The sequence below is a fragment of the Heterodontus francisci genome, unplaced genomic scaffold (assembly GCF_036365525.1).
Source record: "Heterodontus francisci isolate sHetFra1 unplaced genomic scaffold, sHetFra1.hap1 HAP1_SCAFFOLD_43, whole genome shotgun sequence".
Taxonomy (NCBI): domain Eukaryota; kingdom Metazoa; phylum Chordata; class Chondrichthyes; order Heterodontiformes; family Heterodontidae; genus Heterodontus; species Heterodontus francisci.
In genome coordinates this window covers 8,498,410-8,570,498 of record NW_027141852.1, presented here as the reverse complement: position 1 = coordinate 8,570,498, position 72,089 = coordinate 8,498,410, and the positions used below count along the sequence as shown (strand labels likewise).

The 72,089-nt window shown below is 45.7% G+C and overlaps 3 protein-coding genes and 1 pseudogene across 3 annotated transcripts; 2 read left to right on the top strand and 2 right to left on the bottom strand.

Moving 5' to 3' along the window:
• The first annotated feature begins 11,065 nt into the window (after nt 1-11,065).
• LOC137365038 (U4 spliceosomal RNA) lies at nt 11,066-11,122 on the top strand (annotated as a pseudogene).
• Nucleotides 11,123-38,937: 27,815 nt separating this feature from the next.
• On the top strand, nt 38,938-39,312 carry LOC137364958 (histone H2B 1/2-like). The gene has a single exon (XM_068027828.1). It carries the CDS (start codon nt 38,938-38,940, stop codon nt 39,310-39,312), a length of 375 nt encoding a protein of 124 aa, XP_067883929.1.
• Nucleotides 39,313-39,826: 514 nt separating this feature from the next.
• LOC137364968 (histone H3-like) lies at nt 39,827-43,736 on the bottom strand. The gene is made up of 2 exons (XM_068027839.1): nt 43,305-43,736; nt 39,827-40,042 (listed from the first exon to the last, which is right to left on the bottom strand). Exons 1-2 carry the CDS (start codon nt 43,734-43,736, stop codon nt 39,827-39,829), a joined length of 648 nt encoding a protein of 215 aa, XP_067883940.1.
• A 1,037-nt stretch (nt 43,737-44,773) lies between these two features.
• LOC137364992 (histone H2B 1/2-like) lies at nt 44,774-48,744 on the bottom strand. The gene is made up of 2 exons (XM_068027865.1): nt 48,737-48,744; nt 44,774-45,140 (listed from the first exon to the last, which is right to left on the bottom strand). The coding sequence occupies exons 1-2, from the start codon at nt 48,742-48,744 to the stop codon at nt 44,774-44,776; spliced, it is 375 nt and encodes a 124-aa protein (XP_067883966.1).
• Between the last annotated feature and the right edge of the window lie 23,345 nt (nt 48,745-72,089).

Below are 72,089 nucleotides of genomic sequence, written 5' to 3'. Positions count from 1 at the left end.
GATCTAGACCTAGGTGTACAGAGCAGAATTTCAAAGTTTATGGATGATATGAAACTTGGAAGCATTGTGAACTGTGTAGAACTTCAAAAGGGCAGACAGGTGACAGATGAGGTTCAATGTGGAGAAATGTGAGGTGATTTATTTTGGTAAGAAGAGCATGGAGAAACAATACAAAATAAAGGGCACAATTCTAAAGGAGTTTAGGAGCAGAGGAACCTATGTTTATATGGGCATAGGTCATTGAAGGTGGCAGGACAGGTTGAGAGAGTGGTTAATCAAGCATACAGTATCCTGGGCTTTATTAAGAGGGGCATAGAGTACAAGAGCAAGGAAGTTATGTTGAACTTGTATGAGACACCAGTTCGGCCTCAGCTGGAGTATTGCATCCATTTCTGGGTGCTGCACTTTAGGAAGGATGAGAAGACATTGGAGAGAGTACAGAAAAGATTCACGAGAATGGTTCCAGGAATGAGGAACTTCAGTTATGAAGATAGATTGGAGAAGTTGGGATGGTTTCCCTTGGAGGAGAGAAGGCTGAGAGGAGATTTGATAGAGGTATTCAAAATCATGAGGGGTCTGGACAGAGTAGATAGAGAGCAACTGTTCCCACTCATGAAAGGATCGAGAAGGAGAGGGCACAGATTTAATGTATTTGGTAAGAGAAGCAAAAGTGACATGAGGAAAAACTTTTCACACAGCGAGTGGTTAAGGTCTGGAATGCGCTGCCTCAGAAAGTGGTGGAGGCAGGTTCAATTGAAGCATTCAAAAGGGAATTAGACAGTTAAGTGAAAAGGAAGAATGTGCAGGGTTATGGGGAGAAAGCAGGAGAATGGGACTGAGGGAATTGCTCTTTCAGAGAGCCGGGGCAGACATGATGGGCCGAATGGCCTCCTCTGCACTGTAACAATTCTGTGATTCTGCGGTGAGCAGAGCAGACACACAAGCTCAATGACAGGACAGCTCGGCTGTCCCTGAGTTTCAGCTCCCGGCTCTTACATTTCCTCATCCACACTGTCTTTACTGTGGATGTTCAGGGGTTCCTTGTCGGATCTGAGGACTGTATCCATTAAACATTCTGAGCCAGGAGATCCACACACTCTCTGTTACCAAGATTTATGGGTTATTTATACCCCCAGCTCCCTCTGCTCCTGCACCTTCTTAGAATTGTTCCCTTTATTCTATATTGTCTCTCCATGTTCTTATTACCAAATGAATCACCTAATTTCTCTGCATTGAACTTCATCTGCCATCAGTCCACCAACTTGTCTATGTCCTTTTGAAGTTCTACACTATCCTCCTCACAGTTCACAATGCTTCCAAGTTTCGTATTATCCACAAACTTTGAAATTCTGCCCTGTACACCAAGGTCTCGGTCATTAATATATATCAGGAAAGGCAAGGGTCCCAACACTGATCCCTGGGGAATTCCACTACAAACCTTCCTCCAGCCCAAATAAACATCCATTGATCACTACTCTTTGTTTCCTGTCACTCAGCCAATTCCGTATCCATGTTGCTACTGTCCCTTTTATTCCATGAGTATCTAATGCTTTTTGAAAGTTCATGTACACATCAACAGCATTGTCCTCAATAACCCTCTCTGTTACCTCCTCAAAAAACTCCAGAAAGTTAGTTAAACATAATTTTCCCTGAAGACATACGGTGCAACGTTGGCAATTCTCCAGTCCTCTGGCTCCACTCGCGAGTCTAAGACACTTCCGGGTCTCTTTAATTTCGAAGGAAAAGTTGAAAAGGGCTGTTCGGTTTTCCTCTGACAGAGAGCGTGTTTCACTCGGGTTAATATAACCCGGGACTTTTGCTGCTGAAATGAATTCTGCAAGGTCCCAGCAAACACACCGGCTCCCTCCTTTCTCCCCTCTTTCTATCGGATTGTTTTACCAGGAGGGGCTCAATAATAACAAACCCCCTGCAAGGAATGACCGCAAATTGAGCATCTAAATGGGGCAAGTGGGCAGCGTTCTAGGTTCTAGGTTCCCCCTACCCCGCCCCTCCCTCCCTCCAGTCCAAGCCCCTCTTCACTTTCTTTGGGACTTTGATGAGGGTGAAATGGGGAAAGTTCCCATTGATGTTTGAATGCTGAATTGCTGCAGATCTCTGCGCACGCGCGATGTAGCCCCGCCCCCAGTCGGACGTCACAATGAGGAGTGGAGCGCATGCGCATCCTTTCCCCAACCCAGTCTGTGAGGCCATTCACTCAATCAGGGGAAGATGCTTCAAATCAGCTGCTAATGGAGACTTCCCGGGCCCGGGGGAAGGGAACAAACAGCATCTACTTCCAGCAGCCACTGCTTTGGGAGCGTGTCCGCAGATGTGCTCAGAGATTAGCATTGAGTGGTGGGAAGTTGAGGGGGAGTCGGGGAGTGTTTGTAACAGACACTGTGGAGCAGGAGCTGCTCCCGGAACATGGAGTGAGCCGGGGACATGGGGAAGGGAGAGTTCATTCTCGGACAGTGTCTGTCCAGGCTCAGGGAGACACAATGGGAAGAAATCACTATTGAAAATCACTGACAATTTCACCACCTAAAGGAGAGGGAATTTTCCTGCTTTAGTTCCAGTCTCTCACTGTTTGTTGGATTGTGAACAGTGGGGGGAAAATAGCCGCAAAATAACGATGTGGACAGTTAGACAAAGAACATTTATTGCAGACACCAGGTGAGAAGTGTGAAAGGCACATTTTAAATAGTGGCTGCTTGTTTTCTGTTGAAATAGAAATGTGACTGTGTAAAGGTCACTGCTCTATCGGACAGTCCCAGTCATTGAGCAGTGCAGGGCTTGTGTTGTTTCTGAATGTCACAAACTTGTTGTAAAACCACTGCAAACACCTGGTAAACAGAAGCTGAATACTGCAGTACTGCAGTGGAGTCAGACACTGACACTGTTTGTGTTCCTGGTTTTCATTTTGTGATTGTTCATAATGATTATTATTGGGACGATTACATTGATCGCTTTTGTATCTTCTACCTCACCAATTCTTCAGGTATAAGAACAAGAAGTGCTGGAAATACTCAGCAGGTCTGGTAGCATCTGTGGAGAGAGAAGCAGAGTTAACGTTTCAGGTCAGTGACCCTTTTTCAGAACTGGCAAATATTAGAAATGTAAAAGGTTATAAGCAAGTAAAGCAGGGGTGGGGCAAGAGATAACAAAAGACAAGGTGCAGATAGGAGAAGGTCACAGAATAGTTGACCAGAAAGTCGTGGAGCAAAGGCAAACAATATGTTAATGGTGTGTTGAAAGACAAAGCATTAGTACAGCGTGATGCCACTACCAAACGCATCTTCCCCTCCCTTCCCCTGTCAGCATTCTGAAGGGATCGCTCCCTCCGTGACACCCTGGTCCGCTCCTCCATTACCCCCACCACCTCATCCCCTTCCCAAGGCACCTTCCCCTGCAATCGCAGGAGGTGTAATACCTGCCCATTTACCTCCTCTCTCCTCACTATCCCAGGCCCCAAACACTCCTTTCAGATTAAGCAGCGATTTACTTGTACTTCTTTCAATGTAGTATACGGTATTCACTGCTCACAATATGCTCTCCTGTCCATTTAGGAGACCAAACGGAGACTGGGTGACCACTTTGCGGAACACCTGTGCTCAGTCCGCATGCAGGACCCTGAGCTTCCGGTTGTTTGCCATTTCAACACTCCCCCCCTGCTCTCATGCTCACATCTCTGTCCTGGGCTTGCTGCAGTGTTCCAGTGAACATCAACGCAAGCTCGAGGAACAGCATATCATTTACCAATTAGGCACACTACAGCCTGCCGGACTGAACATTGAGTTTAATCATTTCAGAGCATGACGGGCCCCCCATTTTACTTTTATTTTTAGTTTTTTTTTTCCTTTTTTAATATATGTTTTGTTTTTATTTTATTTCATAGTTTGTTCAGTTTGCTTACCCACTGTTTTTTTTTTCATGTTGGTACTTGTGGCTGTTCAATTTTCAGTCCGTTAACACCCTATCTGTACTAATGCTTTGTCTTTCCGCACACATTAACATATCATTTGCCTTTGCTCCATGACCTTCTGGTCAACTATTCTGTGACCTTCTCCTATCTGCACCTTGTCTTTTGTTATCTCTTGCCCCACCCCTGCTTTACTTGCTTGTAACCTTTTACATTTCTAATATTTGCTAGTTCTGAAGAAGGGTCACTGTCCTGAAATGTTAACTCTGCTTCTCTCTCCACAGATGCAGCCAGACCTGCTGAGTATTTCCAGCATTTCTTGTTTTTATTTCAGATTTCCAGCATCCGCAGTATTTTGCTTTTATGTTAAGGTTTAAGAGTTACTTTTCATTCCTGCAGGCAAATACATGAAGGAACCTGAATGGATGTGGTGATTCCTGGACACAAGGAAAAGTGCAGCGAGCTCGTTCCAACACACAGTAGGTACAGGATCACTCACAAAGCACAGAGATACTGCCAGCTCATCAGTTCCACTGGAACAAACAAAAGAAGTAGTCAGACATACACTGATGCCAAAGTCGAGAGACACATTTTCAATCCAACAGTCAAACAACGGCAGGAGAGACAGAAGTTGTTTCCATTTCACTCCAATTCAGTACAGCTGACAGGTTGATACATCAATCACAGTCCAAAAACAAACCCACTATCAGATCTCAATAAACTCTGTCACCATGGCCACATTTTAAATATAAAATCTGAAATAGAACAGACAAAATTTCAAAGCAAAATACTGCAAATTTGAAATAAAAGCAAGAAATGGTGGAAATACTCAGCAGGTCTGGCAGCAGCTGTGGAGAGAGAAGCAGAGTTAACGTTTCAGGTCAGTGACCTTTCAGATGCTGCCAGACCTACTAAGTATTTCCAGCATTTCTTGTTTTTATTACAGACAAAATTTACCTGATTGAAAGGTACAGAATGAATGCACGGAGGCTTCAAGGGGATTCGGACAGGCTAAGTGAATGGGCAAGAACATAGCAGATGGAATATAATGTGAATAAGTTTGAAGTGATCCACTTTGGTAGAAAAAACAGAAGGGCAGAGTATTTCTTAAATGGTGAGAGGTTGGGAAGTGTCGATGTCCAAAGGGACCTGGGTGTCCTTGTTCATGAGTCACTAAAAGCTAGTGTGCAGGTGCAGCAAGCAATTAAGAGGCAAATGGTATGTTGGCCTTCATTGAAAGGGGATTTGAGTGCATGAGTAAAGATGTATTGCTTCAATTGTATGAAGCCTTGGTGAGACCGCACCTGCAGTATTCTGTACAATTTTGGTTTCTTTATCTAAAGAAGGATATACTTGTCATAGAGGGAGTGCAACGGAGGTTCACCAGACTCATGCCCTGGGATGGCGGGATTGTCTTATGATGAGAGACTGCAGAAACTGGGCCTGTGTTCTCTCGAGTTTCCAAGAATGAGAGGTGATCTCATTGAAACTTACAACATTCTCACAGGGCGTGACGGGGTAGATATAGTTAGGATGTTTCCTCTGGCTAGTGAGGCTGGAACAAAGGGACACAGTCTCAGAATAAGGGCAGGCCATTTGAGACTGAGATGAGCAGGAATTTCTTTGCTCAGAGAGTGGGAAATCTGTGGAATTCTCTATCCCAGAGGGCTGTGGAGGCTCAATCATTGAATATACTCAAGACAGAAATCGATAGATTTCTGAATACTAATGTTATCATACGTACGGACATCCGAATTAGGAGCAGGAGTGGGCCACTCGGTCCTTCGAGCCTGCTCCGCCATTCAATAAGTTCATGGCTGAACTGATTACTCCACATTTCCACCTACCCCCGATAACCTTTCATCCCCTCGCTTATCAAGAATCGATCTACCTCTGCCTTAAAAAATATGCAAAGACTCTGCTTTCACCACTTTTTGAGCAAGAGAATTCCAAAGACTCACGACCCTCAGGGAAAAAATTTCTCCTTATCTCTGTCTTAAATGGACGACCCCTTAATTATAAACTGTGACCCCTGGTTCTAGATTCACAAGGGGAAACATCCTTTCCACATCCACCCTGTCAAGACCCCTCAGGATCTGATATGTTTCAATCAAGTCGTTTCTTACTCTTCTAAATTCCAGCTGATACAAGCCTAGCCTGTCCAGTCTTTCTTCATAAACCACCCCCCCCACGCCCCCCATTCCAGGTATTAGTCTAGTAAACCTTCTCTGTACTGCCTCCAACTCATTTACATTCTTCCTTAAATAAGTAGACCAGTACTGTACTCAGTACTCCAGACATGGTCTCACCAATGCCCTGTATAGCTGCAGCATAACCTCCCTACTTCTGTTTTCAATTCCCCTTGCGTTAAACTATAGCATTCTATTAGCTTTCCTAATGACGTGCTGTACCTGCATATTAACCTTTTGTGATTCATGCAGTAGGACACCCAGTTCCCTCGGCATCTCAGAGCTCTGCAATCTCTCACCATTTAGATAATCTGTTTCTTTTTTATTCTTCCAAAGTGGACAATTTCACACTTTCTCACATTATACTCCATTTGCCAGGTCTTTGCCCACTCACTTAACTTATCTATACCCCTTTGTATCCTCCTTATGTCCTCCTCACGAATTACTTTCCGACCTATCTTTGTCTTCAGCAAATTTAGCAACCATTCCTTCAGTCCCTTCATCAAAGTCATTTCTATTAATTGTAAAATGTTGAGGCCCCATCACAGATCCCTGTGGCACACCACTCGTTACACCTTGCCAACCAGAAAATGACCCATTTTTATGCCTACTCTGTTTCCTGTTAGCTAGCCAATCTTCTGTCCATGCCAATATGTTACCCCCTGCACCATGAGCTTTTATTTTCTGTAATAACCTTTGATGTGGCACCTTATCAAATGCCTTCTGGAATCTAAGTGCAATACATCCATTGCTTCCCCTTTATCCACGGCACACGTAACTCCCACAAAGAACTCCAATAAATTGGTAAACATGATTTCCCTTTCACAAAACCATATTGACTCTGCCTGATTAACCTTCAATTTTTCTAAATGCCCTTTAAATGTCTTTAATAGCTTCTAACATTTTCCCTAAGAGAGATGTTGAGCTAACTGGCCTGCAGTTTCCTGCTTTCTGTCTCCTTCCCTTTTTGAATAAGGGAGTTATATTCACTATTTTCCAATCTAACAGAACTTTCCCCGAATCTAGGGTATTTTGGAAAATTAAAACTAACGCATCAACTATCTCAGTAGCCATTTCTTTTAAGACCCTTGGATGAAGTCCATCAGGACCCGGGGACTTGTCAGCCCACAGCTCCTACAATTTGTTCAATATCACTTGCCTGGTGATTGTAATTTTCTTGATTTCCTCTCTCCCTTCCATTTCTGACTTACGGCTAATACTGGGATGTTATTTGTATCTTCAATAGTGAAGATCGATGCAAAATATCTGTTCAGTTTATCTGCCATCTCCTTATCCATGATTAATTCCCCAGACTCACTTTTTATAGGACCAACATTCACTTTATTCACTCTTATTAAAATATCTATAGAAACTCTTACTATCTGTCTTTATATTTCGAGCTAGCTTTCTCTTGTCCTCTAATTTAACCTTCCTTATCAACCTTTTAGTCATTCTTTGAACAGTATATAAAAAACGGCAATCTTCTGACCTGTCTCCCATCTTTGTGTAATTGTAAGCTTTTTCTTTAAGTTTGATACTATATTTAACTGTTTTAGTTAAATATGGTTGGTGGGTCCCACCTTCAGAATTTTTCTTTCTCGTTGAAATGTATCTTTTCTGTGCATTCTGAAATATCCCCTTTAACGTCTGTCACTGCATCTCAATTGACTTATCCCTTAACCTGATATGCCAGTTCACTTTAGCTAGCTCTGCTTTCATGCTCTCATAATTGCCCTATTTAAGTTTAAAATACTGGTCTTGGACCCACTCTTCCCTCCCTCAAACTGAATGTAAAATTCATTCATATTATGATCGCTGCTACCTGGGGGTGCCTTAACTATGAGGTCATTAATTAATCCTATCACATTGCACAATGCCAGGTCTAGAATAGCCTGCTCTCTGGTTGGCTCCAGAATGTATTGTTCCAAGAAATTATCCCAAAAACATTCTGTGTACTCCTCATCGAAGCTACCTCTGCCCATCCGATTTTTCCAGTCTGTCTGTAGGTTAAAATCCCCCATAATTATTACTGTACCTTTCTGACAAGCTGCCATTATTTTTTTCCTTTATACCCTGTCCTACAGTGTGGTTAATGTTAGGTGGCCTGTACCCCACTTCCAAAAGTGATTTCTTGCCTTTTATGATTTCTCATTTCTACCCAAACTGCGTTACTTCTACATCCTGGTATCCTCAACTTAGGTCATCCCTCTCTATTGCGCTAATAGCATCATTAATTAACAGAGCTACCCCTCCATCTTTTCCTAGCTTCCTATCCTTCCTAAATGCCATGTACCCTTCAATATTCAGGTCCTAATCTATGTTGTCCTGCTGCCATGTCTCTGTAATGGCTAACAGATCATACTGATTTATTTCTATTTGCGCTCTCAGTTCATCTGTTTTGTTTTGTTTCGAATGGTACATGCATTCGGATGCGGAGCCTTTAGTTGTGTCCTTTTATTGTTTTTGTGACCTGTAGCCTTATCTGTTGATTTACTCTTAGATTTGTATGCTCTGTCCTTCCTGTCACAGTCTGTTTATCATTTCCAATATTCATACCATTCTCTCTTGCCTTGTCTCTACTCTTTGATTTACCATTGTCTTCCCAAAGTTGATCCCTTGCCCCTACTATTCCGTTTAACGCCCTCTCTACCTCTCTAGTTATGTGGCTAGTTATGTCAAGGGATACGGAGATAGTGGGGAAAAATAGTGTAGAGGTAGTTGATCAGCCACGATCTGTTTGAATGGTGGAGCAGGTGCGATGGGCCGATTGGCCTCCTGCCCCTATTTCCTATGATCCTACGAATCTCAATAATGTACGTCAGATGTTAGACCGAGCTACACATTACATAGCAGTCAAAAAGTCCCACAAAGATTAAGACTGAAAGATAAAGTATCAATTCCATTACTACAAAGTGAAGGACTTGGAGCTTGCATAGCAGCCCATGCATAAGATTGAAAGTTAACTTTTCATTCACAATCGTTTTCACAGAGCTAAATATTGAATACCAATCCACAACTCACAATGTACAGCTATAAAATAGGGAGAGAGAGACAGAGAGATCACTCAGACAGCAGGAAGCAGCGTGAGTGGAGCAGACAGGAGCCCAGGCCACCGGAGTTTGAAAACAAAGTGAACTGTGACATAACAGGAAAGCTGCAAGGTGATTGGTTGTGAGTAACTGCTGTTAGGGATTATCAATAAATAGTTAATACACCACCGTTCGGGTGGGTGCATAAATAGTTGGGTTATAGCGTCTCAACTCTGGCAGACTAAAAAAAAAACAGTATAAATTCAATATTCATAATAATGAACAAGTGAGTAGCTGAGTATTATTTTTTGAGTAAGGTTTATTTTAACTGGTGAACTGTATTGATTTTTAGCAGGATTTATCAGTACTGGTAAGGTTTTATTAATAATTCTAAGGTGTTGTAGTATTGGTAAGGTTTTTTTAAGCAGTAGCAAAGGGTCAACTAATAAATAAATGAATGGTAGGGGTGCTTCAGCTTCGAGAGTGCACCTCCTGTGCTATGTGGGAGCTCCAGGATCCTTCCCGTATCCTGGAGAACCATTTGTGCAGGAAGTGTGGTCAATTGCGGCAGCTTGAGCTCTGGGTTTTGGAACTTATGCAGCAGCTGGCGACACTGCGGTTCACTTGAAAGGATGAGAGCTGCATGGATAGCATGTTCATAGATGTAGTCACCCCACAGCTTAACAGTAAGCAGGGAGAGAGGGAATGGGTGACCACCAAGCAGTCAAAAAGAATCAGGCAGGTACTGCAGGACACTGAGTGCATCTCACTCTCCAACTGGTATTCAGTTCTGAATATGGAGGACAATGATGCTTCCCTGGGGAGAGCAGTCAGAACCAAGTCCATGGCACCATGGGTGTCTCAGCTGTAAAGGGGAGTACAGGGAAGACTGGAAAAGCCATAGTGATAGGCGACTCAATAGTCAAGGAAAAATGAGGCATTCCTGTGGCCGCAGATGTGAATCCAGGAATGGAGTGTTGCCTTCCTGGTGCCAGGGTCAAGGATGTCATTGAGCATCTACAGAGCATCCTGAAGGGGGAGGATGAACAGCCAGCAGTTGTGGTCCACATTGGACCCACCGACATAGTTAGAAAGAAGGATGTTGTCCTGCAGTCAGAACTTAGGCAGCTCGGTAAGAAATCAGCAAACTTGCCATCAAAAGTAGTAATCTCCAGATTATTCCCAGTGCCACGTGCAAATGAGTACAGGAATAGAAGGGTAACACAGATGAATGTGTGGCTGGAAAGATGGTGCAGGAGGGAGGGCTTCAGATTCTTGGGACAGATCGGATGGGTTGCACCTGAACAGAGCTGGGACTGAGTTCCTTGCGGGACATTTTGTCAGTGCTGTTGGAGAGGGTTTAAACTAGTTTGGCAGGGGGATGGGGACCTGAGGGTAGACTCAGATGGGACAAAAGCTGAAATGAAAATGGAAGGCAGAAAATTAATGTCTGGAAGACAGAGGAAACAAAGGTTAGAAAATTAAAAAAAAAAGTTTGGCAGTGCTCAAGGGTATCTATTTTAATGCAAGGAGTAGAGCAAATAAAGCAGATGAGCTGAAGGCACGGAGAGACACATGGCAGTATGATATCATAGCTATTACAGAAACATGGCTGAAGGAGGGACAGGAATAGCAGCTCAATGTTCCTGTTTACAGGGTTTTCAGACGCGATAGGGAGGGGGATAAGAAAGGAGGGGGAGTGGCAATTTTGGCCAAAGAAACTATTACAGCTGTGAGGAGGGATGATATGTTGTAAGGTTTATCAGATGAGACTATATGGATCGAGCTAAGGAACAAAAAAAGTGGCAATCATAGTACACTGAGTGTACTATGGACCCCCAAACAGTCAGTGGGAGATAGAACAGCAGATATGTAGGCAAATCTCTGAGAAGTGCAAGAACAATAGAGCAGTAATAGTAGGGGATTTGAGTTTTGCGCAGTGGCAATATCGTAGCTAATGAGGTTTAACCGAAGCGTGATTATGGGGAAGCTTTGAGTAAAATGGCTATAACCAATTTTCGAGCTTCGGGCCAGGGAGTGCGCAACACAGTTCGGGTGTTCGTGACGGACAAGGAAGGAGATGCACCGGTCGATCGCACCTTCTTCATCAAGAAAATTCTCTTCGATTGCTGCGGATTTCAAGCGACGGACGTCTTCTGCCTGCAGGATTTCCCCAGCAGTGGATACTTCGAAGTGACGTTCCGGAACGTGGCGGGATGCATCAAGTTCCTGAAGGCGTTCAAGGAGAAAGGGGACCGGGCTCCACTGTCGATCCTCACAGCGGAGCCGCTCTTCACGCTTCCGTCACAACGGGACCGGGTGGTGACGATTCACCTCTACAACCCCCATGTTCCGGTGGTGGATGTACTCACCATTCTCGCCAGGTACGTCGAGGTGGCCGGCAGCAGCACTGATGTCAAGGACCCCTTTGGGATCTGGACCAGCAAGCGGCAGGTCAAGGTGACCTTGAAGGTAGATCCCAGTGGAGCCATCATCCACCCTCCCTCCAGCTTTGCTATCGGGGGAAGTCGAGGCTTCTTGGTCTACGCTGGGCAGCCCAGAGTTTGCCGCACCTGTGGCAAATCTGGTCACATGGCAGCCAACTGCAGCACGGTTGTTTGCAAGAACTGCAAGGAGGAAGGCCATCAGACCAAGGACTGTAAGCAGACGAAGTGTTGCAACTTGTGCGGTGCGGCAGGCCATCTCTACAAGACCTGCCCCAAACGTTGTCTCAGCTATGCTCAGGCGGCAAGGTCCAAGGAATGGCCGGGCGAAGGTTCGACGAAGGCGTCCGCTGTCCGAAAGGAGACCAGCAACCTTCTCCGCAGTGAGGAACTTCAGCCTGAGAAGGAAGGGGAGGCAGCTGAAACCAACGACCCAGCACCGATCCAGCGCCCGGAAACCCCTCCTCCACAGACAGAATCAATGGAGGAGGAGGCAGCAGATGGACAAACAGGTCAGTGGCAAGTGGTCCAGAGGAAAACCACAAAGAAAAAACATCCCAAAGCCACCACCCAAACCAGTGGCAAGAGGAGGCTCTCTTCTGAATCAGACTGCAACAACTCCTCTTCACTGGACGGGGAAATGCTGGAACGACAGCCCCTTCAAAAGAGGCGGCAGAACTCCGAGATGGATGATAAAGCATCCCAGCCCCCGGGCACTGGAAGCTGTGATGGGCCCAGCGTGCCCCAACCCCAATGCCCGACACGTAACGAAGAGGCCAACGCATCTCAGCTCTGCGACACCGGGAGCAAAGACACGTCTGGCGCACCTGAGCTCCGGGAGACCGGGAGCTGTGATGTTTTCGAGGAGGAACAGATGGAAGCAGCTGAGGACAACCCAATCCTCTCTGCCTACAAGACCCCCCCGATGTCACCCGAGCGGCACAAACCCTGCATGAAAAATCAGGAGGGGTTTCTGAGCCCAACCAACGTGAAACTGCTTGCGCATACGATGGGTATGCAGGAACATCCCGAAGGGGAAGGACTGGGACTAGCGAGGCCAAATGGTATGGGAAGCAACAACTAATTTTTAGTAAAAAATGGGTGTAAGAATTGCTTCCATTAATGTGCGTCACATTAAATCTACTACGCGATGTGTTTCAACCTTGGATTACCTTGCCAAGGTCAAAGCTGACCTACTGTTTCTGCAGGAGTGTGGAATACCACACCTCATCACCTACAGGCAGTGGTCGCGATGGTGGTCCCACGGGCCATCGATCTGGTCGGGGGGTAATGACTGCCGTTCCTCCGGCTTGGGTATTCTGCTGCGGGGAGGTAACTTCACCATCTCCGAAGTTAAGGAGGTGGTGGGCGGCCGCCTCCTCGTAGCAGACGTGATGTACAACAACGCTCCGCTCCGGTTGATCAACGTGTACGCCCCGGTACAACGCAGCGAGCGGCTGACCGTCTTCCAGCAGCTCCCACTGCTGCTGGCGACGTCCAGGCCGGTCATCCTAGGCGGTGACTTCAACTGCATCATCGATGCGGCTGGACGATCCGGCAGTGACGACAGCAAACTGGACGCTACGTCCAGATTCCTAGTAGAAACAATTAAGGATGCCAAACTGCACAACGTCTTCAGCAAACCTGCAGACGGAGCGCAGCGCAGATACACATGGTCAAGATCGGACGGGTCTGCCCGTTCCAGGATTGACTTCCTGTTTGTGTCCCGTGCTGTCACGGTCGGATCCACCGACGTCAAGCCGGTGTTCTTCTCCGACCACTGCCTCTTACTGGCCGACTGTCACTTACAGGACGACCAGCGGGTTGGCAGAGGGACGTGGAAGCTCAATGCGACACTGCTGACCCCAGAGAACGTTGAGGAACTCAAAAGGGATTACAAAGGTTGGAGGACGGTGAAACCCCTCTTTGAGTCTCCAGTTCACTGGTGGGAAGCGATAAAGGAGAACATCAAGAGGTTCTTCATCCACAAAGGTGTTCAGAAGGCGAGAGAGAGACAGAGGGAACTGTCCCGACTCCAGAAAATTATGCAAAATCTACTCCGGTTGCAGTCAATGGGGGTCGAGTTCAAGGAGGACCTCCAAGAGGTGAAGAGCCAGCAGGCCTCGATCTTTGCCAAGGAGGCCTCCAAGATCATCTTCCGGTCCAGAGTCCGCTCCATCGAGCAGGATGAGACGTGCTCGCGTTACTTCTTCCAAAAGGTACACAGAGAGAGCTCTGTTATCAGCAGCCTGAAGGAAGAAGATGGCTCGGTAACGTCTTCGCAGTCCGACATACTAAGGATCAGCAAATCCTTTTATGCTGGGCTGTATGACGCGAAGCCCACAGACAGCAGAGCCTCCCAGTCCTTCCTGTCATCTATCACAGACGTCCTAGATGACAGCAGGAGGGAGAGACTGGACAAGCCGCTAATTCTGGACGAGCTGACAAAGGCCGTCGAGTCTTTCGAGACGAGTAAAACCCCCGGGAGCGACGGCTTACCGGTCGAGTTGTACTCGGCCCTGTGGGACTGGGTCGGCCCGGACCTGCTGGAAGTATACGAGAGTATGCTCCTGGCCGGCAGCATGTCAGAGACCATGAGAAAAGGCATCATCACCCTCATTTACAAGCAGAAGGGGGAGATGGCAGAAATCAGAAATTGGCGGCCCATCTCACTGCTTAATGTTGATTACAAGATTCTGTCCAAAGTCATAGCCAGTCGAGTCAAGTCTGCTCTGGAGTTGGTGATTCACCCCGATCAGACCTGTACTGTACCCGGCAGGAAGATCTCTGATAGTCTCGCGCTACTCAGGGATACCATCGCCTACGTACGGGACAGGAGGGTGGACACCTGCCTCATCAGCCTGGACCAGGAGAAGGCTTTTGACAGGATATCGCACACCTACATGATGGACGTGCTTTCCAAAATGGGGTTTGGGGAGGGAATCTGCAATCGGATCCAACTGCTCTACACAAACATCAGTAGCGCAGTGTCAATCAACGGGTGGGAATTGGAAAGTTTCCCGATCAAATCTGGAGTCAGACAGGGCTGCCCTCTGTCCCCGGTCTTGTTTGTTTGCTGTATTGAACCCTTTGCTGAGTCTATTAGGAAGGATGCGAGCATAAGAGGGGTGACAATCCCAGGCAGCGGAGGCATTCAGGTCAAAACCTCCCTGTACATGGATGACGTCGCCGTCTTCTGCTCGGATCCGCTGTCCGTGCGCAGACTGATGAGCATCTGCGACCAGTTCGAACTGGCCTCGGGAGCGAAAGTTAACCACTGCAAGAGCGAGGCCATGTTCTTTGGGAACTGGGCTGACCGATCCTTTGTCCCTTTCACCGTCAGGTCAGATTACCTGAAGGTGCTGGGGAAATGGCTCGGAAGTGCCGGGGCGTGCACCAAAACATGGGAGGAGCGAGTAGCCAAGGTACGACAAAAGTTGGGCATGTGGGGGCAGCTATCTCTCTCCATTGTGGGTAAGAACCTGGTCATCAGGTGCGAGGCGCTCACGTTGTTGCTCTACGTGGCGCAGGTCTGGCCCATACCTCACTCCTGCGCCGTGGCAGTCACCCGAGCCATTTTCTGCTTCGTCTGGGGATCTAAAATGGACCGGGTCCGGAGGGACACGATGTTCAAATCTCTGGACATGGGCGGGAAAAATGTACCCAACGTGGCCCTCATCCTGATGACCACCTTCGTGTGCGGCTGCATCAAGCTATGTGTAGATCCCCAGTACGCAAACTCCAAGTGTCACTACGTGCTGAGGTTCTATCTGTCCCCGGTGTTGCGAAGGATGGGCCTGGTCACATTGCCGCGGAACGCACCATGCAGTTGGGCGGCGCTGTACCACCTATCCTTCGTGGAGCAGTTTCTGCGGAAAAACACCTTTGACCACCGGTCCATCAGGCAGTGGTCTGCACGGAATGCCCTCAAGGCCCTACGGGAAAAGGAAACGGTGGATCCTGTCGGATGGTTCCCCGAGCAGACCGTCAAAGTCATTTGGCGGAATGCCTCATCACCAGAACTTTCAAACAAGCACCAAGACGTAGCTTGGCTGGTGGTGAGAAGGGCCCTCCCCGTCAGATCCTTCATGCACACCCGAAGTCTCGCCCCCTCCGCACAGTGCCCCCACGTTGGCTGTGGTGGGGAAGAGACGGTCGCCCACCTCCTCCTGGAATGTGCCTTTGCAAAGCAGGTGTGGAAAGAGATGCAGTGGTTTTTGTCAAGGTTCATCCCAAGCAGCTCTGTAACACAGGAGTCTGTGCTCTACGGGCTGTTCCCAGGGACGCACACCGAGACAAACATCAACTGCTGCTGGAGGACTGTCAATTCGGTGAAAGACGCCCTTTGGTCTGCCCGAAACTTGCTGGTCTTCCAGCGCAAAGAGTTGTCCACCACCGAATGTTGCAGACTGGCACATTCCAAGGTCCAGGACTACGTGCTGAGGGACGCACTGAAGCTTGGGGCAGCAGCAGCAAAGGCTCAATGGGGAAAGACCACAGTGTAAGGTTCCCCCACCAAGCTGGACTGAGGGGCTGGAACCATGGGAGGCCCCTCGAACTGTATCGTTAATATTCTCAATTGCTGTAAATGTAAAACTGCAATTGACATGACAATTGTGAAACGGAAGGGTTGGGAAGAAACTCATGACATTATTGAAAGAAACCGATCTCTTTTGCAATGTTTGTATTTTTTCGTGCTGTTTGGAAACTGATTGGCAATGTAATTTTTACAGATTTTTATGAATAAAGTATATTTTGGAAATAAAAAAAAAATAGTAGGGGATTTTAACCAACATGAACTGGGATAGTTTTAATATGAAAAGAATTGAGGGAGCAGAATTCTTGAGCTGCATTCGGGAGAACATTTTTAGCCAATATGTAGCAAGTTCAACAAGAGAGGGTGCAGTTTTAGACTTAGTTTTGGGAAATGAAGATGGGCAGGTGGAAGGAGTGGCAGTGGGAGAGCATTTTGGTGGGAGTGATCATAATTCAGTCAGTTTTAACATAACTATGGAAAGGACAAGGATACAACAGGAGTTAGAGTTCTCAATTGGGGCAAGGACAACTTTACGAAGCTGAGGAGTGATTCAGCGAAAGTGGATTGGAAACAGCTACTTGAAGGTAAATCCGTGTCAGAGCAGTGGGAAGAATTCAAACGGGAGATTCAAGGGGTTCAGAGTAAACATGTTCCCACAAAGAAAAAAGGTGGGACGGCCAAATCGAGACCCCCATGGATGTCAAGGAGCTTATGGGTATAATAAGGCAGTAAAGGAAAGCTTATGCCCGACACAGAGAACTCAATACTGCAGAAAGCCAAGAGGAGTATAGAATGTGGAGGGGGGAAATCAAAAATGAAATTAGGAAACTGAAGAGAAAGCATGAAAGAATATTGGCAATCAAAATCAAGGTGAACCCAGAGATGTTTGATCAATACATTAAGAGTAAAAGGATAACTAAGGAAATTGTATGGCCCATAAAAGACCAGAAAGGTAACTTGTGTGTAGGGGCAGAAGATGTTGGTAATGTTCTTAATGAATACTTTGCATCTGTCTTCACAAAAGAGAGGGGACGATGCAGGTGTTGTAGTTAAGGAAGAGCGGTGTGAAGTATTGGATGTGATCAACAGAGGGAGAGAGGACATATTAATAGGATAAGTGTATTTGAAAGTTGATAAATCACCAGGGCAGGATGAAAAGTACCATAGGCTGTTAAAAGAAGAAAGAGAGGAAACAGCAGAAGGTCTGACCATCATTTTCCAGTCCTCACTGGATACAGGTGTGGTTTTGGAGAACTGCTAACGTTGTACATCTGTTTAAAAAGGGAGTGAGGGATAGACCGAATAATTACAGGCCAGCCAGACTAACCTCAGTAGTGGGCAAATTATTGGAAACCATTCAGAGCGACAGGATAAACTGTCACTTAGAAAGGCACAGATAAATCAAGCATAGTCAGCATGGATTTGTTATGGGAAGATCCTGTCTGACCAACTTGATTGAATTTTTTGAAGAAGTAACAAGGAAGATAGACGAGGGTCGTGCAGTTGATGTAGTCTACATGGACGTAAACGTGCGGGTCACGATCCAAGAAATTTGCAGATGACACAAAGATTGGTCATCTGGTAAATAGCATGGAGGATAGCTGTAGGCTGCAGAAAGATATTGATGGTCTGGTCAGGTGGGCAGAAAAATGGCAAATGGAATTCAACCTGGAGAAGTGTGTGGTGAAGCATTTGGGGAGGTCAAACAAGGCAAAGGAAGACACGATTAATAAGAAAATGCTGATAGGTGTAGAGAAAGTGAGGGACCTTGGAGTAAATGTCCACAGATCCCTGAAGGTAGCAGGACAGGTCGATAATGTGGTCAGAAGGTATGTGGAATCCTTTTCTTTATGAGCCGAGGTATAGAATATAAGAGCAGGGAGGTTGTGCTGTAACTGTATAAATCATTAGTCAGGCCACAACATGAGTACTGTGTGCAGTTGTGATCATCTCATTGCAGAAAGGATGTAATTGCACTAGAGAGGGTACAGAGGAGATTTACGAGGATGTTGCCGGGACTGGAAAAATGCAGCTATGAGGAAAGATTGGATAGGCTGGGGCTGTTCTCCTTGGTGCAGAGAAGACTGAAATGCACAAAATTTTGAGGGGTCTGGATAGAGTTGAGGTGAAGGGTCTATTCACCTTAGCAGAGAGATCAGTGACTAGGGGCATAGATTTAAAGTGATTGGTAGAAAGGTTACAGGAGAGAAGAGGAAATGTTTTTTCAACCAGAGGGTGGTGAGGGTCTGGAACTCACTGCCTGAAAGGGGAGTTGAGACAGAAACCTTCAACTCATTCAAAAGGAGTCTGGATATGCACCTCAAATGCCATAATCTGCAGGGCTGCGGACCAAATGTTGGAAGGTGGGATTCGAATGGGTAGAATGTTTTTCATCTGGCACAGACACAATGGGCCAAGTGGCCTCTTTCTGTGCCTTCAACTTTCTATGATTCTACAAATTACCCAGCTGCTTTAGTGGAATTTGAACTCATGTCTTTGGACCATTCGTGGAGACTTCTGGATTACTCGTCCTGTAAAGTAACCACAAAATCACCATACCTCTGAGATTTTTTACTGGTTTGTAATGTGGATTTCAGTATACACAAATGGAATTGATAATCTGTTTCACTCTGATAATGTATGAATTTTTTGACTGGTAAATTGTGTGTATCTCTGTCTTTGTATTTTTCAATTCCGCAGTCTGGATGAGTTCTGTACAGGCATCTAATTTATATCACAGTTTACACTTCATATCAGTTTTGCTCAATCTAATACTGTATGTAATTTTTGGATTGGCAATGTTTAGATCAATCTGCACTATTGGAATTTATACTGCATCTTTCAATTTCACGGTGTGGGTGAGTTCTGAACTGGTATCTAATTTGTGTCTCAGGTTACAGTATCTTTCAGCACCTTTGAAGCTTTCACTGTAAAAAATGTTGGACTTGTATGTCACTCAAGGTACACTATGGGGATATTTAAACATCCTTTATCATGGGTGTGAGCTTTGGGTATGGTATTTAATTTAAATATCAGGCTATATCATTCGGTCAGATTCTGTGCCATTCAATCAGTACCGTGGGCCAATTCTATCTGATATTTAATTGCTAGCTAAGTCTGCATTATATTTAGACTGACACATTGCATTTCAATCTGCTAGTGGGTGTGATTTTGACCTGGGATTGAGGTATCTGACTGTCAATGGGACTGAATTGGGGTGAAATGGAAACAACCTCTTTCTCTCCTGCTTTGTTTGATTGTTGGATTGAAAATGTGCCTCTGGAACTTGGGATCAATGTGAGCCTGACTACTTCTGCAGTCTGAGACTAGGGACCTGATGAACTGTCTGTGCCTCTGTACTCTGAGTGATAATGTACCTACTGTGTGAGAGAGGAGCTGGCTGCACAGTTCCTTGTGCCTCAAGTGCAGGAACCATCACAATTCCTTCAAGTATCTGCCTGCATGAAGAAAAAGTATATCTTATAACTCAAGAACAGATGCGGTGCAAAATATCAGATGAATTAAATTTCTCAATGAATAATCATTAATAACAGCCACAAATGTAGACCAGTGTCAGTATCTGCCTCCACCGAAGTACTGAAGCTCCCAGCTCCTGCATCACAAGTGTTCTGGGCAGATCCATAGAGTCATAGAGTCATACGGCATAGAAACAGGCCCTTCAGCCCACCGCGTCCATGCCGACCATAATGCCCATCCATACTAATCACACCTGCCTGCATTAATTCCATATCCCTCTATGCCTTGCTCATTCAAGTACCTGTCCGGATGCCTCTTAAATGTTGCTACTGTTCCTGCCTCCACCACCACCTCAGGCAGCTCATTCCAGATACCCACTACTCTTTGTGTGAAAAATTTACCCCTTTGATCCTCTTTAAACCTCCTCCCTCTCACGTTAAATCTATGCCGTCTAGTTTTAGTCACCCCTACCATGGGAAACAGACTCTGGCTGTCCACCCACCTATGCCTCATAATTTTATATACCTCTATCATGTCTCCTCTCAGCCTCCTTTGCTCCAGGGAAAACAGACCCAGCCTATCCAATCTCTCTTTATAACTCAAGCCCTCCAAACCAGGCAACATCCTTGTGAATCTTTTCTGCACCCTCTCTAGCTTAATCACATCTTTCCTGTCGTGTGGCGACCAGAACTGCACACCGTACTCCAAATGCAGCCTAACCAACGTTTTGTACAACTGTAACATGTTGTCCCAACTCTTGTACTCAATGCCTCAGCCGATGAAGTCAAGCATGCCATATGCCTTCTTCACCATCCTGTCTACCTGTGTTGCTACTTTCAGGGAACTATGTACTTGCACCCCAAGGTCTCTCTGCTCAACAACACTCCCCAAGGCCCTGCCATTCACTATATATGTCCTGCCCTGGTTTAACTTCCCAAAATGCATCACTTCACACTTGTCTGCGTTAAATTCCATTTGCCAATCCCTTGCCCACTTTCCCAGTTTATCTATATCCTGTTGTAACATTAGACAACCTTCTTCACTGTCCACTATACCACCAATTTTGGTGTCATCTGCAAACTTACTAATCATGCCCCCAACATTCACATCTAAGTCATTAATATATATGACAAACAGAGGGCAAAGCACCGACCCCTGCGGCACACCACTGGTCACCGGCCTCCGATCGGAAAAACAACCCTCCACTACCACCTTCTGCCTCCAATCACCAAGCCAATTTTGTATCCAATTTGCTAGCTTACCCTGGATCCCATGTGTTCGAACCTTCCGGACCAGCCTATCTTGCGGGGCCTTGCTAAAGGCCTTGCTAAAGTCCATGTAGAAAACGTCCATCGCTCTGCCCTCATCAATCCTCTTGGTCACCTCCTCGAGAAACTGAATCAAATTCATTAGACATGATTTCCCACGCACAAAGCCATTTTGACTATCCGTAATCAGACCATGCCTTTCCAAATGCATATAAATCCTGTCTCTCAGAATCCCTTTCAATAACTTTCCCTCCACTGATGTAAGGCTCACCGGCCTGCAGTTCCCTGGCTTATCCCTGCAGCCCTTCTTAAATAAAGGCACAACATCAGCTATCCTCCAGTCTTCCGGTACCTCAGCCGTGGCTAACGATGATACAAAAATCTCTGCCAGGGCCCCAGCAATCTCCTCCCTTGCTTCCCATAGCATCCTAGGATACACCTGGTCAGACCCTGAGGATTTATCCACCTTAATGCACTTCAAAACCTCCAACACCACCTCCTTTGTAATGTTGATATGCTCCAGGATATTGCTGTTCCCTCCCTTGAACTCACTAGATTCCATGACCTTCTCCACGGTAAATACGGACGAAAAATATTCATTTAAGACCTCGCCCATTTCCTGTGGCTCCACACATAGATTGCCACACTGATCCTTAAGGGGACCTACTGTCCCCCTAGCTACCCTCTTACTCTTAATATACTTATAGAATCTTTTAGGATTCTCCTTTATATTATCTGCCAGGGAAATCTCATGGCCCCTTTTCAAAGAACAAAGAACAGTACAGCACAGTAACAGGCCATTCGGCCCTCCAAGCCTGCGCCGATCTTGATGCCTGCCTAAACTAAAACCTTCTGCACTTCCGGGGACCGTATCCCTCTATTCCCTTCCTATTCATGTATTTGTCAAGATGCCTCTTAAACGTCGCTATCGTACCTGCTTCCACCACTTCCCCCGGCAGCAAGTTCCAGGCACTCACCAACCTCTGTGTAAAGAACTTGCCTCGCACATCCCCTCTAAACTTTGCTCCTCTCACCTTAAACCTATGTCCCCTAGTAACTGACTCTTCCACCCTGGGAAAGAGCTTCTGACTATCCACTCTGTCCATGCCGCTTATAACTTTGAAAACCTCTATCATGTCGCCCCTCCACCTCCGTCGTTCCAGTGAAAACAATGAGTTTATCCAACCTCTCCTCATAGCTGATGCCCTCCAGACCAGGCAACATCCTGGTAAACCTCTTCTATACCCTCTCCAAAGCCTCCACGTCCTTCTGGTCATGTGGCAACCCTCCTAATTTCCTATTTCCTTCTTACGTGTCGTCCTAAATCCCCTATACTCCTCCAGGGACTCACTCGATCCCAGCTGCCTATACCTGACATGTGCCTCCTTCTTTGTCCTGACCAGACCCTCAATATCCCTCGTCAACCAAGGTTCCCTAAACTTGCCAGCCTTGCCCTTCCATCTAACAGGAACATGCTGGCCCTGAACTCTTCCTATCTCACTTTTAAAAGCCTCCCACTTGCCAGACGTCCCTTTACCTGTAAACAACCTCTCCCATTCAACTTTTGAGAATTCCTGTCTGATGCCATCAAAATTAGCCTTCCCCCAATTTATGACTTCAACCTGAGGACCAGTCCTATCCTTTTCCATAACTATCTTGAAGCTAATAGAATTATGTTCACTGGTCCCAAAGTGCTCCCCCACTGACACATCAACCACCTGCCCATCCTCATTTCCTAAGAGGAGGTCGAGTGTAGCCCCTTCTCTAGTCGGGCCATCCACATACTGCTTCAGAAAACTATCCTGGACACATTTAAAAAATTCTTCCCATCTGATCCCTTAGCACGAAGGCAGTCCCAGTCAATATGAGGGAAGTTAAAATCACCTATTATTACAACCCTATAAGTCCTACACCTATCTGTGATTTCCCTACCTATATGTTCCTCCACTTCCCTCTGACTATTGGGGGGTCTATAGTATAATCCCATCAAAGGGATCACCCATTTCTTATTTCTAAGTTCTACCCATTTGGCCTCACTGGACATTCACCCCGGGATATCCTCTCTAAGTACTGCCGTGATGACTTCCCTAATCAATATTGCAACTCCCCCTCCTCTCTTACCTCCACCTCTGTCACACCGGAAGGATCGGTACCCCGGAACATTGAGCTGCCAGTCCTGCCCATCCCTCAACTACAATTCCGTAATAGCTATAATATCACAATCCCATGTACCGATCCATGCTCTGAGTTCATCTGCCTTACCTGTAAGGCTTCTTGCATTAAAATAAATGCAGTTTATCCATCCAGACAAAACACTGCACTGGGATTGTTCCAACTGCTCTATGCTCTACATATATTTCCAACCATCTTGCTTCATATGAATGAAAGATAAATAAAGTCCGATATGTATATCTCTCAATTCCTTTCTCCCCATACACTTGTTCCACCTTCCCTGCATCGATACTATTTGCCTCAACCTCTCCCTGTGATAGCAAATCCCAGCTTCTAACCATTCACTACATAAATACATATTTCATGAATTCCTCATTGGTTTTATGAATGGCGATTTTATATTTTTGGCTCTTGTTTCACCACAAAAGTAAACATGCCTCCTTGTACTTTATAAAAGCCGTTCATTATTTCCTCACTTTTTTCATTTGTTCATGGGATGTAGGCATCACTGGCTATGCCAGCATTCATTGCCCATTCCAAATTGCCTTAAACAAAGTGGTAGTGAGCTGCCTTCTTGAGCCGCTGCAGTCCTTGAGATGTCGGAACACCAACAGTGCTGTTTGGAAGGGAGTTCCAGGATTTTTACCCAGCGACAATGAAGGAATGGCGATATAGTTCCAAGTCAGGATGGTTTGTGGCTTGCAGGGGAACTTGGTGTTCCCATGCATCTGCTACCCTTGTCCTTTTAGGTAGTAGAGGTTGCGGGTTTGGAAGGTGCTGTCGAAGGAGCGTTGGTGAGTTGCTGCAGTGCATCTTGTAGATGGTACACACTGCTGCCACTGTGCATCGGTGATGAATGTTGAAGGTGGCGGATGGGGGCAATCAAACAGGCTACTTGAGTGTTGTTGGAGCTGCACTTATCCAGACAAGTGGAGAGTATTGCATCACACTCCTGACTTGTGCCTTGTAAATGGTGGACATGTGTGGGGAGACAGGAGGTGAGTTATTCGCCACAGAGTTCCTAGCTGTTGTTCCTAGCAGACCTGCTGTTGTAGCCACAGCATTTATGTGGCTGGTCCAGTTCAGTTTCTGGTCAATGGTAACCTCCAGGATGTTGATGGTGGTGGATTCAGTGATGGTAATGCCATTGATCATCAAGGAGAGATGATTAGATTCTCTCTTGTTTGAGATGGTCATTGCCTGGCACTTATGTGGCATGAATGTTACTGCCACTCATCAGCCCAAGCCTGGATGTTGACCAGGTCTTGCTGCATCTGATCATGGGCTATCTGAGGAGTCACGAATGGTGCTGAACATTGTGAATATCGCCACTTCTGGCCTTGTGATGGAGGGAAGGTCATTGATGAAGCAGCTGAAGATGGTTGGGCCTAGAACACTAGCCTGAGGAACTCCAGCAGTAATGTCCTGTGACTGAGATGATTGACCTGAACAACCATAGCCATATTCCTTTGTGTTAGGTCTGACTCCAACCAGCGGAGAGTTTTACTCCTGATTCCCATTTACTCTAGTTTTGCTTGGGCTCCATGGTACCATACACGGACAAAGGCGGCCTTGATGTCAAAGGCAGTCACTATCACCTCACAATGCAGTGTTGCTTTAACCCGAAAACAAAAGCAAAATTCTGCAGCTGCTGGAAATTTGAAAAAAAAACAAAAGTGCTGCAAATACTCAGGCCTTCAGGCAGCAAATGTGGAGAGTGAAACACAATTAAGGTTTCAGGTCTGTGTCCTTTCATCTTACGATATGTTTTATGTCCCGGTATGTAAGGTCAGGTGATAGGCGGGGTATAAAGAGCAGTGAGCCGAGGCCCGAGACCAGAAGCAGTGACAGTGTCGGTGGCGAGAGGAGCTGGGGTACAAAGAGCAGTGAGCCGAGGCCCGAGACCAGAAGCAGTGACAGTGTCGGTGGCGAGAGGAGCCGGGGTATAAAGAGCGGTGAGCCGAGGCCCGAGACCAGAAGCAGTGACAGTGTCGATGGCGAGAGGAGCTGGGGTATAAAGAGCAGTGAGCCGAGGCCCGAGACCAGAAGCAGTGACAGTGTCGGTGGCGAGAGGAGCCTGGGTATAAAGAGCGGTGAGCTGAGGCCCGAGACCAGAAGCAGTGACAGTGTCGGTGGCGAGAGGAGCTGGGGTATAAAGAGCAGTGAGCCGAGGCCCGAGACCAGAAGCAGTGACAGTGTCGGTGGCGAGAGGAGCCGGGGTATAAAGAGCAGTGAGCCGAGGCCTGAGACCAGAAGCAGTGACAGTGTCGGTGGCGAGAGGAGCTGGGGTATAAAGAGCAGTGAGCCGAGGCCCGAGACCAGAAGCAGTGACAGTGTCGGTGGCGAGAGGAGCCGGGGTATAAAGAGCGGTGAGCCGAGGACCGAGACCAGAAGCAGTGACAGTGTCGGTGGCGAGAGGAGCTGGGGTATAAAGAGCGGTGAGCCGAGGCCCGAGACCAGAAGCAGTGACAGTGTCGGTGGCGAGAGGAGCCTGGGTATAAAGAGCGGTGAGCTGAGGCCCGAGACCAGAAGCAGTGACAGTGTCGGTGGCGAGAGGAGCTGGGATATAAAGAGCAGTGAGCCGAGGCCCGAGACCAGAAGCAGTGACAGTGTCGGTGGCGAGATGAGCCGGGGTATAAAGAGCAGTGAGCCGAGGCCCGAGACCAGAAGCAGTGACAGTGTCGGTGGCGAGAGGAGCTGGGGTATAAAGAGCAGTGAGCCGAGGCCCGAGACCAGAAGCAGTGACAGTGTCGGTGGCGAGAGGAGCTGGGGTATAAAGAGCAGTGAGCCGAGGCCCGAGACCAGAAGCAGTGACAGTGTCGGTGGCGAGAGGAGCTGGGGTATAAAGAGCAGTGAGCCGAGGCCCGAGACCAGAAGCAGTGACAGTGTCGGTGCCGAGAGGAGCTGGGGTATAAAGAGCAGTGAGCCGAGGCCCGAGACCAGAAGCAGTGACAGTGTCGGTGGCGAGAGGAGCTGGGGTATAAAGATCAGTGAGCCGAGGCCCGAGACCAGAAGCAGTGACAGTGTCGGTGGCGAGAGGAGCTGGGGTATAAAGAGCAGTGAGCCGAGGCCCGAGACCAGAAGCAGTGACAGTGTCGGTGGCGAGAGGAGCTGGGGTATAAAGAGCAGTGAGCCGAGGCCCGAGACCAGAAGCAGTGACAGTGTCGGTGGCGAGAGGAGCCTGGGTATAAAGAGCAGTGAGCCGAGGCCCGAGACCAGAAGCAGTGACAGTGTCGGTGGCAAGAGCTCTGTTCAGTTCTGTGGACCTGCTTGACCAGCAATAATCGAAGTGTGACATCACAGGAGAGCCGGTAAGTGATTGGTGGGTATTTCTTCCATGTCTGTTTTGTTTTGGCCAAGTGATTTAAATCAGGAGATGTCATTACAGGTTAAGATTACAATTAAATGTTTTTTTTTAAATACTGCAATCCAAATTAATTAATTAAATAGAATAGAGATGGCTGGGCAGGCGATGTGTTACAGCTGTAGTATGTGGGAGCTGGTGGACGCCGATGCAATCCACGGTGACCACATCTTCAGCAAGTGTTAGCTGATTGAGGAACTTTGGCTCAGAGTTGATGAGCTGGAGTCCGAGCTGTGGACACTGCGACGCATCAGGGAGGGCGAAAGTTACCTGGACACTGTTTCAGGAGACAGTCACACCCCTTAGATTAATTACATACAATTTGGACCATGGTCAGGGACAGGAGGGTGTGACTGCGAGTGAGGCAGGTATGGGGATCCAGAATTTAGCTTTGGAGGAGCCTCAGCCAGTGCCCTTATCCAATAGGTACGAGATTTTTGCTTCCAATGTGGATAAGGGCACAGGCTGCAGGGAGGATGAGTGAACTGACCACCCTGGTTCAGAGCGCCATTCAAGTGGGGGGAGAAAAGAGAAATATTGTAGTCATAGGGGATAGCATAGTTAGGGGAATAGATACTGTTATCCACAGCAAAGATATAGAGAGTCCCGAAGATTGTGTTGCCTACCTGGTGCCAAGGTTAAGGACATCTTTTCCGGGCGAGAGAGGAATTTGGAGTGGGAAGGAAAGGATCCAGTTGTTGTGATCCACATAGATACCAACAACATAGGTCGGACTGGGAAAGAGGTTCTGCTGAGGGACTATGAGCAGCTTGAGGCTAAATTAAAAAGCAGAACCACAAAGGTAATAATCTCCGGATTACTATCTGAGCCACGTGCAAATTGGCACAGGGTAAATAAGATTAGAGAGGTAAATGCGTGGCTCAAAGATTTTTGTGGGAGAAATGAGTTCCAATTCATGGGACACTGGCACCAGTACTGGAGAAAGAGAGAGCTGTTCCATTGGGATGGGCTGCACCTGAACCATGCTGGGACCAGTGTCCTGGCGAATCGTACAACTAGGCTTGTAGATAAGGCTTTAAACTAAATAGTGGGGTGGAGGGTTCTATTGAAGGGAAGTTTATAAAGTTGAAAAGTAACGAGAGAACAGAGGTGCAGGGTAGTGAAGGGGCATACATTAATCAGAGTGTGACCGGTAGGAACAGAGAATACAAGCATAAGAGTACAGTAGAAATTAGAACTAGAATAGGTAAAAATGGGAATAAGTCAAAGCTTCAGGCTCTTTATCTGAATGCACATCGCATTTGTAACAAGATAGATGAGCTGACGGCACACAGAGAAATAAATGAATATGATTTGATAGCTATCACTGAGACGTGGTTGCAGGATGACCAGGACTGGAATCTCAATGTTCAAGGATATTCGACGTTCCGGAAGAATAGGCAGAAAGGAAAAGGAGGTGGGGTAGCTTTGTTAAAGGAAGGGATCAGTGCAGTTGTGAGGAATGATATAGGTGTAATAGATGGTAATGTAGAATCAGTTTGGTTAGAAATAAGGAATAGCAAGGGGAAGAAATCACGGATGGGAATGGTCTATAGGCCCCTGAGGAGTTGTGCCTCTGTAGGACAAAATATTAATCAGGAAATAATGGAGGCGTGTAAGAAGAACACTGCAATTATCGTGGGTGATTTTAATCTTCATATAGACTGGACAAATCAAATTGGCAAGGGTAGCATGGAAGACGAATTTGTAGAGTGCATCAGGGATTGTTTCTTCGAACATTGCAGAACCTAGCCGGGAACAGGCTATTTTAGACTTGGTAATGTGTAATGAGGTAGGATTAATAAGATATCTCGTAGTTAAGGATCCTCTAGGGGGAAGTGATCATAACATGGTAGAATTTCAAATTCAGTTTGAGGGTGAGCAACTGGGGTCTCAAACCAGTGTCTTCAACTTGAACAAGGGCAATTACAGTGGTAGGAAGAATGAGTTGTCTAAAGCAGGCTGGGAAAATAGACTACGGGGGAAGTCAGTCGATGAGCAGTGGCAGACTTTTAAGCAGATATTTCATAACACTCAGCAAACATTTATTCCGGTCAGAAGGAAGGACTCGAGGAGAACGATGAACCACCCGAGGATAACAAAGTAAGTTAAGGAGAGTATAAAATCAAAAGCAAAGGCAGACAAAGCAGCAAAAGCTAGTGCTAGGCCAGAGGAATGGGAATTTTTTAGAAACCAGCAGTGCATGACTTAAAAAATGAATAAAGAGAGAAAATTGATTGAGAGTAAATTGGCAAGAAATATAAAAACAAACAGCAAGAGCTCGGGGGCCTATAGACCACTCCAATGCGTGATTTCTTTCCCTTGCTATTCCTTATTTTCACCCAAACTGATTCTACATCACCATCTATTACACCGATATCATTCCTCACAACTGCACTGATCCCTTCCTTTAATAATAAAGCTACCCCACCTCCTTTTCCTTTCTCCCTATTCTTCCGGAATATCGAATATCCTTGAACATAAAAAGGAAGAGAGTAGCTAAAGTACATGTGGGACCCTTAGAGGATGAGACTGGGGAATAAATAACATGGAACAGGGGAATGGCAGATAATTTAAGCCAATATTTTGCATCGGTCTTCACGGTGGAAGACACTATAAACATCCCAACAATAATAGATGAGCAAGGTGTAAATGGGAGGGAGGAACTTGTAACAATCTCTATCACGAGGGAAAAGGTGCTGGACAAACTGATGGGACTAAAGACAGACAAGTCGCCAAGAACTGATGGCCTCCATCCAAGGGTTTTAAAAGAAGTGGCTGCAGAGATAGTAGGGGCATTGGTCATAATATACCAAAATTCACTGGATTCCGTAGGGTGCCAGCGGATTGGAAAACCGCTAATGCGACGCCCTTATTCAAGAAAGGAGGGAGACAGAAGGCAGGAAACTATAGACCAGTTAGCTTAACATCTGTCATTGGGAAAATGCTAGAGTCCATTATTGAGGAAGAAATAGCAGGACATTTAGAAAAACATAATGCAATCAAACAGAGTCAACATGGTTTTATGAAAGGGAAATCATGTTTGACAAACTTGTTAGAGCTCTTTGAGGATATAACAAGCAGAGTGGATAAAGGGGAACCAGTAGATGTAGTGTATTTGGATTTTCAGAAGGCGCCACATAAAAGGTTATTGCACAAAATAGGAGCTCAGGGTATTGGGGGTAATGTGTTAGCATGGATTGAGGATTGGCTAACACACAGAAGGCAAAGTGTCGGGATTAATTGGTCTTTTTCAGGTTGGAAAGCCGTATTTAGTGGGGTGCCACAAGGATCAGTCCTAGGGCCTCAACTATTTACTATCTATATTAATGACCTGGAGGAAGGGACAGATTGTAGAGTATCCAAATTTGCTGACGATACAAAAATAGGTGGAAAGGCATGTTGTGATGAGGACACAAAGAAACTGTAAAGGGATATGTTAAGTGAGTGGGCAAAAACTTGGCAGATGGAGTTCAATGTGGGAAAGTGTGAGGTAATCCACTTTGGCAGGAAGAATAAAAAGGCAGATTATTATTTAGATGGAGAAAAACTACAAAATTCAAAATGCAGTTCAGAGGGATCTGGGTGTTCTTGTGCAGGAAACACAAAAAGTTAGCATGCAGGTGCAGCAAATAATTAGGAAGGCAAATGGAATTTTGGCCTTTATTGCTCAGGGGTGAGAGTTTAAAAATAGGAAAGTCTTATTACAACTGTACAGGGTGTTGGTGAGGCCACACGTGGAGTACTGCGTACAGTTTTGGTCACTGTATTTAAGGAAGGATATCCTAGCATTGGAGGCAGTTCAGAAAAGGTTCACTAGGCTGATTCCTGGAATGCAGGGGTTGTCTTATCAAGAACAGAATGAGAGGTGATCTTATTGAAACAAATAAGATTCTAAGGGGGCTTGACAGGGTAGATGTTGAGAATATATTTCCACTGGTGGGGGAATCTCGAACTAGGGGACATTGTTACAGAATAAGGGGGCACACATTTAAAACTGAGATGTGTATGAATTTTTTTCTCTGAGGGTGGTGAATCTCTGGAATTCTCTACCTCAGAGAGTTGTGGAGGCTAGGTCACGAAATGTATTTAAGGAGGTGGTAGATAGATTTTTGAAATCTCAGGGAGTGGAGGGTTAAGCGGAGCAGGCTCAAAAGAGGAGTTGAGGCATGGGAGAGATCAGCCATGATCTTATTGAATGGCGGGCCAGGCTTGAGGGGCTGAATGGCCTGCTCCTCTTCCTACTTGTGCTCAGTTTGCAGTAATGGAAGACTATGTCTTCCATTTTTACCATTTATGGGTTTTGTGGAGTAGTGTGTAACATGTAGCTCAGTCTGCAATCTAACATTATTGAGATTAATTCTGTACTTTACTATCAGGTCCTGTTTGTCTTTCCCATCTGACATAGAATTTGTAGTTCAGGCTGCACTCTTGTGAGAATGACACAGTGCCTTGCAATCTGATAGTGGGTGTGATTTTGTGCGGAGATTGATGTATCTACCTGGGACAGAGTTGGGGTGAAATGGAACCAACCTCAGTCTGTCCTGCGCTGTGTGACTGTTGGATTGAATAAATGTGTCTGGAACTTGGGATCAGTGCCGGTCTGACTACGTTTGCTGTCGGTGATTGTGGAACTGATGTCTCTGCTCTCTGTGAGTGATACTGTACTTACTGTGTGTGAGGAGCTGGCTGCACTTCCTCTTGTGTCGAGGAATCACGACATTTATTCTGCTTCCATCAAGTATTTGCCTGTAGAAAGGAAATGTATTTATTATAATTCAGGAAGAGATGTGGTAGAAGATACAAAAGTGACCAAAACAATTTTTCAATTAATAATCATTATGAACAATCACAAAGGAAACCCAGCAACACAAACAGAGTCAGTGTCTGATTCCACTGCAGTCCTGCAGCCCCCAGCTACTGCATACCAGGGGCTTTGGCCATTTTACAACAATTAAATGACATCCAGAAACAATCCACTGGGCCATGAATAGGACTGACCGACGGAGCAGGGACTTTTACACAGGTCAGATTTCCAGTTCCCGCTCCCATGGTCTAACTGTTCAAGCGAAACCAAACAGCCGCTGTTTAAAATGTGTCCTTCACACTTCTCACCTGGTGCCTATAATAGATTCTCTTTGTGGAACTCCCCACATCCCACTGTCCAATAACAAACTATGGGATTAGACTGGATTGCTGCCTTTGCATTGGTGTGGATACGATGGGCCAAATGGCCTAATTCTGTGCTGGAACTTTTTGATGTTTCTGTTTGGTGAATTCTTTCAGAAATCTGCACCTGCGCTCCCCTCCCCCATCTACCTGTCATGGGGCAGTGCAATGGTTAAAGAATGGAGGGTTTCATCAACTGGATGGTGACGTATATTTAATATAACAGTGACGTGCTGTCTACTACACCACAGAGCCATTCACAGACAAAGCCCAACCACCAGCTCCTTCTCACACACAGTCCGTACATTATCACACACACAGCGCAGAGACACAGACAGGTCATCAGTTCCACAGTCTCAGACAGCAGAAATCGTTCCAGAGACACATTTTCAATCCATCAATCAAACAGAGCAGGAGAGACAGACGTTGTTTCCATGTCACCCCAACTCAGTACCACTGACAGGGAGATACATAAATCCCAGTCCAAATTCTCTCTCACTATCAAATTATCACTGTGTCAATCCCACAATATTGCAAGCGAATAATGCAAGGCTGGATTTCATCTATTTTAACGCAAGGCGTCTTACAAGTAAGGCAGATGAATTGAGGGCTAAAAACAAGAAATGCTCAAAATACTCAGCAGGTCTGGCAGCATCTGTGGAGAGAGAAGCAGAGTTACCATTTCAGGGCATTTGGGGCAGCACAGTGGTTAGCACCGCAGCCTCACAGCTCCAGCGACCCGGGTTCAATTCTGGGTGCTGCCTGTGTGGAGTTTGCAAGTTCTCCCTGTGTCTGCGTGGGTTTTCTCCGGGTGCTCCAGTTTCCTCCCACATGCCAAAGACTTGCAGGTTGATAGGTAAAATTGGCCATTAAAAATTACCCCTAGTATAGGTATGTGGTAGGGAAATATAGGGACAGGTGGGGATGTGGTAGGAATATGGAATTAGTGTAGGATTAGTATGGATGGGTGGTTGATGGTCGGCACAGACTCGGTGGGCCAAAGGGCCTGTTTCAGTGCTGTATCTCTAAATAAAAAAATAAAAGGTCAGTGACCCTTCTTCAGAACTCCGAAGATGAATTGAGGGCGTTGATTAACACATGGCAATATGATATTGCTATCACGGAAACATGGTTGAGGGAAGGGCAGGACTGACAGCTCAATATTCCAGGGTATAGAATCTTCAGGTGTGACAAGGACTGGAATGGGGGCAAGGGGGAGGGGGAGGGGTGGGGTGAATGTCAAAGAGGAGGTGGCATTGCACTATTGACCAAGGAATCATTTACTACAGTAAGGAAGGATGATATATTAAAAGGTTCTTTAAATGAGGCCATATGGTTAGAACTTAAAAACAAAAATGGGGCAAGCACTTGTCTGGGAGTGTACTACAGGCCTCCAAACAGTCAGGGAGAGATAGAGGAGCAGATATGTAGGTAAATCTAAAAGGGGTGTAAAAATAATAGGGTAATAAGAGGGAATTTCAACTTCCCCAATATTAACTGGGATAGTCGTAGTGCAAAAGGTTAAAGGGGGTGGAATTCTGAAAGTGCATTCGGGAGAGCTTTTAGAGCAAGCACGTAGAGAGTCCTGCAAGAGAAAGTGGTACTGGACCTAATCTCGGGGAATGAAGCCGCACAAGTGGTAGAAGTGTCAGTGGGGGAGCATTTCATGGATAGTGACCATAACTCTAAGATTTAAGGCAGTTATGGAAAAGGACAAAAATGAACTGGAAATAAAGGTACTGTTTTGGGGGAAGGTCAATTTCAATATGATAAAACAGGATCTGGCCAAAGTGGACTGGGAGCAGCTACTTCTAGGAAAGTCTACATCAGACCAGCGGGAGTCATTTATAAAGGAAATAGTGAGAGTTCAGGGCCCACATGTTCCCGTAAAGATGAAGGGGAGGACCAACAAGTTTAGGGAACCCTGAATGTCAAGGGATATCAAGGATTGAATAAGGAAAAAAAAAGGCTTATGGCAGATTCAGAGGGCTGAAAACAGCAAAGGCCCTCGAGGAGTATAGAAAGTGCAGGTGGGGGTGAGTACATTAAAAAAAAAAAGTAATTAAGAGAGCGAAGAGGGGGCATGAAAAAACACTGGTGGGCAAGATAAAGGAAAATCCCAAGGCATTTTATAAGTATATTAAGGGCAAGAGGATAACCAGGGAAAGAGTAGGGCCCATTAGGGACCAACGTGGCAATCTGTATGTGGAGCCGGAGGATGTAAGCGAGGTTTTGGTTGGTTACTTTTCTTCTGTGTTCACTATGGAGAAGGACGATGTTGGTGTAGAGATCAGGGAGGGGGATTGTGATATACGTGAACAAATTAGCATTGAACGGGAGGAGGTGTTAGCGGTTTTAGCGGGCTCAAAAGTGGATAAATCATCAGGCCCAAATGAGATGTATTCCAGGCTGCTATGTGTGGCAAGGGAGGAGATTGCAGGGTCTCTGACACAAATTTTCAAATCCTCTCTGGCCACAGGAGAGGTGCCAGAGGACTGGAGGACGGTGAATGTGGTACCATTATTCAAGAAGGGGAGCAGGGATAAACCAGGTAATTACAGGCCAGTGAGTCTAACATCAGTGGTAAGAAAACTATTGGGAAAAAATTCTGAGGGACAGGATTAATCTCCACTTGGAGAGGCAGGGATCAATCAGGGATAGTCAGTATGGCTTTGTCAGGGGGAGATCGTGTCTAACAAATTTGATTGAATTTTGTGAGGTGGTGATTAGGCATGTAGATGAGGTTAAAGCAGTTGATGTAGTCTACATGGACTTCAGTAAGGCTTTTGATAAGGTCCCACATGGGAGATTGGTCAAGAAGGTAAGAGTCCATGGGATCCAGAGCAATTTGGCAAATTGGATCCAAAATTGGCTTATTGGCAGGAGGCAGAGGGTGATGGTCGAGGGTTGTTTTTGCGATTGAAAGCCTGTGACCAGTGGTGTACGCAGGGATTGGTGCAGGGACCCTTGCTGTTTGCAGTGTACATTAATGATTTAGATGTGAATATAGGTGATATGATTAGTAAGTTCGCAGATGACATGAAAATTGGTGGGTGTCGTAAATAGTGAGGAGGAAAGCCTTGGATTATGGACGATATAGATGGGTTGGTAAGGTGGGCAGAGCAGTGGCAGATAAAATTTAATTCTGAGAAGTGTGAGGTGATGCATTTTGGGAGGACTAACAAGGCAAGAGAATATACAATAGATGAAAGGACCACAGGAAGTACAGAGGGACATTGGTATACTTGTCCATTGAACACCGAAGGCAGCAGCACAGGTGGAAAAGGTGGTTAGGAAGACATATGGGATAGTTGCCTTTATTAGCCGAGGCATAGAATATAAGAGCAGGGAGGTTATGATGGAGTTGTATAAAATGCTCGTTCGGCCACAGCTGGAGTACTGTGTACAGTTCTGGTCGCCACACTATGGGAAGGATGTGATTGCACTGGAGAGGTTGCAGAGGAGATTCACCAGGATGTTGCCTGAGCTGGAACATTTCAGCTGTGAAGAGAGACTGGATAGGCCATGGTTGTTTTCCTTAGAACAGAGAAGGCCGAGGGGGGACCTGATTGAGGTATAAAACATTATGAGTGGCATGGATACGGTAGATAGGAAGAAACTTTTTTTCCCTTAGCAGAGGTGTCAATAACCAGGGGGCATGGATTTAAGGTAAGGGGCAAGAGGTTGAGCGGGGAATTGAGGAAAAACCTTTTCTCCCAGAGAGGGGTTGGAATCTGGAACACACTGCTTGAAGGGGCGGTAGAGGCAGGAACCCTCACAACATTTAAGAATAATTTAGATAAGCACTTGAAATGCCATAGCATACAAGTCTACAGGCCAAGTGCTAGAAAATAGGATTAGAAAAGATAGGTGCTTGATGGCTGACATGGACACGATGGGCTGAAGGGCCTGTTTCTATGCTGTATAACTCTGACTCTATGACTAACCTCAGCTACAATTTAAATACATATAGAACTGGCACGTGGTTCCAGTTTCAAAGTTACAGAATTAACCTCAATAATGTACTCTGAGATTCAGGTTAAATACCAGCTAAATATTTACACGTTATGAGTTTAGAAGTTGCAGTATTAATTCCCATAATGTATTTATTTTTATTTAGAGATTCAGCATTGAAACAGGCCTATCGGCCCACCGGGTCTGTGCCGACCAACAACCACCCATTTATATTAATCCTACATTAATCCCATACTCCCTACCACATCCCCACCATTCTCCAACCACCGACCTACACTTAGGGAAATTTACAATGGCCAATTTACTGATCAACCTGCAAGTCTTTGGCTGTGGGAGGAAACCGGAGCACGCGGCGGAAACCCACGCGGTCACAGGGTGGACTTGCAAACTCCACACAGGCAGTACCCAGAACTGAACCCGGGTCACTGGAGCTGTGAGGCTGCGGTGCTAACCACTGCATCACCCACATTTGGACACTAGTCCATATCTCAACTGCATAATCAGATTGAGAGATTATGAAAAACAGTATAACCTAAGATACAAACTCAGATTCCAGTTTAAAACTTATCTGGATTGTGGAACTAAAAGATACAATATAAATTTGATTTGTCTAGTGAGCTATAAGTTTTCTACCAGTCCAAAAACCACATATAGTGTCAGATGGAAGATACTGTACAGTTCCAGATGTATAGGGTCATTTTACATGCAAGTCCAAAATTCTCACTGTCCAACTGAATGACACTGATCAAATTGCTTCGTACAGTCTGAGTTACACTTGCACACCAATCCGGTATTAGATTGTAGGATACATTATCTTTCACTATTGTGTTCACAGTGACAGATATTTAATAACAAGCAAAACCTCAAACGTATTGTCTGCTTAAAACCGACCACATCAGTGGCCTGTTGCTGTGCTGACATTTTATGTGGAATGAATCCAGACTTGCAAACAGTCCCAGGGACAGAAGATTATATAATGAATCCCATACTCATACAGAGTACCAGACACTGCCAGATAGAGAGTGATGCTGAAACACATGCTCAGTGCCAGGTGCTGAAAGGCATCGGTTGATGACTGCACTCACTCACAATTCCTCAGCCTGAGTCATCTAAAGCAATCTAACACACAAATAGTAGCACTGAGAGATTGAGAAAGAGTCCAAAACTCACATGGAGCACTTGATGCTGACAGATACAAACTGAAGACTATACACACATGGATCTAGGATGAGCTAACTCACAGGAAACAGAGAGTGGGGATAAATTGGGCATTTTCATTTTCGCAATCTAACTAATGGAGTGCCACAGTGATCAGTGCTGGTGCCTCAACTATGTATGGTCTATATTAATAACTTACATGAAGCGATCAAGTGTATTGTTGCCAAATTTATGGATGTGACAAAGATCGATAGGAAAGAAAGTTATGAAGAGGATAAAGTGTCTGCAAAGAGATATAGATAGGTTAAGTCAATGGGCAAAAGTTTGGCAGCTGGAGTATAATGTGGGAAAATGTGAGGTTGTCTAATTTGGCAGGAAGAATAGAAAAAAAGAATATTACTTACATAGAGAGAGACTGCAGAATGCTGCTGTACCAAGGGATCTGGGTGCCAGGTACATGAATTACAAAAAGTTAGCATGAAGGTATAGCAAGTAATTAGGAAGGAAAATGGAATGTTGGCATTTTTAGCAAGGGGAATGGAGTATAAAAGTAGGGAAGTTTTACTATAACTGTCTAGGGCATTAGTGACAACCCAACTAAAGGACTCCATACAGTTTTGGTCTCCTTACTTAAGGAGGGATATACTTGCATTGGAATCAACTCAAATAAGGTTCACTAGGCTGATTTCTGTGATGAAGGATTGCCCTATGAGACAATGTTGAGCAGGTTGGGCCTATACCCACTGTAGTTAGAAGATTGAGAGGTGATCTTATTGAAACCTATAAGATTCTCAGTGGGCTGGACAGGTAGATGCTGAGAGGATGTTTCTCCTTGTGGGGGAATGTAGGGGCGAGAGTTTCAAGCTAAGTGGTCTTCCATTCAAGAAGGAGATGAAGAGGAATTTCTTCTCTCAGAGGGTTGTTCATCTTTGGAATTCTGTTCCCCAGAGGACTGTGGAGGCTGAGTCATTGAATCAAGGCTCTGTTCGACAAATTTTTGATCTACATGGTTGGGAATCAATGGTTATGGGCGCAGGCAGGAAGGTGAAATTAAGGTCACAATCAGAAGAGCCATGATCTTATCGAATGGCAGAGCAGGCTTGATGGGTCAAATGGTCTATTTCTGCTCCTATTTCGTATCTTATTATATTCTTACACACACGTGTACACACACACACACAACCAGTGTGTGACAGATCCAGAATTCATCTCACTTTCATACACAATACCAGTGACTGAAAGGTACAGAATCAATCCCACAGATGCATACAGTACCACCGACAAGTACAGGATGAATCCCATGCTCACACACACCACTAGGTATTAAAAGATACATGTGATTCCCACTCGCACATGACAATATGAGACGGAGTTACAGAATGATTTCCACATTCACATAGAGCACCACTGACTGCTGATCAATTCATCCCACAATCTCACACACTACCAGAGGTTGAGAGATACAAAATTAATCCCACACTCCGATGTAGTAGCAAAGACTGACACATACAAAATCAATCACAAACACTCCTACAGTACCACTGGCAGATTCAGTAACTGCCAAAATTACCAGAGACTGACAAATAAATCGTGAACTCCTACATATTGTGAGATGCTGACACAGATAGCTTGAATTCCACACATACAGAACCACTGACAGATTCAGAGTCAGTCCCAAATTCACGTACCATCCCAGAGACTGACAGATACAGAATGGATGTCATACTCAAACACAGTACCAGAGTCTGACAGATAGATAAGGAATCCATACAGCACCAGAGACCGAGAGCTACCGAATTACATAACATGTGCAAACACAGTACCACAGACTAAAAGCAGTGGAATTAATTGCACATTCACATGCAATAGCAGAGACACAACGACAGAGAATCATCAATAAGTGTCCTCCCACCAACAGCCAGGACATTTCCAGGGAGCTGTACACAGGGAGCGGCTCTTTCAATATCAACTGGGGCCGGAGGATCTTCGTGAAATATCCTTCCTGATTGCAGGAAGGGTGTTTGTGATTGGTTGCAAATGTTTATTCTGATTGGATGAGGAAAAACACCAATTAGAGAATTACAGTTAAAAAACCTTTATGACATCACTCCCAATCACCCAATCACAATCTTTACTTTCCCCCAATCCCTCATTAGCATAGAGCTGTGGGATTGTCTATTTAATCCGCACTCGGAAGGGGTTTGGTTTATTTCTGTGTCTGAAATTGAATCTGAAGATGCCTGAAAAGAAGAAAGCAGCTCCGAAGAAGGGCGCCAAGAAAGCCTTAAATAAACCGTCAGCAAAGGGCGGCAAGAAGCGGAGAAAGTCGAGGAAGGAGAGTTACTCCATCTACATCTACAAAGTGATGAAGCAGGTTCACCCCGACACCGGCATCTCCTCCAAGGCCATGAGCATCATGAACTCGTTTGTGAACGATATTTTCGAGCGCATCGCGGGTGAGGCTTCCCGCCTGGCCCATTACAACAAGCGCAGCACCATCAGCTCCCGGGAGATCCAGACCGCCGTGCGCCTGCTGCTGCCCGGGGAGCTGGCCAAGCACGCCGTGTCTGAAGGGACAAAGGCGGTGACCAAGTACACCAGCTCCAAGTAAAACTGCACAATGGACTGAAAAACAGATCAAACACAACGGCTCTTTTAAGAGCCACCCACAATCTCTCTGAAAAAGCTGCATCCGAACATCTCTATTAAATTATTTTAAAACAATGTATAACATAATAACGTTCCCACTGCTGTACCTGTGTCTTCTGTCCCATAAACTGTACACGGACACATAATCCGCTCATCCGCCTTCGCTTTTTTGCTAAAAGCTGTTATTATTGCACAGCTCCTCAATGACTGCATTAACAGCTGTTTTTAGCTGTAAAGGTCAGACCTTAGTCCCTTCACTCTATTCCTGAAATGTGAACTGATTCATCGTTTTATTCACAGCAACTCGCCGGAACAGGAACAGAGCAGATTGAGCAGATCCGGCTTCCTCTTTTCAGAGAAGGACACTGGGCTCTGATTGAAGACTAAACTGAGTGTTTTCCTTCAGGGAAATGCTATGAACAGGGATTTATTCCCAACTGGAACAGTTTGTAAACGATTGTAGAATGAACCACAATTTACACAACATTTTTAAACCGCGCTTGTGATTGGTGACGGAAAGAATTGAATAAAACAAAAAAAAGAGAAGGGATTTGAAATCTTTGACTAAGGATGACATTTATTTTAATCCGCTCTTTTCCGAGAATGAAATTGGCGGGCTTTGTGAAATTGACAAATTCTCTGCTTCTGGTAGTGTGGCGGGTAAATCCCGCCCTCTTCCGTTTGTCAGTGCCCTGATTGGTGAAGAATATAGGCAAATGAGGTGAATTAAGTACCGACCAATGAGATGAGTTCTCAGTCTATAAGTACAGTAAATGCTGCGGAAAATAACCATTCTTCGTCAAGGTATTTGTGAGATTGTTGATATCGCACACCTACATGATGGACGTGCTTTCCAAAATGGGGTTTTGGGAGGGAATCTGCAATTGGATCCAACTGCTCTACACAAACATCAGTAGCGCAGTGTCAATCAACGGGTGGGAATCTGAAAGTTTCCCGATCAAATCTGGAGTCAGACAGGGCTGTCCTCTGTCCCCGGTCTTGTTTGTTTGCTGTATTGAACCCTTTGCTGAGTCTATTAGGAAGGATGCGAGCATAAGAGGGGTGACAATCCCAGGCAGCGGAGGCACTCAGGTCAAAACCTCCCTGTACATGGATGACGTCGCCGTCTTCTGCTCGGATCCGCTGTCCATGTGCAGACTGATGAGCATCTGCGACCAGTTCGAACTGGCCTCGGGAGCCAAAGTTAACCACGGCAAGAGCGAGGCCATGTTCCTTGGGAACTGGGCTGAACGATCCTTTGTCCCCTTCACCGTCAGGTCAGATTACCTGAAGGTGCTGGGGATATGGTTCGGAAGGGCCGGGGCGTGCACCAAAGCATGGGAGGAGCGAGTAGCCAAGGTACGACAAAAGTTGGGCATGTGGGGGCAGCGATCTCTCTCCATTGTGGGTAAGAACCTGGTCATCAGGTGCGAGGCGCTCACGTTGTTGCTCTACGTGGCGCAGGTCTGGCCCATACCCCACTCCTGCGCCGTGGCAGTCACCCGAGCCATTTTCCGCTTCGTCTGGGGATCTAAAATGGACCGGGTCCAGAGGGACACGATGTTCAAATCTCTGGACAAGGGCGGGAAAAATGTACCCAACGTGGCCCTCATCCTGATGACCAACTTCGTGTGCGGCTGCATCAAGCTATGTGTAGATCCCCAGTACGCAAACTCCAAGTGTCACTACGTGCTGAGGTTCTATCTGTCCCCGGTGTTGCGAAGGATGGGCCTGGTCACATTGCCGCGGAACGCACCATGCAGTTGGGCGGCGCCGTACCACCTATCCTTCGTGGAGCAGTTTCTGCGGAAAAACACCTTTGACCACCGGTCCATCAGGCAGTGGTCTGCACGGAATGTCCTCAAGGCCCTACGGGAAAAGGAAACGGTGGATCCTGTCGGATGGTTCCCCGAGCAGACCGTCAAAGTCATTTGGCGGAATGCCTCATCACCAGAACTTTCAAACAAGCACCAAGACGTAGCTTGGCTGGTGGTGAGAAGGGCCCTCCCCGTCAGATCCTTCATGCACACCCGAAGTCTCGCCCCCTCCGCACAGTGCCCCCGCGTTGGCTGTGGTGGGGAAGAGACGGTCGCCCACCTCCTCCTGGAATGTGCCTTTGCAAAGCAGGTGTGGAAAGAGATGCAGTGGTTTTTGTCAAGGTTCATCCCAAGCAGCTCTGTAACACAGGAGTCTGTGCTCTACGGGCTGTTCCCAGGGACGCACACTGAGACAAACATCAACTGTTGCTGGAGGACTATCAATTCGGTGAAAGACGCCCTTTGGTCTGCCCGAAACTTGCTGGTCTTCCAGCGCAAAGAGTTGTCCACCACCGAATGTTGCAGACTGGCACATTCCAAGGTCCAGGACTACGTGCTGAGGGACGCACTAAAGCTTGGGGCAGCCGCAGCAAAGGCTCAATGGGGAAAGACCACTGTGTAAGGTTCCCCCACCAAGCTGGACTGAGGGGCTGGAACCATGGGAAGCCCCTCGAACTGTATCGTTAATATTCTCAATTGCTGTAAATGTAAAACTGTAATTGACATGACAATTGTGAAACGGAAGGGTTGGGAAGAAACTCATGACATTATTGAAAGAAACTGATCTCTTTTGCAATGTTTGTATTTTTTCGTGCTGTTTGGAAACTGTTTGGCAATGTAATTGTTACACATTTTTATGAATAAAGTATATTATGGAAATAAAAAAAAAAGGAAGAGGAAAGACCAGCGGGAAAGCTCGGGCCAAGGCCAAGTCTCGCTCCTCCCGGGCTGGACTGCAGTTCCCAGTGGGCCGCGTTCACAGACTCCTGAGAAAGGGTAACTATGCTGAGCGTGTGGGTGCCGGAGCCCCGGTCTATCTGGCTGCTGTGCTCGAGTATCTGACCGCTGAAATCCTTGAGCTGGCGGGGAACGCGGCCCGGGACAACAAGAAGAGCCGCATCATCCCCAGACACCTGCAGCTGGCCGTCCGCAACGACGAGGAGCTCAACAAGCTGCTGGGAGGAGTGACCATCGCTCAGGGTGGGGTGCTGCCTAATATCCAGGCCGTGCTGCTGCCCAAGAAAACCAGTGCTCAGAGCTCCCAGAAAAAGTAAAGCGGCCAAAATATCATCTAATAAACCAAAGGCTCTTTTCAGAGCCACCCACAGTCTCTGTGAAAGGGCTGGTTACTGTCAGGAGGGAATCAGAGATGGAGTTATTGTAACAGTGGATTGACCTGTTTCGCATGCAGACAGTTTGAATTCTGTTTTTTCTCTCTCTCCGGCTTCTCAATGAGAATTTGCTCCCGGAGCAGAGTAAATGCAGGAAGAGGCCATTCTCGGGCTGTATGTTTCTCTCCTAACCTGATCTGTTCAGACCGCACTGTTCCCAGAGGACGGAATCTGAGAGTTGCTCACACACGGGAGCTGAGTCCATTGCAGCGCTTTAATATGTGCCTTCCCCCCCGGCCCTCCCTATTCTCCGGACACAAAGCTGTCTACTCCCCCGGCGGCGGGAGAGTCGGGGATTCTCTCCCCGCAGTGTCAGGGTTTGCAACCCCGGGGAACTGGCGGTTCGAGTCAGTGTGGCCGAGCTGCCTTACATGTCCTGTGTACCAATCTCCAAGGGATTCAACTATTAGCGAACTCATTGGGTAATGTTTGTAAATAACCCTCATGTGAACGGAGCTGGCTCCATTAATGCCTTCCAAATAAAACTGGGATCCATTTCTTTTCCCCAAATGTCAGCTAACGGATCCCAGGAGCAGGGTTGAGATTGTGCTGAACAGCAATGAGTCTCCGGTAATGCTGCTTTCTAAATTCCAGATCAGCTCTCAGTCCGACAGGCCTTTCGGGAAAGTGATGTGACAAAACAGAAACCATGTGACCGCCCCTCCAATCTAATGTGTTTGATGATGAACAGAGATGGAAGCTCTTTCCTTTGCTGATTTGGTGGCTCTGAAAAGAGCCCTTGTTACACTTGTTACTGAAGCCGGGTTTTCGGCGCGTTCCCCGCGGATGCGGCGGGCCAGCTGGATATCTTTGGGCATGATGGTGACTCGCTTGGCGTGGATGGCGCACAGGTTGGTGTCCTCAAAGAGCCCCACCAGGTAAGCCTCGCTGGCCTCCTGCAGGGCCATGACGGCCGAGCTCTGGAAGCGCAGGTCTGTCTTGAAGTCCTGAGCGATCTCTCTGACCAGGCGCTGGAAGGGCAGTTTGCGGATGAGGAGCTCAGTGGATTTCTGGTAGCGGCGGATCTCCCTCAGAGCCACACTGCCGGGTCTGTAGCGATGAGGCTTCTTTACTCCACCCGTGGCTGGAGCGCTCTTCCGGGCCGCTTTGGTAGCCAGCTGTTTGCGAGGAGCTTTCCCTCCGCTCGATTTACGCGCTGTCTGCTTTGTCCGGGCCATTTTCTCAACGGATTCTGCACAATCTGAGACACACAGACTGTTAATACTGAATCTGCTGCACATCCGCCTTTTTAAACTCTGTGAGGAACCGCCCTGAGCAGTAATTGGCTGGAACCCGACGCCCAGTCAGTTTAAACCAAACCCCGATAATAAACAGAAACACAGGAAGCTATTGCCTCCGATTGGTCGATTATTACTGATTACTCAATTTTTAAAAAACCGCCAATATCAGTGCCGGAAACAACGGTTTTGACAAAGGAGAAATTTGCTTTAATTCATCTCATGAACATGATCAGAACATTTCAATGATATTTGTCAGCAAAGATCTTTTACAGCAAAGATTTTAAACTCTTTCTCTTGTATTATTCCACACATTGTCACAAGTTCCAGATACACTTTTCCAATCTGGTATCTATTCGGGTTTATTCTCCGTCCTTTTTGAAACAGTCTGGAAGCGGCGGCAGAAAGTCTCTTTCACAGCATTCTGCAAACGGATACATTTCAGGTCAATCTTTGTCAAGATACCGAATCACTGATTCTAGATTGAACCTATTTGTGGGAGACAAAAGCGGAGAGAAAGTGTTTTATTGTCAGGAGTTGAAATGTGAGACTGAGGTTTCCTACAACAGCGGGGTTTCCAGATAATGTACTTATTAATTATTGAGGCCAAGCTTGAACAAGGGAAACAAGTGACTGAGAACTGATCTGTCAGCTTTTATTAGCGGAATACAGGAAAGGGGCCGAATATGAACGCGTCTGAAATCAAAGCGCACTTGCGGTCAGTGGTCAGTAATTAATTTACACGGCATCATTAAGTAGAGACACAAAGATCTCACAGACAGTGAAAGTGAATCACCCAAATATACCTGGGATAAAACAGAGATCACAAAGGCAATTAGAAAGTTCCAGACTTTTCAGAAAAAGAAACAAAACAAATCGATACCATAGAGATGAAGTTGTAGCTTTTTCAGAGAGATTGTGGGTGGCTCTTAAAAGAGCCGTTGTGTTTGGGATGTTTTTCAGTCCATTGTGCAGTTTTACTTGGAGCTGGTGTACTTGGTCACCGCCTTTGTCCCTTCCGACACGGCGTGCTTGGCCAGCTCCCCGGGCAGCAGCAGGCGCACGGCGGTCTGGGTCTCCCGGGAGCTGATGGTTCTGCTCTTGTTGCAATGGGCCAGGCGGGAAGCCTCATCCGCGATGCGCCCGAAAATATCGTTCACAAACGAGTTCATGATGCTCATGGCCTTGGAGGAGATGCCGGTGTCGGGGTGAACCTGCTTCATCACTTTGTAGATGGAGATGGAGTAACTCTCCTTCCTCGACTTTCTCCGCCTCTTGCCGCCCTTTGCTGATGGTTTACTTAAGGTTTTCTTGGCGCCCTTCTTAGGAGCTGCTTTCTTCTTTCTTTTTTCCAAAATATACTTTATTCATAAAAATCTGTAAAAATTACATTGCCAAACAGTTTCCAAACAGCACCAAAAAATACAAACATTGCAAGGGAGATCAGTTTCCTTCAATACTGTCATGAGTTTCTTCCCAACCCTTCCGTTTCACAATTGTCATGTCAATTACAGTTTTACATTTACAGCAATTGAGAATATTAACGATACAGTTCGAGGGGTTTCCCATTGATCCAGCTCCTCAGTCCAGCTTGGTGGGGGAACCTTACACAGTGGTCTTTCCCCATTGAGCCTTTGCTGCGGCTGCCCCAAGCTTTAGTGCGTCCCTCAGCACGTAGTCCTGGACCTTGGAATGTGCCAGTCTGCAACATTCGGTGGTGGACAACTCTTTGCGCTGGAAGACCAGCAAGTTTCGGGCAGAACAAAGGGCGTCTTTCACCGAATTGATAGTCCTCCAGCAGCAGATGATGTTTGTCTCGGTGTGCGTCCCTGGGAACAGCCCGCAGAGCACAGACTCCTGTGTTACAGAGGTGCTTGGGATGAACCTTGACAAAAAACACTGCATCTCTTTCCACACCTGCTTTGCAAAGGCACATTCCAGGAGGAGGTGGGCGACCGTCTCTTCCCCACCACAGCCAACGCGGGGGCACTCTGCGGAGGGGGCGAGACTTCGGGTGTGCATGAAGGATCTGACGGGGAGGGCCCTTCTCACCACCAGCCAAGCTACGTCTTGGTGCTTGTTTGAATGTTCTGGTGATGAGGCATTCCGCCAAATGACTTTGACGGTCTGCTCGGGGAACCATCCGACAGGATCCACCGTTTCCTTTTCCCGTAGGGCCTTGAGGACATTCCGTGCAGACCACTGCCTGATGGACCGGTGGTCAAAGGTGTTTTTCCGCAGAAACTGCTCCACGAAGGATAGGTGGTACGGCGCCGCCCAACTGCATGGTGCGTTCCGCGGCAATGTGACCAGGCCCATCCTTCGCAACACCGGGGACAGATAGAACCTCAGCACGTAGTGACACTTGGAGTTTGCGTACTGGGGATCTACACACAGCTTGATGCAGCCGCACACGAAGGTGGTCATCAGGATGAGGGCCACGTTGGGTACATTTTTCCCGCCCTTGTCCAGAGATTTGAACATCGTGTCCCTCCGGACCCGGTCCATTTTAGATCCCCAGACGAAGCGGAAAATGGCTCGGGTGACTGCCACGGCGCAGGAGTGGGGTATAGGCCAGACCTGCGCCATGTAGAGCAACAACGTGAGCGCCTCGCACCTGATGACCAGGTTCTTACCCACAATGGAGAGAGATCGCTGCCTCCACATGCCCAACGTTTGTCGTACCTTGGCTACTCGCTCCTCCCATGTTTTGGTGCACGCCCCGGCCCTTCCGAACCATATCCCCAGCACCTTCAGGTAATCTGACCTGACGGTGAAGGGGACAAAGGATCGGTCAGCCCAGTTGCCAAAGAACATGGCCTCGCTCTTGCCGTGGTTAACTTTGGCTCCCGAGGCCAGTTCGAACTGGTCGCAGATGCTCATTAGTCTGCGCACGGACAGCGGATCCGAGCAGAAAACGGCGACGTCATCCATGTACAGGGAGGTTTTGACCTGAGTGCCTCCGCTGCCTGGGATTGTCACCCCTCTTATGCTCGCATCCTTCCTCATCGACTCAGCAAAGTGTTCAATACAGCAAACAAACTAGACCGGGGACAGAGGACAGCCCTGTCTGACTCCAGATTTGATCGGGAAACTTTCAGATTCCCACCCGTTGATTGAGACTGCGCTACTGATGTTTGTGTAGAGCTTTCTTCTTCTCCTCAACCATCTTCAGTTCCAATTTCAGACACAGAAATAAACCAAACCCCTTCCGAGTGCGGATTAAATAGACAATCCCACAGCTCTATGCTGTTGACGGATGGGGGAAAGTAAAGATTGTGATTGGGTGATTGGAAGTGATGTCACAAAGGTTTTATATTGTAATTCTCTAATTGGTGTCTTTCCCCATCCAATCAGATTAAAGATTTGCAACCAATCACAAACACCCTACCTGCAATCAGGAAGTATATTTCATAAAGACTCTCTCCAAACCCAGTTTATATTGAAAGAGCCGCTGTCCGTGTAAACCTCCCTGGAAATGTCCTGGCTGTTGTTGGGAGGACACTTATGTGTCCTTGTGTCTCTGCTATTGTAGGTGAGTGTGCAGTTAATTCAATTATTTTACTCTCTTCTTTTGTGTTTGAGAGTGTTCTGTCATTCGGTAGCTCTCAGTGTCTGGTGCTGTATGGATTCATTCTGTATCTCTCAGACTCTGGTACTGTGTGTGAGTTTGACATCCATTCTGTCTCTCAGTCTCTGGTAATGTGAGTGTGAGGAGATGAGGTGGAGTGTTGTGGCGAGGATGATAGAAAAGAGCATTGGTGTGGTGACACAGCCTTGCTTGAGCCCAGTTTATATTAGCATTGGTTCAGTGGTAGGGCTGTTGGGAAGGATTACAGCTTGCATGTCCTCATGCAGTCATCGGAGGATGGTGACGAATTTCTCCAGGCAGCCAAATTTGAGGAGGACGTTCCATAATCCCTCCCAGTTGGTCGAGTCGAAGGCCTTTGTCAGGACAGAGAAGGCCATTTATAAAGGTTGCTGCTGCTCCCTACATTTTCTTGAAGTTGTCTTGCTGTGAAGATTATGTTCACTGTGTCTGTTGATGGACAGAATCCACATTGTGATTCCAGTAGGACGTCTTCAGCCACGGGGAGGAGGCAGTTGAGAAGGACTCTTGTGATGACCTTCCCTGTGGTGGACAGCAGGGATACCCCTCTGTAGTTAACACAGTCTGTCTTGTCACCTTTTTTTGAAGATGATCACAATTACGGCATCTCAGAGATCCCCTGTCATGCTCTCTTCCTTCCAGATGAGAGAAATGAGACCATGTATTTGTGTCAAGAGTGCTTCTCTGCCGTATTTTAGAATTTCGGCGGGAATTCCATATACGCAAGCGGCCTTATGGATTTTTAGCTGTCAGTTTGCCTTTTCAGTCTCTGTCAGTCAGGAATTGTGCTGACAGCACGGTGGGTACCATGCATTGGAATGTAGTCAAGGACGGGGGCCCGTCATTTTACTTTTATTTTTAGTTCTTTTTTCTTTTTTACATATTTTACAATTTTCTTTCTTTTGTTCATTTCATTTCATTGTAGTTTGTTCAGTTTGCTTACCCACTGTTTGTTTTCATGTTTGTACTTGCTGCTGTTCAATCGTCAGTTCGTTAACACCCTATCTGTACTAATGCTTCGTCTTTCAACACACCATTAACATATTGTTTGCCTTTGCTCCATGACCTCTTGGTCAGCTATGTGGCCTTGTCCAATCTGCTCCTTCTCCTTTGTTATCTCTTGCCCCACCCCCGACTTACTTGCTTATAACCTTTGACATTTCTAATATTTGCCAGTTCCAAAGAAGGGTCACTGATCTGAAACGTTAACTCTGCTTCTCTTTCCACAGATGCTGCAAGACCTGCTGGGAAACGATTTAACATATGTTGCCTCCAGTCCAGATGCAAGGCTATTCCAACCTCTGTCATCGAGCTGCAGTATGCTGATGACGCTGGCATATGCACACCCTCAGAGGCCAAGCTTCAAACCCTTATCGATGCATTCACAGAGGCATATGAAATAATTTGCCTTAATCTAAACCTCCAGAAGACAAAGGTCCTCTACCAACCTGCTCCCTGACACTGCCCCCCGACTATCAAGATCCACGGCGAACCACTGGACAATGTGGATCACTGTTCATACCTTGGGGGCCTCCTGTCACCAAGGACAGATATCGACAATGACACTCAGCATCACCTCCAGTGTGTCAGGGCAGATTTCAGTCATCTGAGGAAAAGAATGTTTGATGACAAAGACCTCAAATCAGACACCAAGCTCTTGGTTGACATGGCTGCAGTGTTACCTGCCCTCCTGTATGTGTCAGAAACATAGATACTGTACAGCAGACATCCCAAAACCCTGGAGAGATATCACCAGTGGTGCCTCCGCAAGATCCTGCAAATTCAGTTGCAGGACAGGCGCTCCAATATCAGTGTCCTCTCTCAGGCCAACATCCTCAGTAACCAGACACTGGTCATGGTGAGTCAGTTATGTTGGGCAGGCTACATTATCCGCATGCCCGACACCAGAGTCCCAAAACAAGCTTTCTACTCTGAGCTCCGTCAGGGCAAGAGGCTACTAGGAGGGCAGAGCAAACGTTACAAGAATTTCCTTTCAACACTCCCTGAAAAAACGTGACATCTGCACTGATTCATGGGCATCTCTTGCCTGAGACCACCCAAAATGGAGAAGAAGCATCCACGAAGGTGCCAGCCAGTTCAAAATTCGTCGACATGCCCAGTAAGCAACCAAATGCAAACAGTGGAAGGAGTACTTGGAAATTGGAGAATCCCATTATCCCAACTCACCAAGCACCATCTGCCCCACCTGTGGCCGAGTGTCTGGATCCAGAATTGGACTATTCAGTTACCTAAGAACCCACAACCCTGGAGTGGAAGGAAGTCATCCTCCTTACCGAGGGATTGCCTAAGAAGAAGTTTAGTGTGACATCCATTCTGCATCTGTCAGTCTCTGGTATTGAGTATGAGTGTGGGATTCATTCATTATCTGTCGGTATCTGGTACTGTGTTTGAGTGCAGTTTTCAGGCTGTATCTATTGGTATCTTGTGTGTGAGTTTTGTATTCATCTGTATCTTTTAGCCTCTAACACATTATTTGAGTTTTGCAGTTATTCTGAACTGACCCTTGGTAATGTATGTGTGTTTGAGGTTGTTGGTTTACCTGTTAATCTGTTGTACTGTACATGAGTGTGAGATTCATTCTGTATAACTCTATCTCTGTTCCTGTTATGTGTGTGTGATTCATTCTGTATGCTCCATCGCTGGTATCACATATGTGTGTGGTATCAATTCCATTTCTGTTATTTCTGGTACTGCATGTGAGTGTTTATTTCATTCTGTAACGATCAGTCTCTGGCACTGTCTGCACGTTCTGGATCCATTTTGTAACGATCAGTCTCTCGCAGAGTGTGGATGTGGAATTAATTTTGTATCTCTCCATCTCTAGTGTCATGTGTAAATTTGGAATTCTTTCTGAATTGGTCATTGGCACTGGATCTGCCATTCTCTAGTACAGTTTGTGAATTTGGGATTCATTCTGTACCTGTCACTCACTAGTACTTTGTGAAAGTGAACGATACATTCTGTATCTGCCAGCCTCCGGTAGTGTGTGTGATTGTGGGATGAATTAATTAGCAGTCAGTGGTGCTCTATGTGAATGTGGAAATCATTCTGTAACTCAGTCTGATATTGTTCTGTGAGGGTGGGAATCACATGTATCTTTCAATTCCTGATGCTGTATGTGAGCATGGGATTCATTCTGTCCCTGTCGGTGGCACTGTATATAGCTGTGGGATTAATTCTGTACCTTTCAGTCTCTGGTATTTTGTACGAAAGTGGGATTAATTCTAGATCCGCCACACACTGGTTGAGTGTGTGTGTGTAAGAAGATAATAAGAGACAAAATAGGAACAGGAGAATGCCATTTGGCCCATCGAGCCTGCTGCGCCATTCAGTAAGATCATAGCTGTTCTGATTGTGGCCTTAATTCCACTTTCCTGCCTGCGCCCATGACCATTGACTCCCTTGTAGGTCAAAAATCTATCTATCACAGCCTTGAATATATTCAATGACCCAGCCTCCACAATCCTCTGGAGAGCAGAATTCCAAAGATGAACAACCCTCTGAGAGAAGAAATTCCTCCTCATCTCCTTCTTGAATGGGAGACCACTTATCTTGAAACTGTGGCCCTTAATTCTACATTCCCCACAAGGAGAAACATCCTCTCAGCATCTACCTGTCCAGCAACTGAGAATCTTATAGGTTTCAAAAAGATCACCTCTCAATCTTCTAAACTCCAGTGAGTTTTGGCCCAACCTGCTCAACCTTTTCACATTAGATGGCACAGTAGCGGCGCAGTGGCCCAACCTGCTCAACCTTTTCACATAAGACGGAACAGCGGCATATAGGGCGGCACAGTGGTGCAGTGGTTAGCACCGCAGCCTCACAGTTCCAGGGACCAGGGTTCAATTCTGGGTACTGCCTGTGTGGAGTTTGCAAGTTCTCCCTGTGTCTGCGTGGGTTTCCTCCCACATGCCAAAGACTTGCAGGTTGATAGGTAAATTGGCCGTTAAAAATTGCCCCTAGTATAGGTATGTGGTAGGGAAATATAGGGACAGGTGGGGATGTGGTAGGAATATGGAATTAGTGTAGGATTAGTATGGATGGGTGGTTGATGGTCGGCACAGACTCAGTGGGCCGAAGGGCCTGTTTCAGTGCTGTATCTCTAAACTAAACTAAAAATGTCACTCAGCATCACCTCCAGTGTGTCAGCACAGCCTTGAGTTGTCTGAGGAAAAGAATGTTTGATGACAAAGACCTCAAATCAGACACAAACTCATGGTTGACATGGCTGCAGTGTTACCTGCCCTCCTGTATGTGTCGGAAACATCAACACTGTTCAGCAGACATCTCAAAACCCCGGAGAGATATCACCAGCGGTGCTTCCGCAAGATCCTGCAAATTCAGTGGCAGGACAGGCGCTTCCAATATCAGTGTCCTCTCTCAGGCCAACAACCCCAGTATCGAGACACTGTTCATGGCTAGTCAGTTATGTTGGGTGGGCCACATTATCCGCATGCCTGACACCAGACTTCCAAATCAAGCTTTTTACTCTGAGGTCCGTCAGGGCAAGAGACTACCAGGAGGGCAGAGGAAACGTTACAAGAATTTCCTTAAAGACTCCCTGAAAAATAAGTAACATCTCCACTGATTCGTGGGCATCTCTTACCTGAGACCACCCAAAATGGTGAAGAAGCAACCGTGAAGGTGCCAGCCAGTTTGAACAACGTCGGCATGCCCAGGTAGCAACCAAACGCAAACAGTGGGAGGAGTATTTGGAAATTCAAGTATCCCATTCATCCACCTCACCAAACACCATCTGCCCCACCTGTAGCCGAGTGTGTGGATCAAGAATTGGACTATTCAGTTACTTAAGGACACACAACCCTGTAGTGGAAGAAAGTCATCCTTGTTCCCAAGGGACTGCCTAAGAAGAAGTTTGAGTGTGACATCCATTCTGCATCTGTCAGTCTCTGGAATTATGTGCGAGTGTGGGATTCATTCTGTATCTGTTGGTCTCCAGTACTGTGTTTGAGTGTGGCTTTCAGGCTGTATCTTGTGTTTGAGCTTTGTATTCATCTGTATCTTTCAGCCTCTAACACATTAATTGAGTTTGTTAGTCATTCTGAACTGACCCTTGGTAATGTATGTGTGTTTGAGGTTGATATTTTACCTGTTAATCTGTTGTACTGTACATGAGTGTGAGATTCATACTGTATAACTCTATCTCTGTTCCAGAATGTGATTCATTCTGTCTGCTCCATCGCTGGTATCACATATGTGTGTGTTATCAATTCCATTTCAGTCATCTCTGGTACTGTATGAGAGTGTTTAATTCATTCTGTAATTGTCAGTCTCAGGCACTGTCTGCAAGTTTTGGATCCACTTTGTAACTATCAGTCTCTCGCGGAGTGTGAATGTGGAATTAATTTTGTATCGGTCCATCTCGAATTTCATGTGTAAATTTGGGATTAATTCTGAATTGTCATTGGTACTGTATCTGTCATTCTCTCGGACAGTTTATGAATTTGGGATTCATTCTGTACCTGTCACTCAATTTGTGAAAGTGTGAGATAGATTCTGTATCTGTCAGCCTCTGTAATGTGTGTGATTGTGGGATGAATTAATTAGCCGTCAGTGGTGCACTATGTGAATGTGGAAATCATTCTGTAACTCAGTCTGATATTGTCCTGTGAGGGTGGGAATCACATGTATTTTTCAATCCCTGTTGCTGTGTGTGAGCATGGGATTCATTCTGCACCTGTCTTTGGTACTGCGTGCATCTGTGGGATTAATTCTATACCTTTCAGTCACTGCAATTGTGGATGAAAGTGGGATTCATTCTCGGTCCACCACACACTGGTTGAATGTGTGTGTGCAAGAAGATAAGAAGATACAAAATAGGAGCAGGGGAAGACCATTTGGCCCATCGAGCCTGCTCCGCCATTCAATAAGATCATAGCTGTTCTGATTGTGGCCTAAATTCCACTTTCCTGCCTGCGCCCAGAACCATTGACTCCCTTGTAGATCAAAAATCTGTCTGTCACAGCCTTGAATATATTCAATGACCCAGCCTCCACAGTCCTCTGGGGAACAGAATTCCAAAGATGAACAACCCTCTGAGAGAAGAAAATCCTCCTCATCTCCTTCTTGAATGGGAGACCACTTATCTTGAAACTGTGGTCCCTAATTCTACTTTTCCCCACAAGTAGAAATATCTTCTCAGCATCTCCCCGGCCAGCAACTGAGAATCTTGTAGGTTTCCAGAAGATCAACTCTCAATGTTCTAAACTCCAGTGAGTATAGGCCCAACTTGCTCAACTTTTTCTCATATGACAATCCAACATCCCAGGAATCAGCCTAGTGAACCTTCTCTGAACTGATTCCAATGCAAGTATATCCCTCCTTAAGTAAGGAGACCAAAACTGTGTGGAGTTGGGATGTCACTAATGTCCTGTAAAGTTATAGCAAAACTTCTTTACTTTGATACTCCATTCCCCTTGCTAAAAATACCAACATTCCATTTGCCTTCCTAATTACTTGCTATACCTTCATGCTAACTTTTTTGTAATTCATGTACCTGGACACCCAGATTCCTTGGTACAGCAGCATTCTGCAGTCTGTCACTGTGCAAATAATATTCTGTTTTTCTATTCTACCTGCCTAAGTAGACAATCTCACATTTTCCCATATTATACTCCATCTGCCAAAAGTTTGCCCACTGACTTAACCTATCTATATCTCTTTGCAGACACATTGTGTCCTCCTCACAACTTGCTTTCCTACCTATCTTTGTACCATCCATAAATTTGGCAACAGTACACTCAGTCCCTTCATGCAAGTTATTAATATAGATCATAAATAGTTGAGGCCCCAGCACTGTACCTGTGGCACTCCATTAGTTACAGTTTGCCAATCTGAAAATGCCCCATTTATCCCCACTCTGTTTTCTGTGAGTTAGCCAATCCTATATCCATGTGCGTGTAGTTTTCAGTTTGTATCTGTCAGTGCCTGGTACTCTATGTGAGTTTTGGACTCTTTCTCAATGTCTCAGTGCTACTATTTGTGTGTTAGATTGCTTTAGATGACTCAGGCTGCGATACTGTGAGGGAGTGCAGCAATCAACCTATACCTTTCAGCATCTGGCACTGAGCATGTGTATCAGAATCACTCTGTATCTGTCAGTATCTGGTACTCTGTGTGAGTGTGGGATTCATGATATAACCTTCCGTCCCTGGGACTGTTTGCAAGTCTGGATTCATTCTACATAAAATGTCAGCAATGCAACAGGCCACAGATGTGATAGGTTTTAAGCAGACAGTATGTTTGAGGTTTTACCTGATATTAAATATCTGTCACTGTAAACACAATAGTGAAAAATAATGTATCCTTCAATCTGATACAGGATTGGTGTGCAAGTGTAACTCAGGCTGTACGAATCAATTTGATCAGTGCCATTCAGTCTGAGGGAGAATCTTGGACTTGCATGTAAAATGAACTCAGTCTGGAATTGTACAGTATCTTCCAACTGACACAGTATGAGGTTTTAGGACTGGTATGTTATTTATAGCTCAGACTACACAAATCAAATTTATATTGTAACTTTTATTTTCATAATCCATATGAGTTTTAATGTATATGTCTGGACACATTATGGCAATTATTACTCATAAACTCAGAACGTGTTGGGCTGGTATTTAACTTGAATCTCAGAGTATATTTTTATATTATTTAGAGATACAGCATTGAAACAGGCCCTTCGGCCCACTGAGTCTGTGCCAACCAACAACCACCCATTTATCCTAATCCTACATTAATCCCATATTCTCTACCACATCCCCACCATTCTCCTACCACCTACCTACACTGGGGGCAATTTACAATGGCCAATTAATCTATCAACCTGCAAGTCTTTGGAGGTGGGAGGAAACCGGAGCAGCCGGCGGAAACCCACGCAGACACAGGGAGAACTCGCAAACTCCACACAGGCAGTACCCAGAACTGAACCCGGGGGTCGCTGGAACTGTGAGGCTGCGGTGATAACCACTGTGCCGCCCATAAACACACATAATGCCTCCATTATTGAGGTTAATTCTGTAACTTTGAAACGGGAACCATAATTTGTAGCTGAGGTTGCACGAACGTGGGATTGGCACAGTGATAATTTGATAGTCGGTGAGAATTTGGACTGGGATTTATGAGTTGGGGTGACATGGAAACAACGTCTGTCTCTCCTGCTCTGTTTGATTGAGGGATTGAAAATGTGTTTCTGGATCTATTTCTGCTGTCTGAGACTGTGGAACTGATGACCTGTCTGTGCGTCTGCGCTCTGTGAGTGATAATGTACGGACTGTATGAGAAGGAGCTGGTGACACTCTTCCTTGTAACTTGGGTGGAGGAAACATCACATTTATTCCGGTTCATTCAATTATTTGCCTGTTTGAACAAAAGTATGTTTATAACTGAAATACAGGGAAGGTAGAACATACAGGATTTTAAAGAATTTAATCTCTCAAATAATAATGAACGCCCACAAAGGAAGCCCAGCCATACAAATATTATCATTGTTTGACTGCACTGCAGTAACAGGTTCTTCCCATTCCGTCTCCTTTCCCTGTCCACACACAGCCCGAAAATGGCCTCTCCCTTCCCCCACTCACTCCATGTTCCGGGACCAGTTACTGCTCCATTCCACCTCTTATAAACAGCCCCCGCCTCCGCCTGAACTTGCCCCGGACTCGATGCTGATCTCTGAGTCTATCTGCGGACACGCTCCCAAAGCGATGTGCTGCTGGAAGGAGGCTGCTGTTTGCTCCCTTCCCCCGGGACTGGGATCTCTCCATTCGCGGCTGTTTTCAACCATCTTCTTCCGCTCACAGGCAGTGCTGGGGGAGGGGAGCGCAGGCGCAGATTTCTGCAACAATTCAGCAAACAGAAACATGGAAAATTTCCGGCGCAGAATGAGGCCATTCGGCCCATCATGTCCGTGCCAGCGCAAAGAGAGCGATCCAGCCTCATCCCACAGTTTCTTGTTATTGGACAGTGAAGTGTGGAAACAGATGCGGACGGTCAGGATGTGGGGAGTTACACAAAGAGAATCTATTATCGGCACCAGGTGAGAAGTGTGAAGGACACATTTTAAACAGCGGCTGTTTGGTTTCGCTTGAACGGTTAGACCATGGGAGCGGGAACTGGAAATCTGACCTGTGTAAAAGTTCCTGTTCCGTCGGTCAGTCCCATTCATGTCCCAGTGGATTGTTTCTGGATGTCATTTAATTGTTGTAAAATGGCCAAAGCCCCTGGTATGCAGTAGCTGGGGGCTGCAGGACTGCAGTGGAATCAGACACTGACTCTGTTTGCATTGCTGGGTTTCCTTTGTGATTGTTCACAATGATTATTAATTGAAAAATTGTTTTGGTCACTTTTGTATCTTCTACCACATCTCTTCCTGAATTATAATAAATACTTTTTTCTTTCCATAGGCAAATACTTGAAGGAAGCAGAATAAATGCAGTGATTCCTCGACACAAGAGGAAGTGCAGCCAGCTCCTCACACACAGTAAGTACAGTATCACTCACAGAGAGCAGAGACATCAATTCCACAATTACCGCCAGCAGAAGTAGTCAGACCGGCACTGATCCCAAGTTCCAGAAACATTTATTCAATCCAACAGTCACTCAGAGCAGGAAAGACTGAAGTTGTCTCCATTTCACCCCAACTGACCAGGAGATACATCAATCCCAGTCCAAAATCACACCCACTATCAGATTGCAAGGCACTGTGTCACTCTCACAAGAGTGCAGCCTGAACTACAAATTCAATGTCAGATACAGCAGACAAACAGAACCTGATTGTAAAGTACAGAATTTATCCCAATAATGTACCCAGACTGCAGACTGAGCTCCATGTTACACATCACTCCACAAATCTCACAAATGGTCAGAGCGGAAGACACAGTATTAATTCCATTACTGCAAACTGAATGAACTTGACCATTACATACCAGGACATAAAACATATTGTAAGATGAAAGGACACAGACCTGAAATGTTAATTCTGTTTCTCTCTCCACATACGCTGCCTGAACTGCTAAGTATTTCCAGCAATTTTGTTTTTTTTAATTTCAGATTTGCAGCATCTGCAGAATTTTGCTTTTATTTTAGAGTTAAAGAAACATTGCCTTGTGAGGTGAGAGTGACTGCCCTTGATATCAAGGCAGCTATTGACCATGTATGGCATCAAGGAGCCCAAGCAAAACTGGAGTAAATGGGAATTGGGCAAAACTCTCTGCTGGTTGGAGTCATACCTAGCACAAAGGAAGATGGCTGTGGTTGTTCAGGTCAATCAACTCAGTCTCAGGACATTACAGCTGGAATTCCTCAGGCTCATGTTCTGGGCCCAACCATCTTCAGCTGCTTCATCAATGACCTTCCCTCCATCACAAGGCTGAAAGTGGGGATGTTCACTGATGATTGTGCAATGTTCAGCACCATTCATGACTCCTCAGATACTGAAGCAGCCCGAACCCAGATGCAGCAAGACCTGGACAACATCCAGGCTTAGGCTGATAAGTGTCAAGTAACATTCACGTCACATAACAAATGAAAAAAGTGAGGAAATAGTGAAGGGCTTTTATGGAATACACGGAGACATGTTTCCACTTGTGGTGGTGTCTGAAACAAGAGCCAAAAATATAAAATCATCATTCCTAAAGCCAATGAGGAATTCATGAAAATTGTATTTACGCAGTGAATGGATAGAATCTGGAATTTTCTATCACATGGAGAGATTGAGGTGAATAGTATTGATGCACGTAAGGGGAGGTGGAACAAGTGAGCAAGTGTATGGGGAGAAATGAATTGAGCAATATACATATCAGGCTTTATTTTTCTTTATTTATGCAAATGATGCAGGATGGCTGGAAATATTGTGTAGAGCATAGAGCAGTTGGGACGATCCCAGTGCAGTGTTTTGTCTGGATGGATCTGCCCAGAACACTTGTGATGCAGGAGCTGGGAGCTTCAGTACTTCAGTGGAGGCAGATACTGACATGGGTTTTCAATTGTGTGTGTTCTTAATAATTATTAATTCAGAAAGTAAATTCACATCTTTGATATTTTGCACCTCACCTGTTCTTGAGTTATAAGATATATTTTTTCTTCATACAGGCAAATACTTGACGGAATCATGATGAATGTGATGGTTGCTGCACTCGAGGCACAAGGAACAGTGCAGCCAGCTCCTCTCACACACAGTAGGTACATTATCACTCAGAGTACAGAGGTACAGATGGTTCATCAATTCCCTAGTCTCAGACTGCAGAAGTAGTCAGGCCCACATGGATCCCAAGTTCCAGAGACACATTTTCAATCCAACAATCAAACAAAGCAGGAGAGAAAGAAGTTGTTTCCATTTCACCCAATTCAGTCCCACTGACAGTCAGATACATCAATCCCAGGTCAAAATCACACCCACTAGCAGATTGAAATGCAATGTGTCAATCTAAATATAATGCAGACTTAGCTAGCAATTAAATATCAGATAGAATTGGTACACGTTACTGTTTGTTATTGATACCATCAATATCGGCGACCACACTCTGGAAGTGGTTCAAGAGTTCACCTACCTAGGCTCAACTATCACTAGTAACCTATCTCTCGATGCAGAAATCAACAAGCGCATGGGAAAGGCATCTGCTGCTATATCCAGACTGGCCAAGAGGGTGTGGGAAAATGATGCACTGACACAGAACACAAAAGTCCAAGTTTATCAAGCCTGTGTCCTCAGTACCTTGCTCTGCAGCAGCAAGGCTAGACAACGTCCGTCAGCCAAGACTGACATCTCAACTCATTCCATATTTGCTGCCACCGTAGAATCCTTGGCATCAGGTGGCAGGACTGTATCTCCAATGCAGAAGTCCTCGTGACGGTCAGCATTCCCAGCATATACACCCTACTGAGCCAGCGGCGCTTGAGATGGCTTGGCCATGTGAGCCACATGGAAGATGACAGGATCCCCATCTCGCATTGTGCAGGGAACTCGTCACTGGTATCAGACCCACCGGGGATCCATGTCTCCGCTTTAAGGACATGTGCAAACGCGACATGCAGTCCTGTGACATTGACCACAAGTCATGGGAGTCAGTTGCCAGAGATTGCCAGAGCTGGCGGGCAGCCATAAAAGCGGGGCTAAAGAGTGGCGAGTCGAAGAGATTTAGCAGATGGCAGGAAAAAAGACAGAAGCACAAGGAGAGAGCCAACTGTGTCACAGCCCCGACAACCAATTTTATCTGCAGTGCCTGTGGAAGAGTTTGTCACTCGAGAATTGGCCTTTCTAGCCACTCCAGGAGCTGCTTCACAAACCACTGACTGCCTCTGGGCAATTACCCATTGTCTCTCGAGACAACGAGGCCAAAGAAGAAGAAGACTGATTGATTGGCACAGAATCTAACCTAATGATGTACCCTGAGATTTAAATTAAATACCATACCCAAAGCTCACACCCATTGATTATAAAGGATGTTGAAACATCCCCATGGTGTACCCTGAGATACAAGTCGCAAACAAGTCCAACATTCATTACAGTGAAAGTTTCAAAGGTGCTGAAAGATATTGTAAGCTGAGACACAAATTAGATACCAGTTCAGAACTCACCCACACTGTGAAATGGAAAGATACAGAATCAATTCCATTAGTGTAGATTGGTCTAAACATTATCTACCATTCTAAAAACTCATACAATACCAAACTGAAATACAGTATCAATACTATTCATGCAGATTGATCTAAACATTGTATACCATTCTAAAAACACACAGTATCAATTCTATTAGTGCAGATTGATCTAAACATTACATACCATTCTAAAAACTGATACAATATCAAACTGAAATACAGTATCAATTCCATTACTGTAAATTTATCTAAACATTGCCAGTCCAAAAATCACATACAGTATCAGACTGAGCAATGCTGATACGAAGTGTAAACTGTGATGTAAATTAGATGCCTGGGTAGAACTCACCCAGACTGCAGAATTGAAAAATACAGTTGACTGTGATCCACATTATTTACCAGCCAAAAACATCTCATACATGATCAGAGTGAAATAGATTATCAATTCCATTTGTGCAGACTGAACTCCACATGACAAACCAGTAAAAACTCTCATACAGAGGTATGGTGATTTTGTGGTTACATTAAAGGACGAGTAATCCAAAAGTCTCCACTAATGGTCCAGAGACATGAGTTCAAATTCCACTGCAGCAGCTGGATAATTATTGAATCAAAGCAAGTTTATGGCACAGCAAGAGGCCATTTGGCCCATCATGTCTGTGCCAGATGAAAAACTTTCCACCCATTCTAATCCCACATTTCAGCATTTGGTCGGTACCCCTGCAGATTACGGCATTTGAAGTGTATATCCAGACTCCTTTTGAATGAGTTGAGGGTTTCTGCCTCAACTACCCTTTCAGGCAGTGAGTTCCAGACACCCACCACCCTCTGGCTGAAATTTTTTTTTCCTCATCTCCCCTGTAATCTTTCTGCCAATCACTGAAAATCTATTCCCCGAGTCACTGATTTCTTTGCTAAGGTAAACAGGCCCTTCACTTCAACTCTATCCAGAATCCACAAAATTTTGTTCATTTCAGTCAGATCTCCCCTCAGCCTTCTCTGTGCCAAGGGGAACCGCCCCAGCCTATCCAATCTTTCCTCACAGCTGCGTTGTTCCAGTCCCAGCAACATCCTCGTAAATCTCCTCTGTACTCTCTCGAGGGCAATTACATCCTTTCTGTAATGAGGTGCTCAGAACTGCACACATTACTCAAGTTGTGGCCTGACTAATGATTTATACGGTTCCAGCATAACCTCTCTGCTCTTATATCTATCCCTCGGCTAATAAAGGAAAGGATTCCATATGCCTTCTTACCACCTTATCGACCTGTCCTGCTACCTTCAGGGATCTGTGGACATTTACCCCAAGGTCCCTCACTTTCTCTACACCTTTCAGCATTTTCCTATTAATTGTGTATTCCTTTGCCTTGTTTGACCTCCCCAAATGCATCAGCTCACACTTCTCTGGATTGAATTCCATTTGCCATTTTTCTGCCCATCTGGCCAAACCATGAAGATCTTCCTGCAGCCTACAGTTATCCTCCTTGCTATTTACCACATGGCCAATCTTTGTGTCATCTGCAAACTTCTTGATCATGCTTCCTACATTTACATCCATGTAGACTACATCAGCTGCACTGCCCTCAACTATCTTCCTTTTTAATTCTTCAAAATGTTGATCAAGTTGGTCAGACAAGATCTTCCCTTAACAAATCCATGCTGGACTATCCTTGATTAATCTGTGCCTTTCTAAGTGACATTTTATCCTGTCTCTCTGAATAGATTCCAATAATTTTCCCACTACTGAGGTCAGACTGACTGTCCTGTAATTATTCGGTCTATCCCTCACTCCCTTTTTAAACAGAGGTACAATGTTAGCAGTCCTCCAATCCTCCAGCATCACACCTGTATCCAGTGAGGTCTGAAAAACGATGGTCAGACCTTCCGCTATTTCCTCTCTTGCTTTTGAAGAGCCTGGGGTTCATTTCATCCGGCCCTGGTGATTTATCAATTTTCAAATAAGCTAATTCCATTAATATGTCCTCTCTCCCTCTGTTGATCACGTCTAATACTTCACACCCCTCTTCGTTATCTACAGTATCTGCATCGTCCCCCTCTTTTGTGAAGACAGATGCAAATTATTCATTAAGAACAATGCCAGCATCTTCTGCCTCTACACATAGGTTGCCTTTTTGGTCTTTTCTGTGCCCAACTCTTTCCTTAGTTATCCTTTTACTCTTAATGCATTGATAAAACATTTTTGTGTTCACCTTGATTTTGATTACCAATATTCTTCCATGCCCGCTCTTAGTTTCCCTAATTTCGATGTTGATTCCGCATCCCCCCCCCCCACCCCCCACCCCGCTCCACTCCTCATTCTATACCCCTCTCGGCTTTCTGTAGTATTGAGTTCTCTATGTCGGGCATAATTTTTCCTTTACTGCCTTATCATACCCATAAGCTCCTTGACATCCATGGGGCTCTAGATTTGGCCTTCCCACCCTTTTTCTTTGTGGGAACATGTTGACTCCGAACCCCTTGAATCTTCCCTTTGAATTCTTCCCACTGCTCTGACACTGATTTACCTTCAAGTACCTGTTTCCAGTCCACTTTTGCTAAATCACTCTTCAGCTTAGTAAAGTTGTCCTTGCCCCAACTGAGAACTTTAACTCCTGTTCTATCCTTGTCCTTTAATAATTATGTTAACTCTGACTGAATTATGATCACTACCACCAAAATGCTCTCCCACTGCCACTCCTTCCACCTGCCCATCTTCATTTCCTAAAACTACATCTAAAACTTCACCCTCTCTTGTTGCAAAAAAGTTCTCCTGAATGCATCACAAGAATTCTGCTCCCTCAATTCCTTTCACACTAAAAGTATCCCAGTTCATGTTGGGGTGGTTAAAATCCCCTCCTGTTACTGCCCTATTGTTCTTGCACTTCTTAGAGATTTGCCTACATATCTGCTCTTCTATCTCCCTCTGACTGTTTGGGGGTCTTTAGTACACTCCCAGCAGTGTGATTGCCCCTTTTTTTTTCCTTAGCTCAATCTATACGGCCTCATTTGATAAACCTTCCAACATATCATTCCTCCTCACAGCTGGATTAGTTTCTTTGACCAAAATTGCCACTCTCCCTCCTTGGTTATCCTCCTCCCTATCGTGTCTGAAAACCCTGTAACCAGTAATGTTGAGCTGCCATTCCTGTCCCTCCTTAAGCCATGTTTCTGTAATAGCTATGATATCATACTGCTACGTGTCTATCTGTGCCCTCAGCTCATCTGCTTCGTTTTCTATACTCCTTGCGTTGAAATTGATACTCTTGAGCACTGCCAAACTTTAAAAAAAAATTCTAACCTTTGTTTCCTCTGTCTTCCAGACTCATCCATTAATTTTCTGCCTTCCATTTTCATTTTTAATTTTGTCCCATCTGAGTCTACCTTCCAGTCCCCACCCCCCTGCCAAATGAGTTTAAACCCTCCCCAACAGTACTAGCAAATGTCCCACAAGGAACTCCATCCCGGCTCTGTTCAGGTGTAACCCATCCGAGCTGTCCCAAGAATCTAAAGCCCTCCCTCCTGCACCATCTTTCCAGCCAGGCATTTATCTGTCTTATCCTTCTATTCTTGTACTCATTTTTGCCTGGCAGTGGGAGTAATCCGGAGAATACTGCTTTTGATGCTAATTTCTTACCGAGCTCCCTAAATTCTGACTGGAGGACAACATCCTTCTTTCAACTTTGTCATTGGTTCCGATGTGGACCACAGCTGCTGGCTGTTCACCCTCCCCCTTTAGGATGCTCTGTAACTGCTTAATGACATCCTTGACCCTGGCAGCAGGGAGGCACCACAGTATTCTGGGATTCACGTCTACAGCCACAGAAATGCCTGATTGTTCCCTTGACTATTGAATCATCTATCACTATGGCTTTTCCAGTCTTCCCTGTACTCCCCTTTGCAGCTGAGCCACCCGTGGTGCCATGGATTTGGCTCTGGCTGCACTCCCCAACTGAAGCATCACTGTCCTCTGTGTTCAGAACCTGTCGGAGAGTGTGATGCACTCAGGGTGTCCTGCATACCTGCCTGATTCTCTTTGACTGCCTAGTGGTCACCCATTCCCTCTCTCCCTGCATACTCTTAATCTGTGGGGTGACCACATCTATAAACATACTATCCATATAACTCACTTCTCACGAATGCACCGCAGTTTCACCAGCTGCCGCTTAAGTTCCAAACCCAGAGTTTAAGCAGCTGCAATTGACAATACTTCCTGGCACAAATGGTTCTCCAGGATACGGGAAGCATCCTGGAGCTCCCACATAGCACAAGAGGTGCATTCTCGAGGTTGAAGCACCCCTGCCATTCCTTTATGTTAGCCCTTTTTCTGCTGCCACAGATCATGATGGGCCAAGTGGCTTCTTTCTCTGCCTTAAACCTTCTATGATTCTATCATGTTCACTAACATTATCCCCCTTCATATACAGCACCGCAGAGAATAAGTCCGACCATTCCTAACAGTGTGCCCATATCACACTGTATTACACATTCATATGTATCATCAGAGACAGTATCAGTAACACAATAAAGTGCACACGTATCACACTCAATAACTTTGATAACAATAATGTATCCCAAACATATGTGCAGCATTTAGAGAGGAAGAGAGACAGTATCAATAGTGCATTTTCTATCAGTATGTCCATGTCACACCCAATAACTGGATCCCACGTTTATATAGAGCACGAGAGACAGAGGTGATAGTGAAAAATTGAGAGAGACGGGGGCGGGGTGGAAACGGGCGGGGGGTGATGAGAGGTGAGACAGAGAGAGATCCCCATCAGCAGTTACAGGCTGACCTGGAAGCCTCATTTTATTTTGAAAGATCCCCTGGGAGACAGACGGTGCAGTCTCATCTCTAACTGATACTGTGTCAAAAACAGACACATTATTATTCCTCGACTCTGTGAAACAGTTCGTGAGGTGAACAATGTTCCAAATTTAACGCTCTTGGCTCTGTTGATCTCTGTAATCTTTCAGCTCACACCGTTCGATATGACTGTCAGTGAGGGACAGTTTCAATGTGATGACATTAATCTGGGACTGTTACTGTCAGATATTAACTCCTGCGCGATCGCAGCAAACACAGCGACTCCCTCGGAGGATTGCTTTGAGAAGACGGGTGAATGAAGAGCAAACACACTGCAGGGAATGATCTCAAACTGAGCTTCAGAAAGGGGGAATCCCCCAGCTTGAAACGTTCTCTGACCTTTCCCCACAGCCCCAGTTCCTTTGCTCAAACTCGGAGAAAACTGAACTGGGGAAAGTTCCAATTCATTTTTATTTTCTGAATGAGTGGGGAAAGAAGCGCATGCGCGATGCAATCCCACCCGCCCCACTGTTCAGGAGCAGAAGAGCGCATGCGCTCTCCCCTCCCCTCGCAGTGTCCTTTCGCGTCATTTACTCTGTGAGCGGAAGAAGTTTGTTTGAAACAGATGGGAGTCCCGGTGTAAGCGAGTAAACAGCAGTCTCCTTCCAGCAGCACGTTGTTTTGGGAGCCTGTCCGCAGAGGGGCTCAGAGATCAACATTGACTCTGGAGCAAGTTCGGGGGCTGTTTGTAAGAGGCGGAGTGGAGCAGGAACTGGTCCCGGAACATGGAGTGAGCGCGGAAGGAGAAGCCTTTCTCAGGCGATTTGTGAACAAGGTAAGGGAGACAGAACGGGAAGAAGCTGCTGTTGAAAATAATTGTTGTTTTCTATCCTCAAACCTGTAATGCATGTTCCTGGTTTAGCTCCAGTTTCACACTGTTTGTTGTTATTGAGCAGTGAATAGAGGGAACAGAGCCGGACAGTAGGGATGGGGACAGTTATGCAAACGACACCTATGGCTGGCACCAGGTGAGAAGTGTTAAGGGTTTGAACAGCGGCTGTCGGTTTCGGTTGAATGGGTGGTGGAATGAGAAACAAGTAAATGGCAGAGACTTTGAACAAGAATTTTGCATGTCTTCACTGAAGACACTAAAAGCATCCCAAGAATAGTAGAAAATCAAGGCAGAAAAGGAGGGAGGAATTTGAAACAATCACTATCACTAGAGAAAATGTACGAAGAAAACTAATGGGACTAATGGCTGACGGGTCCCCTGGACCTGATGGCTTGCATCGGTTTAAAAGAAGTGGCTACAGAGATAGTGGATGCATTGGTTGTAATCTTCTTAAATTCCCTAGATTCTGGAACAGTCCCAGTGGATATTAAAACCACAAATGTAACGTCCCTATTCAGGAAAGGAGGAAGAGAGAAAGCAGGCAATGACAGGCCTGCTAGCCTAATGGGTGTCATTGGGAAAATGCTGGAATCCATGATGAAGTAAAGAGCAAAAGAACATTTATAATACAATCATGCAGAGTCAACATGGATTTATGAAAGGGAAATCATGTTTGACAAAATTAGTAGAGTTCTTTGAGGATGTAACAAGCAGGGTAGATGCAGGGGAACCAGTAGATGTAGTGTATTTGGACTTTTAAAAGGTATTTGCTAAAGTGCCCTGTATAAGATTACAACACAAGGTAAGAGCTCATGGTATTGAGGGATAATATATCAGCATGGACAGAGGATTGACTATTGAACAAGAAACAGAACTGGGATAAATGGGTAATTTTCAGGTTGGCAAACTGTAACTAGTGGGGTGCCACAGGGATCAGTGCTGGGGCCTCAACTACTTACAATCTATATTAATGATTTTGATGAAGGGACCGAGTGTGAAAAGGAGTTCAGTCACCCTCTGTCCATAATAGACCACACGAGACTCAAGCTCTTTGTTCACCGGTTTATTGCAAGCATCTGCAAGGGAGACCGTACCCATTCGAGATGGTGTACGAACTCCCCAAATAGTTCCAAAAACATCATTTTTATACCATTTTACAGATAGCAGCTCATTTACATTTACCAATCATTCTGTTACACAGTCTTGTCTCTTATCTCAATCCAGTTGTGTCTACTTGTACATAGCTAGGTTACCCAATTACATTCTAAGCAGGTATACATTATACTATCCAATCATTAGCAAGGCACGAACGCATGAAACTTTCACCCTTGTCTGGTTTATGTCAGACATGACTACTCGTGGTTCATCAGGCCTTCTCCTTTGTTCACTGTTACATGTCCTTTTCCCTTTCACCTCCCCCTTCAGAATGTATTGTAACTAAATTTACTGATACAAAGATAGGTGGGAAAGCAAGTTGTGAGGAGGACACAAAGAGTCTGCAAAGGGATAAAGACAGGTTAAATGTGTGGGCAAAAATTTGGCAAATTAAGTATAGTGTGGGGAAAATGTGAGGTTATCCACTTTGGTAGACTGTATAGAAAAGCAGAATATTATTTAAATGGAGAGCGACTGCAGAATGCTGTGGTACAGAGGGTTCTGGGTGTCCTTGTGTATGCATCCCAAAAAGTTAGCATGAAAGTACAGCAAGTAATTAGGAAGGCTAATGGAATGTTGGCCGTTATTGCAAGGGGGATGTGGTATAAATGTAGGAAAGTCTTGCTGCAACTGAACAGGGTGTTGGTGAGACCACACCTTGAGTGTTGCCTACAGTTTTGGTCTCCTTATTTAAGGAGGAATATATTTGCATTGGAGGTAGTTCAGGCAAGTGTCACCAGGTTGATTCCTGGGATGAATGGTTCTCTTGTGAGGAAAAGTTGACCTGGTTGTGCTACACTCATTGGAGTTCAGAAGAATGAGAGGTGATCTTTTGAAACATATAGGATACTGAGGGGCTTGATGATGTTGAGATGATGTTTCCCCTCATGAGGGGAAACAAGAACTCGGGGGAACAGTTTCAACATAAGGGATCTCCCATTTTCGATGGAATTGAGGAGGAATTTCTTCTCTCAAAGGGTTGTTGTTCTTTGGAATTCTCTACCCAAGAGGATGGTGGAAGCTGGTCATTGAATATATTCAAGGCTGAGTTAGACTGACTTTTGATTTACAAGGGAGTGAAGGGTTATTGGGACAGGCAGGATAGTGGAGTTGAGACTATGATCAGATCTGCCATGATCTGATTGAATGGTGGAACAGACTCGACTGGCAGATGGCCATCTCCTGCTCCTAGTTCTTGCATTATACTGCCAGGTGGAATTAAAAATCTGACTTATGCAAATATCCCTGCTCCAGCAGGTATTCCCATTCATGGAGCAGTGCAGATGTTGGGTTGTTCCTGGATGTCACTAACTTGTTGTAAAACTACCAAAGAAAACCTGATCAGCAGAAGCTGAGTGCTGCAGTGGAATCAGACACTGACACTCTTTGTATTACTGATCATCCTTTGTGGTTGGTCATAATGATTATTAATTGAAATATTACATTCATGTCTTTTCTAGTTTCCACCTCAATTGATCTTGAGTTACAAGAGATATTTTTCTTTCTTTCTCTCGGCAAATACTTGAAGGAACCAGAAGGATTGTGATGATTCCCCAGCACAAGGATATGTACAGTCCACTCCTTCTAACACAGAGTAGGTACATTATCACTCCCAGAGCTCAGAGACACAGACAGGCCATGAGTTCCACAGTCACAGAGAGCAGAAGCAGTCAGACTCACACTGATCCCAAGTTCCAGAGACACATTTTCAATCCAGCAGACAATCAAACAAAGCAGGAGAGGCAGAAGTTGTTTCCAATTCACCCCAACTCAGTACTGCTCAAAGGTAGATCCATCAATCTCAGTTCAAAATCACACCCACTATCAGATTGAAAGGCACCGGATCAATCCCACAAGAGTGCAGCCTAAGCTACAAATTAAATATGAGGTAGAGCAGCAGATGGAAAGGTACAGAATGAATCCGAATAATTTAGCACAGACCCACAGCAATGTGGTTAACTCTTACATGCCCTCTGAAATGGCCCAGCAAGCCACTCAGTTGTACCTAACCGCTACGAAGTCAATAAAAAGTAATGAAACTGGACGGACCACCCGGCATCGACCCAGGCACCGGAAGCGACAATGGCAAACCCAGCCCTGTCGACCCTGCAAAGTCCTCCTTACTAACATCTGGGGGCTTGTACCAAAGTTGGGAGAGCTGTCCCACTGACTAGTCAAGCAACAGCATGACATAATCATACTCACGGAATCATACCTGACAGACAGTGTCCCAGACACTGCCATCACCATCCCCGTGTATGTCCTGTCCCACCGGCAGGACAGACCCACCAGAGGTGGCGGCATAGTGGTATACAGTAGGGAGGGAGTTGCTCTGGGAGTCCTCAACATTGACTCTGGACCCCATGAAGTCTCATGGCATCAGATCAAACATGGACAAGGAAACCTCCTGCTGATTACCACCTACTGCCCTCCCTCAGCTGATGAGTCAGTACTCCTCCATTTTGAACAGCACTTGGAGGAAGCACTGAGGGTGGCGAGGGCACAGAATGTACTCTGGGTGGTGACCTCAATGTCCATCACCAACAGTGGCTCGGTAGCACCACTACGGACCGAGCTGGCCGAGTCCAAAAGGACATATCTGCTAGACTGGGTATGTGGCAGGTGGTGAGGGAACCAACAAGAGGGGAAAACATACTTGACTTCGTCCTGACCAATCTGCCTGCTGCAGATGCATCTGTTCATGACTGTATTGATAGGAGTGACCACTGCACAGTCCTTGTGGAGACAAAGTCCCGCCTTCACATTGAGGATACCGTCCACCGTGTTGTGTGGCACTATCACCGTGCTAAATGGGATTGATTTTGAACAGATCTAGCAATGCAAAACTGGGCATCCATGAGGCGCTGTGGGCCATCAGCAGCAGCAGAATTGTACTCAACCACAATCTGTAACCTCATGGCCCGGCATATCCCCCACTCTACTCCATCAAGCCAGGAGACCAACCCTAATTCAATGAAGAGTGCAGGAGGGCATGCCAGGAGCAGCACCAGGCATACCTCAAAATGAGGTGTCAACCTGGTGAAACTACAACACAGGACTATCTGCGTGCCAAACTGCGTAAGCAGCATGCAATAGACAGAGCTAAGTGATCCCATAACCAACGGATCAGATCTAAGCTCTGCAGTCCTGCCACATGCAGCCATGAATGGTGGTGGACAACTAAACAACTAACTGGAGGAGGTGGCTCCACAAATATCCCCATCCTCAATGATGCAGGAGCCCAGCACATCAGTGTGAAAGATAAGGCTGAAGCATTTGCAACAATCCTCAGCCAGAAGTGCCGAGTTGATGATCCATCTCGGCCTCCTCCTGAAGTCCCCAGCATCACGGATGCCAGACTTCAGCCAATTCGATTCACTCCACATGATATCAAGAAACGACTGAAGGCACTGGATACGGAAGACACGTAAATCTCAATGGAGAAAAGACTGCTACATCAGAACCTGTGCCCCAACAAATTGCAAGACCTATCGACAACCAAAGACTCCACATTGAACTTAAAGGACTGTAACTACCAGATATTGCCTCAAACATTTCCCATTTATTCCTTCTACTTTTTCTGTCTCTAGCTGCGTGTGTTTATCGTATATGCATGCTAGCCTGGTCGCATCGCATGTTCATAATCGTTAACCTGATTAGAGGTTAAGATTAATAAACTTTTACCTTGTTTAAATCTAAGGAAACCTATTTGATTTCTTTGCCTTACAATTGGAGCAGTGAACAAAGATTCACTAAGGGGGAGCTAAAAACACAGTGTTTTAAAAATTAACCCCTGTTACAGTTAAACCAGGCAAAGGCTGAGAGGGAACCCCTCGACCCCTTCTCACCTAGTCATAAGAGAAATTTGGGGGCGAGCATCTGAGATTTTACCCATAGACAAAAGGGAAATTGGAAGTGGGAAGCCAATATTTTCCCAATCAACAAAGAGAAAAGATTTCAATACAGGTTTTCTCGTGGTTGTGTGTGCTGGAATACTAACATGTCTGCGATGGAAGCTAGTAGCTCCCCAAGCCAGGGGGAAGTAACTTGGAATAAGTTAAAAGCACTGACTATGGAGGAGTTGAGGAAAATGGCTGAGCAGTGTGGGATCACTGTACGTGACAAGGTGAGGAAGTCTGAACTCCTAAGACCAGTGGCCAATCATTTTTCCCTTGAATCTGAAGAAGCAGAAACAGGGTTAGAAGTAGACTCTGACAGGGTATTGCTAGCAAAGGTACAATTGGAACAGAGGAAACTTGAATTAGAAGACAGGGAAAGAGAGAGAGAGGAGAGGGAAAGAGAAAGAACCTTCCAGAAAGAATGCAAAGAAAGAGAGCTGAGATGGATTGAGTTAACTCAGGGGCGACAGAGTAACCACAGTGAAAGCATGGCCAATATGGAGGAACACAATTCAGGGCTGGGTACAGGATTGTTAAAACTTTCCCAACTAATCCCAAAATTCAATGAGGGAGACATGGAAGCATTTTCTGTGTCTTTTGAAAAACTGATAAGGCAGTTAAAGTGACCAGCTGAGGCTTGGACTCTGTTGTTACAGAGCAAATTAGTGGGAAAAGCTGATGAGGTTTATTCCATGTTGCCAGATGAGAGTTCATGAAATTATGAACTGACAAAAAATGCTATCTTCGGGGCATATGAGTTAGTACCAGAAGCCTATCGCCAAATATTTAGACCCTCAAAAACAAGCTGATCAAAATTACCTGGAGTTTGAGAGAAATAAGCAGGTGGCTTTTGACCAGTGGCTGAGGGCTCTTAAAGTACAGCTATGAAAACCTCAGAGAAGTAATTTTGTTAGAGGAATTTAAAAACTCTCTCCTGCTCTCCATAAAGACACATGTGGAGGAGCAAAAGGCTCATAAAGCACAGCAGGCAGCAGTCCTGGCCGATGAGTTTGCTCTCATTTATAAATCAGTTTCCCAGGGGAAAACCTTTCCTAATCACCCCTACAAATCCGAAAAGGACAGAGGGTGGGAAGGTGATAGAAGCCCAAGCAATCCTGGGAGGGGAAGAAAAGCAGGAGACACAGGGGACCCTCCTTCAGCCAAAAAGGAAAGTGCTGTAAGTTGGAGTGAGACCCGGAGACCTGTGTGCTTCCATTTGTAATAAGGCAGGGCATTTAAGAGCTGACTGCTGGAAACTAAAAGGAAAACCTGTCGGGTTAATCAGGGCACACCCGCT

Bases quoted from the DNA above. Each gene is read 5' to 3' on its own strand.
- LOC137364958 (XM_068027828.1), top strand. From the start codon at position 38,938: ATGCCTGAAAAGAAGAAAGCAGCTCCGAAGAAGGGCGCCAAGAAAGCC.
- LOC137364968 (XM_068027839.1), bottom strand. From the start codon at position 43,736: ATGGCCCGGACAAAGCAGACAGCGCGTAAATCGAGCGGAGGGAAAGCT. The intron at 40,043-43,304 runs GTAACAAGGGCT...TTCACCAATCAG, and splicing joins ACCCGGCTTCAGTAACAAGT to GGCACTGACAAACGGAAGAG.